General features: G+C 35.2%; 2 long non-coding RNA genes across 2 annotated transcripts; one reads left to right on the top strand and one right to left on the bottom strand.

Annotated features, from left to right (window-relative positions):
- Nucleotides 1–25050: 25050 nt before the first annotated feature.
- Nucleotides 25051–36717, top strand: LOC136846549 (uncharacterized). Its single transcript, XR_010855440.1, has 5 exons — nt 25051–25312; nt 30614–30717; nt 30918–31012; nt 31143–31227; nt 32737–36717. It is a non-coding gene; the product is annotated as an uncharacterized lncRNA (long non-coding RNA).
- Nucleotides 36718–43508: 6791 nt separating this feature from the next.
- Nucleotides 43509–53095, bottom strand: LOC136846548 (uncharacterized). Its single transcript, XR_010855439.1, has 4 exons — nt 52903–53095; nt 49677–50570; nt 49239–49364; nt 43509–47434 (listed from the first exon to the last, which is right to left on the bottom strand). It is a non-coding gene; the product is annotated as an uncharacterized lncRNA (long non-coding RNA).
- Between the last annotated feature and the right edge of the window lie 8719 nt (nt 53096–61814).

The raw sequence follows: 61814 nt of genomic DNA, 5'->3' as shown, positions 1-61814 counted from the left end.
TACACACACACACACAAACAATGCCTATTTTAGCTTGTTCATTTATCTCTTTTATCACCAGTTTCATATTTCCAAACCACACTATCACCATTCTCTCATAATTTACCTTTTATTATTAGTATATTGCATCTTTCCTTAACATAGTCCCTATTTGAGCTTGTTCTCCTTATCTCTAACATTAACGTCGTGTTATCTCCAAGGACGTTAACTAACAGAACTGCCTGCTATCATCAATGTTGTGTTATTTCCAAGGGCGTTTGCTAACAAAGCCAGCAGCTATCATCAATGGCATGCATTTCTAAAGGCGTAAACTAACATAGTTACATGCTAACATCAGTGTCGCGTTATTCCCAAGGCGTTAACTAACGGAGCTGCCTGCTATCGTCAATGTCGCATTATTTTCAAGGGCGTTAGCTAACAAAGTCGGGAGCTATCATCAATATCTTGTTAGTTCCAAGAGTGTTAACTAACCAAGGGTACCTGCTATCGTCAAAGACGTGTTATTTCCAAGGGCGTTACCCTAACAAAGACAACTGCTATCATCAATGTCGTCTTCTCTCCAAGGGCATTAACCCAACAGAAGCAGCTGCTGTTATCAATGTCATGTTGTTTCCAAGGGCGTTATCCTAACAAAGGCAGCTGCTATCATCTGTCTTGTTATTTCCAAGGGCGTTGCCCTGACAAAGGTATCTGCTATCATCAATGTCGAGTTATTCCCAAGGGCGTTACCTTAATAAAGGCAGCTGCTATCATCAATGTTGTGTTATTTCCAAGGGCGTTACCCTTACAAAGGCATCTGCTATCATCAATGTCGTGTTATTTCCAAGGACGTTACCCTTACAAAGGCAGCTGCTATCATCAATGTCTTGTTATTTCCAAGGGCGTTACCCTTACAAAGGCAGCTGCTATCATCAATATCGTGTTATTTCCAAGGGCGTTACCTTAACAAAGGCAGCTGCTTTCATCAATGTTGTGTTATTTCCAAGGGCGTTACCCTTACAAAGGCAGCTGCTATCATCAATGTGGTGTTATTTCCAAGGGCGTTACCCTTATAAAGGCAGCTGCTATCATCAATATCGTGTTATTTCCAAGGGCGTTACCCTTACAAAGGCAGCTGCTATCATCAATATCGTGTTATTTCCAAGGGCGTTACCCTTACAAAGGCAGCTGCTATCATCAATGTCGTGTTATTTCCAAGGGCATTACCCTTACAAAGGCAACTGCTATCATCAATATCGTGTTATTTCCAAGGGCGTTACCCTTACAAAGGCAACTGCTATCATCAATATCGTGTTATTTCCAAGGGCGTTACCCTTACAAAGGCAACTGCTATCATCAATATCGTGTTATTTCCAAGGGTGTTACCCTTACAAAGGCAACTGCTATCATCAATATCGTGTTATTTCCAAGGGCGTTACCCTTACAAAGGCAACTGCTATCATCAATATCGTGTTATTTCCAAGGGCGTTACCCTTACAAAGGCAGCTACTGTCATCAGTGTTGTGTTATTTCCAAGGGCGTTACCCTTACAAAGGCAGCTACTGTCATAAATTGTTATTTCAAGGGGCGTTACCTGACGCAGGCAGCTGCTATCATCAATGTTGTGTTATTTCCAGGGCGTTACCATACAAGGAATGCTATCATCAATGTCGTATTTATTTCTAGGGCATTATCCTTACAAAGGCGGCTACTAACATCAACAATATTTGTTTCCAAAGGCCATTCATTAACAGAGTGGCTGCTGTCATCAGTGCCGTGTTATTTCCAGGGGCGTTGGCTAACAAAATCATCAGCTAACATCAGTGCCATATTACTTCCAGACTTGAACTAAACAAAGCTACCTGCTGTCCAAGCCCTCTGGTGCAAGGGCAGGGAAGCTGGGTGTCCAATTACCGTCGAGGCAATAGACAATTAACGCGCTTTTTATAAGAAGCGACGCCTTTGTGTCCCCCGGAATGACACGGTAATGATGAGACTTTGGAGTCTTTCAAAAGGGTAAAAAGAAATGCAATCAGCGAAATAAAGCATCCGCAAGCGACGAAAGCGGCGAATTTTGTCACATTCTAAAGGTTTTTACTCTTTTCTTGCAGGAGTGGGGAGGTTTGGATCATTATAGAGTGCTTTGGTGTGTGTTTTTTTTTATCCTATTAGGTCGGGTTTTGTTGCGATGGAGTCTGTCCGAAATGGGGAATTGATTTGATGCTTTGAAACTTGAAGGGGATTCCAGTACAGTCTGTGTTTGGGAATTTCCTGATAATTGCAGTGAGGCTGATATCAGTAATATTAACAGTGATAGTGATTGTCATTATTAATGTACTCATACTGTCATAAATGACAGTATCTAAGAGAGGGTTGGTAAGTCATGATCCCCAGTTGCAGAGCGGGCTGGACGACGGCGAGTACAAACCTGGGAATGCATTACCCGTATACTGTCATTGCTACACAGAACACATGTATCTGAACATATTCGTATTATGGTATAAAGATTATATTATTATTATTATTATTATTATTATTATTAGTAGTAGTAGTAATAGTAGTAGTAGTAGTAGTAAAAGGGAATAAACAAGTACACTGACTCTTCTGTGTTATTCTTGCAGCTTCACTTCTTTTCCATTTCAACTGTTTTTTTTTTTTTTTTTACATTTCTCGTCACAAGAGTTTATTATTTCAATTTCATTGTTTTATTTTCAATTTACCCACAAGACGGTTGCCACTTTTTCACTAGGATGATAATTACACAGTTTTAAAAATGATAATTACTTATACATTTAATTCAAGTATCAAATTCACCGCTTTTTGCTAAGATCTTAAAATTCATTTCTTTGTTTCTAACAACAGCAGGCATGAGAGAGAGAGAGAGAGAGAGAGAGAGAGAGAGAGAGAGAGGCATGAAATACTGTAAAGATGCGCAAGGTTGGAAAACGTAAGCCTTATTATATTCCCCCAACTAAGTAATTCACGGCCGGCATGTAAGGAGCATTAATCTGAATACAGCCAGATTAAAATAGGACAAACAAATAAATCCGGTTTTCCTACCGTAATAATAAAAGCATTAAGCCCCCCCCACCTCGGACAGAGATATTTCAAAGTATATTACGATTCAGGATAAAAGCCCAAACGGTTCTATGCTTATTCATTTGCGGCGAGCAAAAATTATTGCAGCCGGCGTTCTCTCTCTCTCTCTCTCTCTCTCTCTCTCTCTCTCTCTCTCTTTATGAGCCGGGTCCCTTGGGGTACGCCACGGACAAGTAATGGCTCCATTGCTCGGGGCTTATCGCTTCCAGCTTTATTTCTTTCCCGTTGTCTTGAGCCTAAATGCTTGTGAAATGGGTTCCGGCTTTAGTTTTCGTTTTTTCAGATATTTTGTTTTAGATGTTTGTTTTCATTTTCCGTAGGTGCGTAATTATATCATATATATATATATATATATATATATATATATATATATATATATATATATATATATATACATATACACACACACACACACACACACACACACACACACACACATTCGTTTTCCCATAAAATGCTTCCTGGAAACAAGTTTCAGTATTAAATTTTCGTTTTGATTTATTTTTATATGTAGGTGTTTTTCTTTCAAAAGCCAAGAGTATTGTTTGTTTTTGCTATAAATTGTGTTTAGCTTAAATGCTTCTGAAAGAGGTTGCAACTTGAAAACTTGTTTCTCGGTATGTTGTGGACTTTTAATTAACAAAGTTTATCTTCCATCACTTTGAACCTGAATGCTTATGAGCAAAAATACAGGTATGATGTTATCTTTTTCGATTTTTCTCGAAGATTTTGTAATAAAAAAAAAAAAAATTTTCCAGTATCCTAATGGTAATACTTCTGACAGGAAGTGCAGTTCCAGAACCTTTCTCTAAAGGTTTCAAGATTTATCATTTTTGTTTTTTCACCAAAAACGAAATCAAAGTTTATTTTATAATGCCCTGTCTAAACAGGAGTATTATTTTCTCTCTTTCCTCATTTCCTCATTTCTAAAAATAATCTTTTAACGGTAAAAATTGTTTTTTTCATATTTTTGACATTTGCTTTAGGGTAAAAAGTTAAGTATATCCTAGTTTAACCAGACCACTGAGCTGATTAACAGCTCTCCTAGGGCTGGCCCAAAGGATTAGCTGGTTACCTAGCAACGGGACCTACAGCTTATTGTGGGATCCGAACCACAAAGACCCATCGAACGCGATATTATAGCCTCATATATTTTATATTTTCTTAGAGAGGTTGTAAAATAACATTTTCATCCCAGGTTTTCTCATTGGTTTGAGGAAGGTGCTCTAAAGAGGATATAAACTTGGCCTATTCCTGTTATAAAATATATCATTCAGCTTTATGTATAACCAATCAATGAATGAGCTATAGTGGTTAGATAATTATAGTATTGGAACGTCCATGATCATTTTTCAGATTTATTTAGCTATGACTTCTTAATTTCATTCGCTTCTAAGGGGGACATAATCTAAGAAATCATTTTTATAATCACTAAGCAATTTTTCTGAGGCAAAGGAACTTTTAACTCAAACTCCTGATGGCTGTCTTGGAACTGAATGATGGAAAGTCATTTAGAATTATAAATTGGCTTTCTGAAGTCTCTCATCTGACTGTTAGCAGGCAGAAAGACAGACAGAACAGACAGACAGAATAATTTAACTCGATCACTTCTCTAAGAGCTGTCACCTATAAAATAAAAGGTTGAAAACAACATAATTAAAGTGCAGTAAACAAAATAAAAAAAAAAAAAAGACAGAATCAGTTTATCCAGGTCTCTCGCATTCTAGGAATCCGGAAAGTCCCAATTAGTCTCGTGCAGTGGAAACTGAATCTATTACTTCTCTGGAACGGTTATTTTTATCACCTGTACAATCAGGTAAAGGGCCAATTAGCTCTCTTCATGAAGGTCTGAAACCTTCGGTCGTATTTGCCAAAATCCTTCATTTTTAGACAGGTTGAAGTTCGACCTCTGAGAGAGAGAGAGAGAGAGAGAGAGGGCAAGTGATTTCTTCTTTCAATTTCTTTTCAAATCAGGGGTCCTGACTACAAGCAATGTGATAACGTTTTATATTTTCCATGTATATAACCCTATAAAAATTGTATTCAATCAGTGTCTTTCTAGTAGGCACAAGCATGCATATAATTACGTGAATACATACACACGCACGCACATACATGTAAATATATATATATATATATATATATATATATATATATATATATATATATATGTATGTATGTATATATGTATATATATATATATATATATATGTATATATGTATGTATATGTATATTATTTATCTGTATATATATGTATGTATATATGTTTACTGATACACACACACATATATATATAATGTGTGTGTGTGCATGTGTGTGTGTGTATATATATCTGGGCTCATTGTATCTGGATATGTATGTAGAAGTGCGTTTATAAAATTATTTCAAGAGTTTTGGTAAACACAAATGTGGTCATAATGCAAATATAAATCAAACGTTTGAGTTTTCGTTAGTGCCACTTGCACTTTCAGAGAAGCAACTTTCATGCTTGAATTATTTCATATATCATAGAAAATTCAATTAATGTTTTCACTTTGGTTGATATCAAAAAGAGCGAAGGTCATGACATTTTCATGAACCTCAGCTTATAAATCCTCTTAATTCTTCTGTCATTTGAACTTTGATAATACATTCCCAGATCAGGAACCTTTCACTGCTAATAAAAAGTCGAATGAATATTTGAGATGACATAAATCCTTTGCGTCAAAATCCCGCGAAAATGATTCCGTGTGCTAAAAGGAATTTCGTCATTATCCGGATTGGAATCTGATTCGGATATTCAGGGGGAAAGTGTTATCGCTCACTGGCGATCGTAAGTAATGTTTCTCATTTTGTACTTAAGGGATTTTTTTTATAGTTTTTTACAAGCTCTTAGGAAAAATTGTGTCTTTTTACGTTATCAACTTTAAAAGGAATCCATATAAATCATTGCGTAAACATTTCTTATTTTTCTTTTTACTAGATGTATACACAAAATAATTATTGCCCTAGAAAATATATTAATACGTATGACTACTGTCAGTAACTTAGTACTTTGCTTTTATAGAACAAGTGAAGTATCAATTCTGTTCGCGAAATTGATGATAAAATTTACAAGCAGATGAAAAATACAGAATTGAACTTGACGTCAGTTTCCATCTACTATCACTGAGGTTAATTGATGCAAACACTGACCTGAAATTTAAAGCTAACTCTCACGTTAAGAAAATAAAGAAATAACCGTTTGCGTTTAATAATTTCATTTCCTAAACTATCAAAGAATAGAAGATATAATCTAATATAATATATATGAAGGAAATCTTTCTGGTGTGTACTTTTTTGCGAAAATGGCCAACTATTATTGGTAATATCGTCAATGCATGAAAATTGTAAACTGATATAATAAAATAATTTGTTGCAAGTTGTAACTAATAATAAGAAAGCTCTGCAAAAGACACATTTATAATTCGATTATATATATATATATATATATATATATATATATATATATATATATATATATATATATATATATTTACATGATTTATGTAAAATTATCCTTGTAAAATGCAAATTAAGCCAGTAATCATATACATTGACATAAAGCATTTTTAGCGCGTAATTATTTATTTACTTATTTAGAAATAAAATATTGTTTTTATATATAGTTATGCCTCACTAAACATCAAGGTCTCCCATATTCATGAATGGGTAATTAGCGTAAAATTGTGACCTTTCCTAGTAACCCTAGGTTTGGCAGGGCCATCAAATCAATTATTATAAAGGTGTCTATAAGCCTGTCAAAGCTTTTTTGAGCTCTCTTACTCTAGAATATGTTTATTTAGACAGTAACTGTACAAAAATATCGATAACTAAAAATTTATTTTTAAGTGTCCCTTATTCTGGATTATGGACAAATGTTCCTCACAAAATGAAAAGGTTTCAAAACTGAAGCAAAAAATAAAAGTTATAAGCTCAACAAGTGTCAAAAAAGGCCACGAACAAAAAAAAAATTTAAATATATCTTTTACTGTCGTATAATGTAATACGGTAGAGTAGTATGCTCTGCGATGCTATACGGACATAAATCATGGAATGAGAATCAGTCTATACCTAAAAGATTTTGTCGATCTGAAACTTTCAGAAAATTATTACAGGTCAGATGGTAGGGACAGAATGAGACATGATACCATTAGGGAAATTACGGAAGTTCCATATGTAGATGAGATAGTGATGAATGCGGGATTGAAACGGCTAGGGAGAATGGTGCGTGGTAGTGTCGACAGTGTTCCTCTGAAAGTGTAGATTTGTGAAAGCTGAAGCGCAGTGAAGGCAGTGGTTGAAAATCACTGAAGATGATGATGGTGATGATAATGATGAATAGAAATTACCAAACTTCACTTTGAAATGTATGGCGCACCAAAATAGACATAAAGCCTTCTATTGGTAACGTGTTACAGATTAAGTCCTGACCGGTTTCAATTCTGTTTCCAGTTATTTTTGGCCTGTGTGATGCGTGATAAACAGATCATATATATATATATATATATATATATATATATATATATATATATATATATATATATATATATATATATATATATATATATATATATATATATATATATATATATATATATATATATATATATATATATATATATGTCATGTAAAGTTTATTCTGTGACATTAAATATCACAGGATAAATTTACATAACTTCAACAACATAAATGAATTTGATAAATGTATACACGTATTCCATATTTATACAGAACAAAGTACAAACGCATGTAAGAATCTCAATGACATAGTAACATAAAATGAATATTTGTAACAGCACCAGCAATAGATATATAAGAATACACGTAAGAATTCCAGTTGTACCAAACACCATAAAACGAGATATAGATGACTCTGAATGATAAAATCGACATTGAATAAATGCATGTAGAAGAACCATTCCCCTCAACGAACACCTGAAATAATTTTTCACATCCCAGGGGATTTTTATCTACAGAACAATTAATCTAATGTATATATATATATATATATATATATATATATATATATATATATATATAAACATATATAGTATATATATACATATTTATACATACACATATATACATACATACATATTTATACATACATACATACATACATACAGGCATAAATTTTAAACTGAACCATATATATTATTTTTACATAAAGAACAAGTAATGTAATTTATATATATATATATATATATATATATATATATATATATATATATATATATATATATATATATATGTATATATATATATATATATATATATGTATGTTATACATATTTATACATATACACACACATACATACATACATACATAAATTTTAAACTGAACCATATACTTATTTTTGAACATAAAGAACAATTATTATATAATTTATATATGTATATATATATATATATACATACATACATACATACATACATACACACATACATACATAAATTTTAAAAACTGAACCATATACTTATTTTTACGCGTAAAGAGTTTTCGTTTTATCCATGGGCGAACTAATGAGAGAAGAGAGTCCCAAAATGCGTGTGACAACGGTGATTGAAATTTTCCTCCGTCTCTCATCACGAAAAATATGCTAATCGCTGCCGGTGAGTAATTGTAAATATGCAGTGTATTTTAATATCATTTATTGCTTCACGGAAAAGTCATCAAGAGTCATATGCTGCGCATTTCCAAAACTTATGAATATGCAAATGGCGCCACTGATTGATGCTTTATCCAAAATTATGCTTTTGCCAATCACAGAAAAAAAGTGGAAAGGTTGCAAAAAGATTTCAAGTTTCTTTAGTTTTCTTTATTCGGATTTGCTTTGTTGAAATTACGAAGATAAAGTTAATGTTAGAATTCATTCAGATATTTTGTTAATGAGAAATACTTTGACACGAGAATCAAGACCTGCACTTATTATAAAAAATACCTCAGAGGAAAATAAAACTGAAATTGAAATTAACTGATAACATAGCAAAATTAAGAAAATAGAAAATTAAAAGATTATTTAGGTAAAACCGTGATTTTCTGCTTTCTTTTACTAAGGTCAGTCTAATATTTTTTCGTATGATATAGACTAAGATATCAAGTGAACTATCGTACCACAGAAATGCTGGAATTTTATCTAAATTCTCTATCTTCCTTCATATGTATGTATGTATATATATTTGTATATACATATACATATATACATATATATATATGTATCTATATATATATATATATATATATATATATATATATATATATATATATATATATATATATATATATATACACATATACACATCTACAAAATAGAGAGAGAGAGAGAGAGAGAAACATGGTAATTTAAAACCTTAAATACGCTTCACTGCAATAATGAATTTGCAGTCATTATTCATGTATCATCATTAGTGTTGCTGTTTTACCCACCTAAGCTGTATCACATTGCCCAATTACAGCTTATTACGACCGCCCGCTCTGGGAAACGCATTGACCTCGTGGCCATGAACAGTTATTTTTTTGAATAGCGCGTTAGCGTAGAAAACAATTTGAAATTATTAATTTATTATGCTTTTTATTTTTAAAAATGATATCATTATAGTTACACATTTAATAAGTACGAGACGCAGGTTGAAGAGGAGAGATAAGTGCAGGGTTGAAACACTTACTTAGTGAAATACCAATCATTATTAGTACTTGCAACAAACCCTAGCGGTATAGTTCAAGCTGCAGTGGGTCATAATAAGGCCCGAAAGTTGTGAGAGTTTGAGTAAGATATGAAGTTACATAAGGACTGATAAGTAATCAGGAATATCTGCTTTATCAGCCACGTAATGTTAAATTCTCTCTTTTTTTTTTACTCATTATTTGGTTATAGCTGTGTTATGTATTTACCGGCCAAATAATGTTAAATTCCCTGCTTTTTCGCGAGATTTTGCTGCTTTAGCGTTAGTTATATGTCAGCCAAATAATGTTAAATTAAATCATTTATCCAACAAATAACGTTAACATCACTTTTATTTACACATGATTTTGCTACAGCTGCGTTATTTATTATCAGCAAAATAACGTTAATTCCTTTCGTTTCCATTGATTAAGGCTTCTTAGAACACAGATAAATGGCACTAAATAACGCCCTTTAGAAGGTCAGTTATCATACCCGACACTAAATAACGTGAAATTCTTTTTTTTTCTTCTTCTTCAACTAACGCTTCTTACAAGCCAGAGAAATTACACCAAATAACATCCATCGGAGGGTCAATAATTATACCCGACACTTGGGAACCATAAAGGTCACCTTTTAATATGGCCGGAAAGGTCGTAAGCGACCTACGGCGCGGGGCATTACCGTACATATGCCGCCGTTCTGCGTCATAAAATTTGATGTCCAGTGGGGGCATCACATTTTCGTTGCCCTCGAAAGGTAACGGGCGTCATACCAACTATGCCATCAGGGGAATTATTTACGTTATAGGGACTATGGCGTTCCTGCCTATCGCCACTATTTCATTTTGCTCTGCTAACCAGTATAGGGTTAGGTTTTTTTTATATATTTTTTTTTACCACCTCCCCTGCCGCATGTTTTTCCAGTGCAGTGAACGCATGGAATGGCCGCAGTTATGCTACATCATGGCTCGTATATAGGATGCATATTTTTGTGTATGTATGCGTGTGCGTATGTGTATTTTTTTTTACAGGGTATACTGGTGGTTTCAACCAGGGGTGATGCGTGTGTTTGTGTACATGTATACATACAGATAGGAATGTATTGTTGTTTTAAATTATTTCTTTACATTGTTTCAAGGTCTATTTCTTTCTAGGCAAAATATGTTTATGGTAGCTAGGTTGCATTTGAGAAGGTATTGTAGATTACCACGCACTTAAATTCTTTTGTCCTTTTAGAAAGTGTATTTATTTTATATCATTTTCAAACAATCAACAATTTTGTAAAGATCGTTGGTACTCCCATATCTTCGGCAAGAATTCTAACCTTTCCCACGTGGCTTCTTTCCTTTATTTACAAGACTTATCCTGTAAACCTTCTTGTAATCACATACATCTTACTGTAAGCCTAAGGACTGAGAACCTCTGTAGGGCTAATACTCCGATATTTTTTTAATAAGTCAAGCTTTCTTTATTTCTTTAAATCTTCAGCTGAAACCTATTAAGCACAGAGTCAATAAACTTTAAAACCAAAAGGCCTCCAGAGGGAAATCAGCCTGCAAAGTTATAGGTTATGAAAAATTAAATATGAGTGAATAGAAAATATAACCGGTACACCTGAATTCAGACGATGTCAGGAGAGAGCCGGAACGAAATTGCTCCTCCCCGTAGCGGGGTAGTGGGGTCAGTGCACCTCGTGCGGTGCACTAGGAATTACTTAAGGTTCTTTGCAGCGTGCTTGCAGCCCCTAGCTGCAACCCCTTTCGTTTCTTTTACTGTACCTCCTCTCATATTTCCTTTCTTTCAACTTACTTTCCAGCCTCTCCTAACAATTGATTCATAGTGCAACTGCGAGGTTTTCTTCCTGTTACACCTTTCAAACCTTTTAACAGTCAGTTTCCGTTTCAGCTCTGAATGACCTCATAAGATCCAGTGCTTGGCCCTTGGCCTAAATTCTATATTCAGTTCAATTCAATTCGCTGCTCTCTTAAACATTTGGAGATCAGGAGACTCCACAACTTCACTAGGCGAACTATTCCACATTTCAGTTGTAGCCAAAATGAAACTCCTAGAGATCTTAGTAGTATTAAACCTGACTCTAGAAAACGACACATTGCAGGAACAGCCTGCCTATTATTGCTAGCAAAACCAGCTAGATAATATGAAAAAGAGCGCGTAGGACTGAACTGAATTGAATTGAATGTAGAATTTGGGCCAAAGGCCAAGCACTGAACCCTAAGAAGTCATTCAGCGCTGAAGCAAGTATCAATAAAAGGTTTGAAGGCATGGCAGGAGAAAAACCTCGCAATTGCACTATGATTAATTGGGAAGAATGAATAGCAAGATGGAAGAGAGAGAATATGAATGGAGGTACAGTAAAAATGAAAAGGTTGCAGCTAGAAGAAAAAACTACTGCAAAAGAACTAATATGCCTACAGTGCACCGCATGGTCGCTGATTTAACATTATCCCTATGGGGAAGGGCGCATAAGATGTCTGTTGTTGTAATACATTTTATGCAGTAAACATAATGACCCCACTTTACGTTTTATTGTTTCATTAATTAGATTTGTTAATAACCATGATTATTATAATAAGGTTCCTGATATCCCGATACGAATTAATAGGTCATGCTTTCCTCAATTGTTTCATTAATTAGAAATTGTTTTATTTTGCGAGAGTAATTGTTTATATCGTTTATCAAGGCCAGCAATCATAAGTGATTCTACGGCAAAGTCCTGATAAACAATGATGTGACCTACTTTGTTTATTGTCGTGATTTATTGATTTCTCACTCTACGTATCAGAAGCTGAAATGAATGCATATTAGTGAGGCACGGTTCAGCGTAAATGGATATATTAATTACCGTTAATTTGGCTTTTTTGTTGATTTTAGTGAGTCGGTAATGCAGGGTCATAACAATGTTAAGTGTTTATATTTTTTAAGAATTATGTTGCAAGTTATATGTTTTTCTTTTTTTAGATTTCATTACTCGATTTTGTGTTCGAAATTATACATACATACATACAACACACATACATACATACATACATATATATATAAATATAATATATATATATATATATATATATATATATATATATATATATATATATATATATATATATATATATCTATGCAGAGAAATAAATATATATAGAGACCAATTTATACATACATAAAGATACATATATACATATATATATATATATATATATATATATATATATATATATATATATATATATATATATATATATAGAGAGAGAGAGAGAGAGAGAGAGAGAGAGAGAGAGAGGCCCGTTTATACTCTTTTGCATGGAGCGGCAGACAGGCAAGCAGACCTAGGCAAATAGAGGGGTGGGAAGAACTAATATAACCAAGCCTGTCTTACCCTAACTAAGTACATGTATATATGTGGGGATAGACAGACAGACAGACAACAGACAAAAGGGGGAATCATTAAACAGCTAACCATGCATAAAAGACTTATAATAACTAGCTAGTCCTTCTGCTTCTAGCGCCGTTTTACCAAACGCAGCATTTAATGTATTATTATTATTATTATTATTATTATTATTATTATTATTATTATTATTAAAGGCAGCCTGTATGCGTGTGAGCGCTAATTAATTTTTGAGGGGTGCTGTGGGGTTACCCGTTGGCAGCCTGTCAGTTCATATATATATATATATATATATATATTGTGTGGTGCGCAATGTGGGTGTATGTGTTGTATGCCATATATTCATATATATATCATATATATATATATATATATATATATATATATATATATATATATATATATATATATATATATATATATATATATATATATATATATAATTTCTGACTCGTCGAGGATCAGTCTCTCAGGTGGAAAGCAGAAAGCGTTACCACTGGAGCCCCTACAAGTCTAAAAGATTTGGAACCTGAGAGCAGCTGCACCAAGAATTACCTGGGCAAGCTAACTGCTTGCATACCAGTTTCCCCAACTTCCCCGACTCAGCAATGACCCAATAGACAACATTTCATTCAAAATTACCCTTCTGTATAAATCATCAACATCACATAACAGAAATAAATTTCTGACTCACGTATATATATATATATATATATATATATATATATATATATATATATATATATATATATATATATATATTCATTTATTTATTATGCACACACACAAAACATACACACATATATGTACACACACAAACACATACATACATACACACACACATATATATATATATATATATATATATATATATATATATATATATATATATATATATATATATATATATATATATATATATATATAATATATGTATGTGTGTGTGTTAAAACTGATGTTATTAAAATCCTTAGTCCCTTTCTGCATTGCCAAACACCTTAGTTCCATGTGAAAATGAAAAAAATAAATAAAAAAGAAAAATACCAACCACTTCCCGAAGCGAAGTATTGACCATTTGACACCGAATAAAAAAAAAATTGCATTCGAAGCTGACATAATTTCTTGGCGAACGGCTCATCCGCTCAAAGTCCAGGAGCAATTACGTGGTCTGCGAGATTCTCGTTGCTTGGGAAATTTCGTGATTGTCGTAATTCATGACTGTTTATTACGTCAGAACGACGGCGAGAGAGGTTTCAGTATTTTCCAAAATCGCTTTTTGGGGGGAGGAGGAAAGGAACGGAAATAGTTATTCGACAGAGCGAGGCTTAATGCCTACAACAAAAATACATAAAAATGTATTTGGTCGCTATTGGTGTATTTATTCCATTACTGCTGTTGGAATTCATTACCTCCTTTCCGGGTTTTAAGTTTGCAATGAATATGCATGTGTTGAGTTTACGTAAATACGTGAATGTTTCGTACAGGTAAACGTACACACACACACACATATACACACACACACATATATATATATATATATATATATATATATATATATATATATATATATATATAATTCTAATAATACAATGCCCTCTTAACTTCTCGTATATATATATATATATATATATATATATATATATATATATATATATATATATATATATATAGAGAGAGAGAGAGAGAGAGAGAGAGAGAGAGAGAGAGAGAGAGAGAGAGAGAGATAGAGATGGGTATATATATATATATATATATATATATATATATATATATATATATATATATATATATATATATATACACTCTGACTGCGTGTGTGAGGTTTGTGTACGAACACGCAAGAGTAGCATTTCCATAAATGAAACGGTCACTGATATGTTTATAATTCCTCTGATCTTACATCAATTCATAATTCAGATGCTGATATGTATTCGGAGAAAAAGTTCACGAGATATTAATAATTATTGAATTCCAGCACCAGAGCGGGGCATTCCGAGTTTCTAGACACGGTTAAATGAACACAGCCTTTATGAATATTGCGCTTACCTCTTAGTGTTTAATAATTATTACTGATAAGGAATACTGATGAACTTCCTGTTGTTTGTAAACAGCGGGCCGGTATTTATGTTACTGTCCCTAATTAGCATATTTCGTAAATAACACAGTCCTGCAATCAATAATTCATTCTGTTATTTGGAATATACATACCCTTCATGCGAGAACCTAAATTCGTATACCTTATCAATACTACATTCATGTAACTTCATTTTATTAAAATGTATTACGTGTATACGACTTCAGTTCTGGCGTGAAACACAAATTGTATCTCGTTATGCATACGGACAAGGAATATTTTTCATTTATTTTTTATTTAACTTTTTTTTCCCAGTCACTCAAAGTACTCTTCTGTTTTTCTGCAAATTTCATTTTTTTTTTTGCCAATATGTATTCGTAGTTTTCCGAATAAAACGAAATAGGTTCAGTATGCTATAAATGGGAATATGACCTTTGTTTCATTTTATACCACCTTTTTCCAGTGATATTTATTCCTTATGTTTTTATATTTGATTACATGCGTATCCTGACGGTCCAGTAAATGAATTTTTTTATTTCGTATTTCCATTTATCATCCATTTTTTTTTTCTATTCTTGTTAGTGACAAGGGCAACGCTTTTAACCGGTGGGTTTGCATCATCGTCACAATAGCGACTTGTAATCCCACCAGATAACCCAGAGTGAGGTAATCCCAGGTGAGGTAACCCAGTGCTAGGTAACCCGAGGCAAGGTTACCCAAGGTGAGGTCACATTCTCGTTTAGCACCGCGATCTAAAGAAACGGTTCTTGATCATACCCTGCGTTGGCAAGTATTTGTTATTTACATAAAATTGTTTTTGTTCGGTTGTGCTTTACGATATATTAAATCAAAGATATTGTGTACGACTACTAACTTTTATTGTGTGGTACAGCTTTTCTCCGATTTTTTTCTTTTTAAAGAAGATAAAAGTGAGGCGTCGTACTATTCTGAAAATGTTTTTTTGTCAACAACGATTTTGACGAAATATAATAATATCAGTAAAATTTAACTCTTTAAAAAACTAAGATTTTGGGTATGTTGTGTTTAATATACGTGACTTTCCTGAGCAGTTGTGTGCTTTATTCATTAACAAGTGGTCATTTTCAAATTAAAACGTCGAGAAATACAAATAACATGTCACAAAGTAAGTGCAAATAATCATAGATGGCAGTACTTGGCTTCCATACTAAATAACAGATGGCGCCACTTGGCCTCCTTACTAAATAACAGATGGCACCACTTGATATCCAAGGGCTATGAAGAAAAGAAACATAGCTCAAATTCAAATTCAAATTCAAAATATTTATTGACATTAATACATCAAAAGGAGCATGTCAGCATGCTGACAAGCCCACTCAACAGTATTTACACAATCATAATAAAACTGATTTATTTACAAATGTTGTAAAATCATTAATAGTTATCAGGCATTGAGCAAAAATATTTAATAACGTATGTCGAACTTTGTAAACTTATCTAATATTCTTTTAACCATATTGTTATATACCATATAACAAACCATCTCAGACATATAATTTACATTGCTATCTCTGAATTCTTCCAAACCATTACATTCCATTATATAATGATTCAAAGTATGTGACTTTACATTACTACATAATTTGCAAACCATTCCTTCAGAGTCCTCATTGTACTCCCAAATATATCTATAACCAAACCGTAACCTCATCATAAAAGAATCATATCAATTGACTCTACCATAAATAAAACTAGTGTTATTCATGAGAACATCGTAATGTTTCATGCTCCTACTGCCATTATTCAGTATCATACGTGCACGTCAAACTCCCTGCTTCCTCACTCTTCTTATTTCAGATTTTATTCTAGCAATGCTTAATGTACAATGATAATTTCTATAATTTCCTTGTCACATCCATTCTTAGCCAAACTGTCAACAACTTCATTAAAATAGATATCGCAATGAGACAGTATCCACATGAAACTCACCTCACACTCAAATGAATTTAATTTGTGTATACATTTTCTACAACTTAAAACTAAATCATCAGTAGTCATTTTACTATTTAAAGCAAATAGAGCACTTTGACTGTCAACAAAACCATAAACACTTTTCTTCTTTTCTAGTGCATATTCAAGTCCAATATATATAGCATAAAGTTCTGCTGTCATGCATGAGCTCCTATCAGCAATTCTTTTAGATAATCTTTTTTCAACACTTATACCATATTCAAAAAATTCTCTTATCACTACATCAGAACCTGCTCTATTTCCATTTACAGACCCATCACAGTAAAAGTGTATAACATTTTCCTTCGGATATCTAGATAGAAACATAGCTGGCAGTACTTGGCTTCCATCCTAAATAACAGATAGCACCACTTGGTTTCCAAGGGCTATGAAGAAAAGAAACATAGATGGCAGTACTTGGCTTCCATACCAAATAACAGATGGCGCAACTTGGTTTCCAAGGACGATGATTAAAAGAATTCAAATTCAAATTCAAATTCAAAAAATTTATTGACATAAAGAAAGAAAAAGGCGTCAAAAGGAGCTGTTAGTCTTGCTAGACAGCCCACTCAAAAAAAATAAATGACGTTACAACCAGTTTTAACAATTTGAAAGGCTTTCTACATAAATTTCAGGAAATTACAAAAGTGATTAACACAAACCTTATGAGACTTTCACAAAATCAGAATTACATAATACTTAATCATATCTATAATTTTCATACAACAGACATTCTAGCAAGGTCCACAATTTCAATAGAAATAGACTAAAACCTAATGCATCTGTTATAATTGAACTGAATGCTACAATGCACTTCAAATCGACTTAAATGTTGGAAATAACAAAAATTTTATTTACATAAAATACATTTTATACCCCTTTTTACATAAAGGGAGAATAATTATTTTAATATACAGAAAATAACCACCTCCATTTCACAACAAATTCCAAGTAAGACATTTTCTTAGAACACAGTTGTATATAATATTACGACAAACAAAAACAATGTAATAAAGTAATTTATCAATTTTAATTCCCTTATGTCAATGTTTTTAAATTTTTGCCAATATTCTTGTACAAATTATTAATGAAAAAACACACCATTTGCTCAAAACAATTATTATAAGATTTCAAAATTCTGCCAAAGAACTACATTCCATAATGTAATGGTGCAGTGTGTGCAATTTGCAGCGTCTGGCAATATTTATGGGGTTCCCTCTCCATTCTTGTATTCCCAATAGTATTTATAGCCTAGTTTAAGTCTCATAAGAATTCCATCACATTTAGCTGAAGACTTCCCATAAGTAAAACGTGTATTGTTACTAATATAATCATAATGAGACATACTGTTACTGCCATTACTCATGATTGCCCCTAGCCTTGTCAATATTCCATCCTTCCCATACTCTTGCCATGTGTGACTTTATTTTCCTCATACTAACTGAAGTGGCATATTCTATAGATTCTTTATTGCACCTTGTTTAGCTAATTCATCAGCAACATCATTAAAATATATACCACAATGTGATGGTATCCAGACAAATTTACACTGTAGCCTGACGCTTTTATATCGAAACGTACTCTTTGCATTTGGTAACTATTCCATCATCAGAAGGTACTTTGGCATTTAAAAGCCAAAAAGAGCACTCTGACTATCAACAAAGCCTATTATAGATTTTCCCATATTTATTCCAAATTTCAGACACTCATAAATAGCAAACAGCTCAGCAGTGGTAGATGAGCTGTGATCGCCAATACGTTTAGATATTCTCTCCTCTGTGCTAATACCAAATTCAAAATATTCTCTAATTACAACACCAAGACCAGCTCGACTTCAGTGACAGAACCATCACAATACCTTGAATCACCATATCCTAGGGTACTGAGATATCTTCTCCAAAAACAGCTGTCTAAGTTCATGGGGATTGTTTGTCTCTTTTCTCATATCAAGTTGTTCTATACTTATATCTACTTTCTCAGTAATCCAAGGTTTTATTGGGCGTGTATTAGGCAAAAGGTACACAGAAACCAAAAACATTATAGTCACTCAATATTTTACAAAGCCTTCGGCGTGAATATTCATTTCAGTCTGAAGAATCCTGGAACGCCTGTCACATATCTATTTACAATAGTTTTGAGATGCCTATCATTTTGTCTAATCATTCTTATAAATGAGGAGCTGCTACCTCTCTTATTCTTTGGTGACACTTTGCAAATTCAACTCCATTCGCATTATTTCAATCCTTGCAGTTCTAAGGCAACCTAATATTACCCTCATTGCTTCATTTTGCAACAATTCCAAGGGCCAAGATCTTTATCTGTATAACAAACATAAAACTGGAGCCGAGTAGTCTATGATACTTCTAATAGTGGAAAGATATACAGACCTTAATATTGGAATACCTACACCGTTACCATAATTTGACAATACACGTAAAGGCTTAAGCCGGGATATACAAATATTCTTCACATAGGTAATTTGATCCTTATCTTACCAAAACCGATATACATACCCAAGTATTTATAACTTTACTCTTTCTAGTTTAACTCCATTCAGCCAGAATGTTTCATCACTTACCATTCGTGATTGATATTTTGTTTTTTGCTTTCATTCACCACAGAACCAAAAAGATATACAAAGATCTGATATTTCAGCCAACACAATACTCAAAGTCTCCTCTGATGTACATTGTATGAGAATATCATCTGCATACATGATTACTTGTAATGAATTTTCATGAAATTCGTAACTTGCAATTTCATCCATTAATATATTAAATAGCATGGGCTGAGCACACCCCCTTGCAGGTACCAAGTTCAAAATACTTTTCAGTTGATTCGTAACCTGGAACATAACAGTTTCCCCTGTTACTCAAATATTGTGAAATCCAAGTCAGTAACTTGCCTTTTAGCAAGACACTCAATATCACATCATATTGACTTTATCAAAGGCTCTCTTTAAATCTAAAACATTCTGCAGTTGACACAGAGCAGTACTAAGACACTTTTAATATGCAATCAGGTACTCTTGTTCCTAAAAACCATAAAGATTCGGAGAAAGGAGCCCGTCAACTTTATACAATAGCCTATTTAGAACCATACGTTCCATGGTTTTGATAAACAAGAAGTCAATGAGATAGATCTATGATCATCATTTCCCTTAAGTACAGGTATCATAAGGGCAATTTTCCATTTAACAGGCAAGCGACCATTACTGTATGATAGATTAAATAACGCTAAAGAGGACTGTCCTCCATTGTTATAAGACAGTTTATAACATCATATGTTATGCCATCTTTACCTGGAGCTGTTGATTTCCCCTTCTTAACACAATTCAACATTTCATCCCTAGAGAAAGGAATACAAGTGTCATCCATTAAGTTCTTCTGCATACAAACTAGCCTGTGTCTTTGTTTCTGTAGCTTCCTAAAACTTTCCCGTATATGTCGAGGAGAGAATCCAAGCTCGACATACGACCATTTGGCAGCTAATGCCTCTGCTTTTCTTTGGCATTAGGATGTGCATTAGTCTTCTTTAACTCCCCTTACTTTATTGACACCTTCCCAAATTTGACTTAGATTTTGAAAAGGAGATGTCCTTAAAACCTTCCCAATACTCACTTCTAACCTTTTGCCTCTTTTCTGTAGCATGCTCAGCCACTGTAACTATCGTTTCTCTAGATTGCATATTATTATGGTCTTTAGACCATTCCCTGTGGCATTTTCGTAGCAACTTGTTCCAACCTTTCACTATTTTATCATTATGATACCTGGGTTTATGAATGCTGGCAGAATTAGTCTTTTTCTGTGGTTTTGTAAAGTATGGATTCTATTACTGCTAGCAAGTCATCAAGAAAAACATTTTCATCCTCAATACCTAACAGTTTATACTCTTTGTACCAGTCATTACTTTCTCAATAAATCATCTTTCTGACCATCATGTAATACATATCGATTTCTATTGTTAATAAGTGGAATCTTTTCTAAATAAAAACTAATTCTAAGAGCAAAATGATCACTTAATAAAGTGGTTACAACAGAAGTCTGTTTGTACTCCAGGCATATTGAAAAGGATAGCATAATCAAGCCTGCCTCCTCTAACATGTGTTGCTTCACTATTACCAAGTACAGACGCATTTTCAACCGAATCTAAAAATCTATTTAAAATAATTCCATTGTGATTTCGGGAGCAACTACCAAGATTAATATGTCTAGCATTTAAATCACCGAGTAATACACAATCCTCAGAATAAATGACATCACGTAAGTCCTCAATAGCCAAAGAATCGGCATGTACATAAACATTAACAATATAAATTTCTGCATCTTGAAGTTTTACTTTAATAGCCAAACACTCCGTACCATTGACTTTATTAACACAGTAGTATGATGCTGGAATAGTATTTTTATGTAAATTGTTAAACCTCTGCAATTTGTGGATTCATCAGCTTGTAATTCAAAATGATAGTAACCGTTAATTTGTAGTGAGGAAACGTTTCTACCTGCTTCCTGCAAAGCTATTACATCAACATTTGTAGACTGAGTATATGCATGCAAATCAGTAATTCGTTTTCTTAAACTATTTATATTCAAGATATAATATGGAGTTTATGTGCCATTTTGAGTAATATTCTTTCTTAACTTACTTGCAGAATGAAGAATATTAATTTTCAGCACATTAGTTGGACTTTCCATATATTCGATTATCGAATCAAGAATGTGGGTCAAATCTCCGACCACATTTTCACATAATCTGGCTTATTTACTGACAAGCCAGCCTTGCATGCAACTGGGCTTTCACCAGCACCATTATCATATACCTCTGCAACCTCAACATTTTTGAGTCACCCTTTCATTAAGAAAAACCTTATTTGGCAAATATATACCATTCTTAGTACTCTTAATACCTGACTTGGCCTGTTTAAGTTCTTCAATCTCTTTAGCGAAATTCTGAGATAAAGCTATTATAATGAACTTGCATCTCCTCACGAGATTTATTCTTGACTAAACTTTGGTTTTGCTGTGCCATACACTTTTCCCAGAAATTCTCAATAACCACTGGAACCTGAGTATGACTAAAATCAGAACTATCAGTTCTTGGATTTTCATTATTTGTGTAAGCGAACGATCACTTTTGGGCCTTCGGGGACACACTCTAGAGCTGGCATTATGTGCACTCCACAATTACAGCATTTTGGTTCAAATTACTTCCCTTTTCTTGATTTTGTCACCACACACCTTCGACTCGTGGGATTTACTATAAAATCGACAGCGATGCTCATTTAAGCACTTCCAGGCCATATGACACCACTTGCAGCACTTATAACACATGACAGGTTGTCAGTGTACACAGCAACAACGTTTATATCCTAGGCATGATAAATACTCTCTCTGGAGGACCCTTAATAAGTGCAATTAATTGTGGTTTAGGGACATACTCACTATTAACTTTAACTTTTCTACGCTTTGCCATATGAATAGTCATCAACTAAAACATCTTCTGATCCAAGTAGGGTAGTCAAAAATAATTACCTTTGTACATACACCATAAGGCTCCTTTGGTTTTTCCATTACAATATTTTTCAAAGCCACTTTTGTTAAAAACCAACCGCTACCTCATCCTTCACTGTAATATATGGGATGTTTCTCCCTTCCTAAATAGAACCTCAAATTCTGGATGACACTTGGACAGCCGAACTACCCATCGAACCTGATCATTAAGCCCAAAACATTCTTGGGAAAAATACAGCCGAGGTCTTTTGCATTCATAACATTACCTTCTTTTGTTGTAGAGCCTTCGTAAAAAATAATTTCTTCAGCACTGCTCATCATTGTCCTTTTCTTCTGTTTCTTACTTTGGACTGTGATAAAGGGTTGCTCATCATCGCTGCTACTAGACACATCTAAATCCATTATGACGATCTGCCGAGCCCCATCCAAGTCTATATTGCTGCTGTTAAAATTCTCAGCCATAAACCATCCATGAACGACCAGATCCTTCTAATTGCCCAGTAAATAAACTCCAAAAAACAACTACAACGGTGGGAACACGTCCTTCCTTGATGCCTGCAGTCTTTGGAATGCTAAATAACAGATGGCGCCACTTGACTTCCAAGGACGATGAAGAAAAGAATCATAGATGGTAGTACTTGGCTCCCATACCAAATAACAGATGGCGCAACTTGGTTTCCAAGGACGATGAAGAAAAGAATTATAGATGACAGAACTTGGCTTTCATACCAAATAACAGATGGCGCAACTTGGTTTCCAAGGACGATGAAGAAAAGAATCATAGATGACAGAACTTGGCTTTCATACCAAATAACAGATGGCACAACTTGGCTTCCAAGGACGATGAAGAAAAGAATCATAGATGACAGAACTTGACTTCTATACCGCTTCCATACCAAATAATAGATGGCGCAACTTGGTTTCCAAGGACGATGAAGAAAAGAATCATAGATGACAGAACTTCGCTTTTATACCAAATAACAGATGGCGCAACTTGGTTTCCAAGGATGATGAAGAAAAGAATCATGGATGACAGAACTTGGCTTCCATACCAAATAACAGATGGCGCAACTTGGTTTCCAAGGACGACGAAGAAAAGAATCATAGATGACAGTACTTGGCTTCCATACCAAATAACAGATGGCGCAACTTGGTTTCCAAGGACGACGAAGAAAAGAATCATAGATGACAGTACTTGGCTTCCATACCAAATAACAGATGGCGCAACTTGGTTTCCAAGGACGACGAAGAAAAGAATCATAGATGACAGTACTTGGCTTCCATACCAAATAACAGATGGCGCAACTTGGTTTCCAAGGACGATGAAGAAAAGAATTATAGATGACAGAACTTGGCTTTCATACCAAATAACAGATGGCGCAACTTGGTTTCCAAGGACGATGAAGAAAAGAATCATAGATGACAGAACTTCGCTTTTATACCAAATAACAGATGGCGCAACTTGGTTTCCAAGGATGATGAAGAAAAGAATCATGGATGACAGAACTTGGCTTCCATACCAAATAACAGATGGCGCAACTTGGTTTCCAAGGACGACGAAGAAAAGAATCATAGATGACAGTACTTGGCTTCCATACCAAATAACAGATGGCGCAACTTGGTTTCCAAGGCGACGACGAAGAAAGAATCATAGATGACAGTACTTGGCTTCCCATACCAAATAACAGATGGCGAACTTGGTTTCCAAGGACGACGAAGAAAAGAATCATAGATGACAGTACTTGGCTTCCATACCAAATAACAGATGGCTTAAATTGGTTTCCAGGGCGATGAAGAAAAGAATCATAGATGACAGAACTTGCTTCCATACCAAATAACAGATGGCAACTTGGTTTCAAGGACGATGAAGAAAAGAATCATAGATGACAGAACTTGGCTTCCATACCAAATAACAGATGGCGCAACTTGGTTTCCAAGGACAATGAAGAAAAGAATCATAGATGACAGAACTTGGCTTCCATACCAAATAACAGATGGCGCAACTTGGTTTCCAAGGACGACGAAGAAAAGAATCATAGATGACAGTACTTGGCTTCCATACCAAATAACAGATGGCGCAACTTGGTTTCCAAGGACGACGAAGAAAAGAATCATAGATGACAGTACTTGGTTTCCATACCAAATAACAGATGGCGCAACTTGGTTTCCAAGGACGATGAAGAAAAGAATCATAGATGGCTGTACTTGGCTTCCCTACTAAATAACAGATGGCGCCACTCGGTTTTCAAGGGCGATGAAGAATAGACTATCTTACTCCCTTGTTCTCGTATCCTTGTACTAGTTTACAACGCAGTCTTTTCTGGATATAACGGCTCTTTGACCCCAAAAGTTTGATCTAGAAAGACGAATGTGTGAGAGGTTATGTGAATTGTGAGTTCTATGTTTTGTGAACCATGGATATGGTGGGGTTGAAGTGCTTTTACGTGTTGGGCAAGCTTTTGGGAAGGTGCATATTCAAGCTAAACTGAATTAAATTCAGGAAAGTGTTAAAGTGAAGAGCTCGAAGTATACGAAGAGTATGAGGTGAACTCCAGTTTTGGAATTCTTGATGGTAAGACGAAGATGTGGTTTCGTAAAATTTGGGGTTTCGTTAAAGAGGGCTCATGACTTACAGATTTTGGTATTCAACTTGCAATAGCATAATTCCTTTTTCTAAACCTAAACTTAAGTTCTAAGACTTTTAGATCTGAATTTTAGGTGCTGTTTTAAATGTTTGGGTGTTGTCTACAACCGAGTTTAGTGCTGTGCTTTAGATCTAAGTCTAGGTGCCATGTTTTAGACAGTTCAGGTACCGTGTGCCGTGCTTTAGACCCCCAAGTTTAGGTGCCGTATGCCAGTGTTTTAGACCCCAAGTTCAGGTGCTGTGTACCAGTGATTTAGACCCCAAGTTCAGGTGCCGTGTGCCGTGATTTAGAACCCCGAGATCAGGTGCCGTGTGCCGTGATTTAGACCCCCGAGTTCAGGTGCCGTGTGCCGTGATTTAGACCCCCGAGTTCAGGTGCCGTGTGCCGTGTTTTAGATTCCGAGTTTTGGTGTTGTGTGCCGTGTTTTAGATTCCGAGTTCAGGTGCCGTGTGCCGTGTTTTAGACCCCGAGTTCAGGTGCCGTGTGCCGCGTTTTAGACTCCGAGTTCAGGTGCCGTGTGCCGTGTTTTAGACCCCGAGTTCAGGTGCCGTGTTTTAGACCCCGAGTTCAGGTGCCGTGTTTTAGACCCCGATTTCAGGTGCGGTGTTTTAGACCCCGATTTCGGTGCGGTGTTTTTAGACCCCGATTTCCAGGTGCAGTGTTTTAGACCCCGATTTCAGGTGCGGTGTTTTAGACCCCGATTTCAGGTGCGGTGTTTTAGACCCCGATTTCAGGTGCGGTGTTTTAGACCCCGATTTCAGGTGGGGTGTTTTAGACCCCGGGTTCAGGTGCGGTGTTTTAGACCCCGGGTTCAGGTGCGGTGTTTTAGACCCCGGGTTCAGGTGCGGTGTTTTAGACCCCGGGTTCAGGTGCGGTGTTTTAGACCCCGGGTTCAGGTGCGGTGTTTTGGGCCCCGGGTTCAGGTGCGGTGTTTTAGACCCCGGGTTCAGGTGCGGTGTTTTAGACCCCGGGTTCAGGTGCGGTGTTTTAGACCCCGGGTTCAGGTGCGGTGCTTTAGACCCCGGGTTCAGGTGCCGTGCTTTAGACCCCGGGTTCTGGTGCCGTGTTTTAGACCCCGGGTTCTGGTGCCGTGTTTTAGACCCCGGGTTCTGGTGCCGTGTTTTAGACCCCGGGTTCTGGTGCGGTGTTTTAGACCCCGGGTTCTGGTGCGGTGTTTTAGACCCCGGGTTCTGGTGCCGTGTTTTAGACCCCGGGTTCTGGTGCCGTGTTTTAGATCCCGGGTTCTGGTGCCGTGTTTTAGATCCCGGGTTCAGGTGCCGTGTTTTAGACCCCGGGTTCAGGTGCGAAAACTTTAATTTTAAATATTTGGTAAAAATATTTAAAATGAATGTTCGACAGGTGATCTGTTTGCAAAAGTTTTACGAAGTGTAATGGTTCTTGCACGTGTGGTTTGTCGAGATATGAAATTTGCTTCTAATTCCATAAAACAAAATTACTGTTTAGCTGTGTGATGGTCTAATGGTCTTTATTAGCAAATGTTAATTTTCTGCGTTGGTCAGCGTTAACTTGCAAGGCCCAAAGGCACAGCCTAAAGATAACGATCCCATCCCTGAAGGAAATAAGCAGAGGAAAGTGTAGTTTAATATATATACTTTAATAGGTTTGATAGGAATTTGTTGCTAAAGCGAAAGTAGGGAGTGGTTTCCCCAAGTTGCTAGAATTAGCATGTACGATTTTTTAAAATTGACTCCTTTCTGCTGGAGGAATGAACGCAAATGAGGTCTTGCCAACGGCATTTTCTAAGTAATTTTTAGTGATGCTCATTATTGAAGTAGCGCATGGAGAATTTTGTTGGAATTAGCCTTGCCTTCCGTAGTCTAGTATCAGTACCTAAGTTTTTAATGTTGATCGGAAGCTGGAATGTGGTGGTTTATTTGGTAACATTTTTCGACTGGTGTTAGTGAATTCCTGTGTAGTCTAAGGAAGTTTTTTGGTAAAACTTACTGATTTTAGTTAACTTTTCAGTATGTTTTTCGGTGTTTAAGCTTGTTTTACCGGTTTTAGTTGATGGCTGTTCAACCGAGATTTTTCGGTGTTGAAGCTTATTTTACTGGTTTTAACTAATAGCTGTTCAGTCTGTTTTTCGGTGTTTAAGCTTATTTTGCTGGTTTTAGTTAAGGAATTTTTTTAAGCTAGTTTTTCTGTTTTAAGCTTATTTTACAGATTTTAGTTGATAGCTGTGCAGCTTAGAAAGTTTTATCGGTGTTCAGTTTTATTTTACTGGCTTTAGATGATAGCTGTTCAGCTTTGAAAGTTTTTTCGCTGTTCGAGCTTGTTTTACTGGTTTTAAGTATGATAGCTGTTAAGCTTAGGAAGTTTTTTCGGTGTTTAAGCTTACTTTGCTGGTTTTAGTTGATAGCTGTTCAGCTTAGAAAGTTTTATCGGTGTTCAGTTTTATTTTACTGGTTTTAGATGATAGCTGTTCAGCTTTGAAAGTTTTTTTGCTGTTCGAGCTTATTTTGCTGGTTTTGGTCATAGCTGTTAAGGCTTAGGAATTTTTTTCGGTGTTAAAGCTTATTTTACTGGTTTTAGTTGATAGCTGTTCAGCCTTTGAAAGTGTTTTCGCTGTTCAAGAATATTTTACTGGTTTTAGGTAAGATAGCTGTTAAGCTTAGGAAGTTTTTATGGTGTTTAAGATTATTTTACTGGTTTTAAGTAGGTGTTCAGCATAGGAAGTTTCTTGGTGTTTAAGCTTATTTTACTGGTTTTAAGTAATAGGTGTTCAGCTTAGGAAGTTTTTTCGGTGTTTAAGCTTATTTTGCTGGTTGTAGTTGGTAGCTGTTCAGCTTAGTTTTTTCGGTGTTTAAGCTTATTTTACTGGTGATTGCTGTTCAGGTTTAGAAAGTTTTTTCGTTAAAGCTTAACTTACCGGTTTGTTTTGATAGCGGTTGTCTTAGAAAGTTTTTCTTTTGGTGTTTAAGCCTATTTTACTGGTTTCAGTTGTGATAGTTCAGTCTTAGTTTTATTGGTGTTTTATTGGTGTTAAAGCTTATATTACTAGTTTTAGTTGATAGCTGTTCAGCTTGAGTTTTTTCGGTGTTAAAGCTAATTTTACTGGTTTTAGTTGATAGCTGTTCAGTCTTGGAAAGCTTTTTTTGGGGTTTATTTTACTGGTTTTAATTGATAGCTGTTCAGCTTGAGTTTTTTCGGTGTTAAAGCTAATTTTACTGGTTTTAGTTGATAGCTGTTCAGCTTAAGTTTTTTCGTTGTTAAAACTTAGTTGATAGCTGTTCAGACTTAAAAAGGATTTTTTGATAAAGCTTATCTTATTGGTTTTAGTTGACAGCTGTTCAGCTTAGTTTTTTCGGTTTTTAAACTTGTTTCACTGGTTTTAGTTCAGTCTTAGTTTTATCGATGTTAAAGCCTTTTACTGACCGATAAAAGCCTTACTGTTTTTAAGTGATAGGTGTTCAACTTGAAATTTGTCGGTTTTTAAGCTTATTTTACTACTATTGACAGTTTAGCTTAGTTTTACGGTGTTACGGGTTTACTGGTTTTGTGATACCTGTTCAGCTTAGAAAGATTTTCGGTGTTTAAGCTTATTTTACTGGTTTTAGATGTGATGGCTGTTCAGTCTTAGTTTTTTCGATGTTTTAAGCTTATTTTACTGGTTTTAGCTGATAGCTGTTCAGGTTTCAGGTATTGCAGGGAATGGTTGTTTAATTTTGAACTTGTTCTGGCCCACTGATTAGGCCCAAGGAACTGTCATTGCACTCGAAGTATTTTTTAGTAGTTTTTTTAAACTCGGCATAAGCGTTTTAAACACTGCTGAAATTATTTGTTGCTTGTAGACAATATCCCATTCCATTACCACATCTGCCAAGACCGGTTGATCTTCCCTTGTCAGTAGTAATTTACGTAACCGTTAATAATGAAATTTCCAGATAAGGGCCTTTTGGACATAATCATTACTCCAGTCCAATGAACATTTTGATGTTTTTAGTATAAATATATTGTTTTAATGAAAAACTTGAGCTTTACTTGAGCAAGAAGCAATGAACTTGTGAATTCGTAAACAGATTACCAAAATCTTTTGCTTTTAAGACTACTACGTACTCGGAATACATAAGGTCCATCGACTGAAAGCCACGTGAAGGATGTTTATAGAACATTCAACCAGTTTAGTGAAAACTAATATTGGAGGGTGTCTTAGGAATATTCTCTTGCATTGCAGTACATAAGCACTGGCGAAAGGTGCGGTTATTAGTTCAGATAGTAATACAGTATTCATAAATATCCAAGCCTTTAGGCTGCATTAAGCTTGAACACAAGGGGGTATGGTGATCTTTGAGTCCATACTGATTAGTAGCAGCATTTTTTGTAGGTTGCACTTGGTCTGTGGTGGTTGTAATACCAGTATTATGTTGTGGTAAGGAAGGTGGAAAGTCAGTTATTTGACAGAACGAGTGTAATGCTATTCAAAGGAGGTTATCTGATTCTTAAGACAATAAGTCCTTGTACAGTTACAATGTCTTTGTTCAATTATGAATCGTGAAATATTTGATAACTTTGCAAATATTCCATACTGGGTCTGTGAAAGCCTCACATTTTTGCATAAGGCAGTGTGCTTAAGTGCATATAACTGCAATTTCAATGTAGTACATTGTTGTAAGGTTAATTTTTTCGCGTATGTAGCCTAATATGAAAAATTAAGACGGTGCACTTGAGTTAGGTACTGAAGTGTCGACTTTTAAGTTATAAAATTTGAAATCAGTGTGCTGTACTTTAAAATTGATTAGGGAAATGTAGGTTCAGAAAAAATAAAAAAAAAATCCTCAGTGCTGTGCATGTTTAACTTAAAATTTTGCTTAGTTTTAAAAAGAGGAATTAAGAATTAACTGCCAGATATCTATGGAGTTAAAGGTATTGGGCTGTAACGCAGCGTAATAGTAATCAATACGACGCACTTTTCCATTACATTAGTTTCCTATACCTGTTAGAACTAGCCATTCTAAGTTGTGTAATTTTGTTTAATTTTCATATTTTGAGATTAAACAGAAGACTTACAATAGCAGTTAGATGAATTTCCATATGTCCATTGTACTGTAAAATGAGAAGTGAGCTGGAAATTGAATTTAGAACTTAACACGATATTTATACATTACTGCCAAGCTTTGCGACTAGACTAGCTTTCGCTTTTATAACAAGGGCCGTAGGCTTGATAAAAAAAAAATACTGGACTTCTAATATTCTATATTCTTTTGCAGGTAAGCACTGTACGTCTGCCACTTATTCGTGAAGAATGGAACATGAAAGTACTTCAGGGATAAAATATCAACGGCATGGACGTTTTTGGGAAAATTGTGAATTGGTAATATTTTGTCCCGTCCTTTAATTGGCACATGTTTTTATGGCACAAAAGTGAAATATAAGCCAGTCATGATGAACAGAACAGAGTTGGATAGCTTAAAAATACAAAGATGAGAAACCATACTCGAAGTGTCATATGCTGTAAGGTGTACTAAGCACGAATTTCTCTTGATTGGGAGTATAATTGTATTGCATTTGCAGGTATCCAGACAACTATTATGGAGTGATCAGTGGACACTTTTCTGTGGACTGTGTATTATAAGAATGATCACACACTCCTTACAGAATTCTTAAAGGTAAGTTTCACGGGAACCTCACAATGAAACCTTTTGATAATACAGAAATGTTGACAAATGCTATTTTTAATTGTAACAGGTGATTAAAGGGGAACTTTTCTAAGTTTTAACTAGTTCTGAATCTTTGCAGGTGTAAGACTGATATCCAGTTTGAATGCTTAATGGCTTGTTACATGAGCACAGTGCGTCACGTTTCAAGAGTTTCCTCATGAAAGGTAAGTTCCAAGTATGGTTTTGAAACATAGAAAAAATTCATAATTTCAAATTACACTGAAGACATACGGTATAAGCGCTTAGGAATAGGGTCATGATTTTGATTAGGTTTATTCTCCATAGGGGGATAGTGTCGTCAGTGCACCTCATGCGGTGCATCGTAGGCATTACTTGAGGTTCTTTGAAGCGTCTAGTCGGCCCTTAGCTGCAACCCCTTTCATTCCTTTTACTGTACCTACGTTCATATTCTCGTCCATTTTACTTTTCACCCTTTCCTAATAATTTAAGTGCTATTGCGAGGTTTTCCTCCTGTTACACCTTTCAAACCTTTTTACTGATGACCTCATAGGTCCCAGCGCTTGGCCTTCGGCTTAATTTCTATATTCTATAATACTGATTACCTTTAAATTACATTTTTATGGTATAAAGAATAAGCACTAGTTGCATTTTTGTTTGAGGGAGTAATAGCATTTTCATTCAACATTGTGCTTTTTCCAGTGAATGATGATTTGATCACTTGTCTTGAACAGACTGAATTTAACATGATCAGTAGTTTCTTGTAAGATGTATAGTGATAATTTGTGAAAGTGGTTTGATTTGTAGGTTTTGTTTTAATGGTATTCAGGATTAGTGATAATTTTAATGGTATTCAGTTTTTTTAAACCCAAATACTGCTAGCATTTGGATGTAGAAAATTATGAATGAATTGCCTCGAGTCATAGGCTCAGCTTCAATTTTTTTAAATGAAATCATCTGTAATTTAACAGCCGTGGCCGTAATAAGGCGTGGAGTTCAGAGTTGTATGTTGTAATTTATTAAATATTAACTTTTTTCAATAGACTAAAATAGTTGAGTAAACGGTTGAGAGGGTTAGAAATGGAGATGAGTAAATAGTAAGTATGGTAAAAATGCTTTAATCACTCTGAAATCTAGGTAAAGGGAAATGCTAGCTAGTGCTATTAAATTGCTGAGTGACTTGCACTAGTTGGTAGGCCCCTTTGTTAGGCAAATGAGGCATCAGAGTACTGTATGAATACTTCATTTCAGCAGTTAAAATATGTACTTTAAAAATGTTATTTTTTCATGGACAACCCCCACCCCCCCCCCGCCCTCTCACCAGGCGAATTGGTTTATCAGTCAAGTTTTAAAATAAATGTGCAGTGGTGGTAATACAGTAGAAAGTATATTCTTGTTTTACCTGTTAAGATCTGAACTATTCATTAAGTATTCATAACAGTAATACCATGAACGTAAGATTAGTGTTTTAACTTTATGGAATTGGGTTTACGCAAGTGAAATCAGATTTGCCGTAAATTAGCACCCCATTCTAGATAGTACTCTTCGGAGCCCTACAAAGTAAAAATTGACTGGTCTCGAACTTTTAGTAACAAACTTCGACTTAGCTGTCTCAAACTAATTTATCGTAGCTTCAAGTTGACATGCTTTTTCATAGTTTCAGTGGAGAATCTGGGTTGTGGATTTGTTAAAGGTTAATTTTATTTTACTTGCAGGAATTGAATGATCACGAATGACAGTTGAAGTCACCGAAATAAGTTGGATCAACGGACTACCAACTAGAAACCTTAATGAAGTAACTGCAAAAGTAGATTGGAATTATTTACTGCAATCAATCTGAACAACGAAGCAGCTTCGAAACCTCTGCAATTGCTGCCATATCTAAGACCAGAGTTTACATGAGTGTTCCATTTCCCATTTAAAGAAACTCTCATTTAAAGGACCTGTTTAAAGCATCAACGCCTGAAAGCCTTGACATGGTGCTATATCAGAAGGGGCTTAAGTTTCCCTCTGCCAAAAGTGAACCGCCATGCCTATCCAATGTGCACATGTAACGATGGAAAGTTAGTACTAGAGATGCTGTTCTTCCCAGCCACTTCCGTATGCCCTCTTTGACACAGGATATACTGTGGTTTAATGAACTCCGGAGCGGTAAAAGCATCTCGTGGATGCGCTCCTTTCACAGATTTCATTAAAATGTTTGCTGTTTCCAGTTAAGAGGCAAAAAGTTAATTGCTTGCAGAATTAAAATTTTTTCTCTAATTGTCAAATTTGGAATGGGGTCCATATCAACTGAAGAATGTAGATACTTTACCTATAAAAAGCTGGAAGCATTGTTTACAGTGGTATAGGTTGTTTCCTGCTATTTAAGCATGAAATTCCGATATAGTACTGAAAACCAGTTGTCTATAAAATAAGGTTACTCGGGAAGTTGAAAAAAACTAGATTCAGGTATCACGCAAATCAAGTATGCAGTACGTAGATCGTAAATAAATTGTATAAAAATGATCTCAACCGGGTTAGAAAATGTTTCCTTAGACATTTACTAGTGATTTATAAAACAGTAACATGTCACATTCTCTCGCAAGATAATCAAATCCCGTAGTTTTTTTGTGACGGTAGACAGAGGTAATAATTTCAAGTTGACAGTAAGCGAGTGCAGTGTCAGTTTCCAATAACTTTTTAATTTTTCATGCTCATATCACAAAGGTAAATTACTCGAGGACGTATCTGAACTATTTTTATATTAGTGTCAAAATACAATATGACCGGTAACCTATGACCTTATCACTCACAGATTTATTCATTAGGCCTTTTAACACCTGTGCATTACTTAGTAGATTAAAACTACTATAGTAAATTTTCGCAATGTGTACACGCATTTTTAATGTCTCCATATTTAAATATTCAGTAGCTAAAACAGGTGGGGATTCTTTCAAGAGTACGACCTGTATCAAAGAGGTATTTTGTCGTGTATTAGTTTGTCGTGTATTAGTTTTCCTGCTAATCCATCAAAAGATTAATAACAGTAAAGGTGCCAAGTAACGTAAGCAATCCTAAGATAGCTTGACCTGAGTTCAGATAAGTTTGTGCGTCGATACTGGATCAAATATCAAAGGGGTGAAAGCGAGAGGGTTACAGAGTTTGATGCCAAAAATTACCAGGATCTTGAAAAATAAGCACTTTATATTGACTGCCTGCTATTTTATTTTGGCAATGGTATATCCAATTCATCAAGGGCCACTGAGTATTCGTTGAGTTAGGCTGGAAGCTGAGTTGGGAAGAATTGGCATTTAGTGACTAAGTTAAAGTTTTACAGTATTTTTTATAGTAATCTAAACTTTCATAGTAATCAGGGCTTAATTACAGTTTACATAAATATTCAAAGCATGTCGTGCTTTAATGCTGGCCCGCCTGAGTTGATTTTATAATTCTAGATTAGGCAGAAGAAATGATAGCCAGGGGTCATGTCGGTTTTGTTTCGATTGAAAGGAATACCAAAGCGTGCAAATTTAGATTTTCCAGTCAAAAAGGGTCATTTCGAAGACTTGTAAAGATGGAACGACTAGTTAGATTTTAGTAAGAGGCTATGTATAAATATAATTGTAATAGTTTTTTTAGTGTTATGGTTTAACTTTAGATTAACTCAGGAAAACTGAAATTGTCATTTGTGCATTGTGAATGTCGTATGCATTTCTGCTACGTCTCCTGGTGGTTTTACTTTTAATATTTTTAGTTGTGTTGTATTTACCTGGATGGAAATTGAGATGTACCCTAATTTTGGTATGTAAATTGTATACTTTAAACAAGGTTGAAACTTGCAACGCACTGTTAACATTCAATGAATTTAAGTTAAGTATCTTAAATGTGGAAGTCGACTGCATTCATGTAATTTATTGGATTTGTTTCCGTTGATGTTACCACCTGGAAATTCTTTATGGAGCTTAATGCTGTGCTTTTTGTTGGGTTTTCTTATTTCCCTCTGCTCAACTTTTTCAAATAGAGCTGTGTGGATTCTAAGTGCTTCAAGCATGTCTTGCAAAGTTGTTGATTTTTTCCAGTAAGGAACTCTCATTGCTTTTACTATGGAATTCTGAATTGCATTTGTGGGTTAAACCAGTATCTTGTAATATGTAACATTTTCATTTTTACCACAAAACACGTCTATTACCCTTTCAGTTTGACGGTCTAGACCCGCAAGGTCCAGCTGATACTTTTGCCAAGTAATGTTATAATTTGCTCCCAATTTCACTCCTTTATCCACTGCTTTGTCATGTTTTCCTCATTTTGTCTGGTCTTTGCCTTGCCTTCAGTTTTTCACCAGGTTTTGCATATTCCTTCAGTTACTTTCTGGTCCCACAAAGCTTCCATCAAACGTTTCCTGCAAGGTTTTGCCATCTCTCTAGTTTTTAATCGGTGTCATTTGCATGCGTTCCACGCCTTGAATCAGTTTGTCATGCTTTTTACACGTTCTTGGTCGGGTTGTCTGTTTAATGCTTTCCACATGATCTTGCTACCATGCTGCCCTAAGTGGAAAACTGCGGAGTCTGCAAAATTTTCGAAAATGAGATAGGCCACCTATTGGGCTCGTGAAAAACTAATACACAAGTTACTGCAGTTTCAGAATGATTCTTCAATGCTTTCCACGAGTATTTAGGGGGTCCCATTTGCAGTATATGCAAAATTAGTAAGGCAAGGGGGTATCTATCATTTTTCTAAGTTTTGTATTTTTAAGATACTGCAGTTTTGCAGTTTAGGGCAGCATGCCTTCCACAAGGTTATGTATTCCATTAGATACCTTTGTCTTGCTTTAAAAAAAAAGTCAGTCTTACAGTATCTCGTTAGATTCAGTCAGTCTACACGTTTTAGCATTTAATGCGCTGTTCTGTCATGTTTTCAAAACCAATACGTCACGTTTTCCTTTTACGTGGTTTTGTTTCATACATTCTATAAAGACTGTCTTGCCATAACTTGCATTCGTTCTCATGTTGCCATGCCTTCTGCACACTTGTCAGCTTGCTGCGTACGTTCTGTATCAGCATGCTGCATACGTTCTCTTATTAGCTTGTTGCATACGTTCTCTTATTAGCTTGTTGCATACGTTCTCTCATTAGCTTGTTGCATACGTTCTCTCATTAGCTTGTTGCATACGTTCTCTCATTAGCTTGTTGCATACGTTCTCTCATTAGCTTGTTGCATACGTTCTCATATTACTTTGTTGCATACGTTCTCATATTACTTTGTTGCATACGTTCTCATATTACTTTGTTGCATACGTTCTCATATTACTTTGTTGCATACGTTCTCATATTACTTTGTTGCATACGTTCTCATATTACTTTGTTGCATACGTTCTCTCTCATTACTTTGCTGCATACGTTCTGTCAGTAGCTTGTTGCATACGTTCTTCATAACTGAGAAAAGTTCTGTTGACATTACTCCAACACTTCTGTCTTAGGTACTTTTGTGCCTTCAAAAGGTTTGGTTTTAATCACGCATCGTCGAGATTTGACACGGTTCTGCCGTGCCCTCCTAAAGGTTTAAACGTGGTGGTCTTGTGTACTTCAGTAAGTTCATTACTATTCACTGTTGAGTGGGGATCTCTAACTTATTTTGCTCTTGTTTTTGAATACCGTGAATACAAATTTTCGGCACTGTAGTAACAAATTTAAGAATAAAAAGTGTATGCTTTAAAACCTTGTTTAAAGTTAATCCAGATTTTAGTTATGTCTGCTGCTGTTAAGGTTTGCAAAAAGTTTAACTTGGAGTAATTTTATAATTCTGGAATGACAAGGACTACATTGCTTCAAGTGATTTTTTTCTAAGTTATTTTTAAGTCGAAATTCCCATGTATTCAAGAATTTTCCCTTGTATATGCTCTAGAATAATACTTGATGAAATAATGATTTCAAACTAGATGTAATTATAGGCCTCGTTAGTGCCTTTTTAAGACTTCATTAGAAAACTTAAATTATACTGTTAAATTATTCTTAGAAAGTATAACTAGCATGGTAACTTCAAGTTTATTGAACTTGAGCCAACTAATTAGTTTGCAGAATTCAACACCCCCCCCCAGAGCTGAAATTTTAGATAAACTGAAATAAAAAATCAAAAAAATATTGCTTCCAGCCTGTTAGAAATTGTTCAGTGTCAGTTCCTTGTCATTCCAGAAATGTAGCCAATCCATTTTTTTTAAGGCAACTTGAAAGTGCTGAAAGACTGGTTTAGGCTGCGTCCACACGATCGAGCTTTGTTCGACGAACTTCGTCCGGTATGACGTCAGAAGCGGGCAAAGGTCTGACTTTGCCCGCTGTTTCTCCGCTTCTGACGTCACATCGGACAAAGTTCGTCGAACAAAGCTCGATCGTGTGGACGCAGCCTTAGGTAAGGTATATTGCACGTAAAATTACTTCTCTATCCCGATTGATAAAGTCGTTGATTCTTTTTTTCCGCTCAAAATTATCTTTTTTTTTTACCAAGAGGTACTTTGTAATTTAGAGAAACATGTACAACGAACAGGAATTTAAATAAAAAGCGGCAATATATCAAGTATTTTAATATCGTACGAGACCTGAAAAACACATTCTTGGCAAAGAGGGTGTTCTCATATGACTATTCTCCCCACACGTCCAAACCACCGTCTCCTCTCCTGGTACCTACAGATGCCTTTCCTGGTACCTACAGATGCCCCATTCTCTGAAAAAGCACCATAAAAGCTTCTAGAGAAGACCTCGTTCGCACTTAAGACTCTGAACTGCTATTCGCTTCCCGTGTACAGAAATTACAAACCCATTCTTTGTTGGAGTGAGAAAACTTCAAAATGGCTGTGAAATAATCTATCCAGAAATAATCTATCCAGTTTCTAACAAGCGAGTGGTTTTCGCTATTAACAAACTTCAAATATCTCTTCACCTAGTTTAGAAAATGGTTTATATGGACTAAACTTTGTCAAAGTAAAAGAGGAAATCCAGAGATTCTTTTATTGTAAAACTGCAATGCTTTAAACGATACATTTTAGAGGTATAATCATTGTAGAGATTATTCATCCATAAATGCAATACAAACTACAATTACAATGACAAAAATAGTTCTCTCAATACGAACCCCATTTTCTAAAAGCACTAAACAGTTCTTAGATGCCAGGAAACTGGTTATCTTCACTTTAGGTCCACCAGTTTGAAAAATAAAATGGGAAACCAGCCTCATTTCCTTCTTTAAACATGGCGGACCGAAAGAAAGCAATACCTCAGAACTTTTCCGAGCATCTGCATTGTTTAAATATTTCAGATTTTGGGAGTCAAATTTGTCTGATTGCGTATGTAAATAGTTCTGAAATTTTAAACAGGAGGAAGAGGAAAGCCCACCAAGGCCCTCCCCTAGCCCACCTAGTAACAGATTTACTGAAAAATTTGATTCTGAACGAGAAAAAGTTACTAGGCCCTTTATTTTTATTCTTTACAAACAATATAATTATGACTGCAATTTTAAAACCACAATTGTCTGTGTACAGAATTTGGTAAAATTTCAATAATTACATTTAGCACAAATTTTGCAAAGATCACCTGGGATCCAATTCGTCAATTTCAACACATTTTGTTACTCAAGACACTCGAAGCTCCCTCAAAAGCAGACAGATCTCACAAATGGTCAAGTTATCCCTCTAATCTTTACCATTTTCTGTCCCTGATCGAGACGGGTAAAAGTGGGTTCGAGAGAGATAACCGGACATAAATCTGACTATCCCAGACGAAATAAGCAGAGTGGACCAAGGTACGCCGTCTCCAAAACACATGAACCACCTAAGTCACTTTAGACTGAGCTGCAGGATTAATCCCCCAGCACCAGATCTCTTCAAAGCTAACATGACAGCCAAACACCAGAGCAAGTTGGAACAGTACGTTAATACCTTTCAAATTGACCGATGGAAACATCAGAACCGTTTTCTTGACTGGTTTCCTTACCAGTTATGCAGATCACAAGAGAGCCTAACCTCTCTTCCCCGTCCACCTCGAATTCATGATATTCTCACCGAAGCAGAACACTTCTTCATAGGAAGTGCAATCTACTTCCTCCAAAAAATCACCAACTTTGACCATACTTTACCTATAAATAGCATAACACAGCACCATATGGTCTGTATGACCTGGTGTTTGCATAATTCAATTCTTTTCAAAAGGTGTACATCAGCATTTATGTAATATGCCTCTGAGAGGTCCTTGGGTAACATTACAATAGCATTTTCCTAATCAGTGACTTCGTCTTTCTTTAGAAATCCACTTGTTACTTTAATGGGTCAATATAATGACAGCAGAGTTACCTCGAAACTTCTCTCATCTTTGGATACGATTTCCACTGAAATCCTTTTGAATTTCGTTATGTATTCTAAAGTCTCTGAAAGTGAGATCTATAACTTCCGACGAATTACCATGCAGCCTTTGGAAAACATGCCTATCTGAATTTTCAAACACTTCGTTTATATCCGAGAATGCAAAAGCTACTTGCACTTTTGTACGTATATCAAATACGTTAATCTGAAAGTACAGGTAAATAAGACTTCTAAATTGATAGCAACTACTACTGGAGAAGTTTCATTGTTCTATTTATGTCGTTTATGACATATCGAGGATTTGGCTGGAACTGCCTCAAGACTAGTAAATACGTAAAGCAATCCTAATATCCCCCAGTCTAATCCGATAAACTATCCAAAACCAGACTCGAAATGAGACCTGTTTTGCTACATTGTATATGAAGGATCTAAATCTAAACCAAAGCTTCCCTCTTACTCATTAGAATGACAGGTAATGAAGAACCCTAGTTCCAATGATCATTACCATTGGTTTCGACACTTGACTTATAAAATCAATCTTCTGAAAAATACCCCATTTACATCGTATGGGTACAAAACGCCGATGCCTCAAAACTACGGCATTACCAGTCAAGAATCACTAATTTTAGGCTCTCCATTTCAGCTATAATTAACCTATGTTACAAGAACATTCCATTTGAAGCAACAAAGGCGTAGTAAGGATAGTCATTAATACTACTAGCAGTTATTTCCCTTTGACTAAGAAAAGCTCCATATTGTCCTCAAAGCATTTATATATGGAATATGTTACTTTACAGATATGTTGCTTTACAATTTACAAATATGTTGCTTTACAATTTTTTAAAGTAATATTCCTTATTCATAAACTTGATAAAAATAATGCTGATATCACTGAAGAATCCGCGACCCAGTGAATTTTCTACCACTAGTTGTTCAAGCAAGACACCCAGAACAAATATTTCTGAGTATACGAGTATTAGAGTCTAAACTGGCAGCCTTTAGAGAATTCCCAAGAGTTCAACTGCTTACATGACTCAACATCAAACAATTCCGTATTTGCAATTTACTGATTCTAGTCTCTCAAGTGCGCATCAGTACACGTAACAATCGCTCAAGGAAAGCTTGAACCTTCAAGAACTCCATCACCAAGAATATTATATGACTAGTTAGGTTTTGACGAGACTGTTACTGTTACATTCACCTAAATGTCCAGAAGTTTATCAAGTAACGACAGGAAATGAGAGAACCACCAACGCTGCTATTGAACTTTCATTTTCTAACACCTTGAAAGACAGATGGCTATCCTTTAGACTCATTTTACAAATGCATTTATGATCAAATCTCAAAAGGAAATTATCATTGCTTTACCACTGGAAAATTCAAAACTATTTTCACCAGTAAAACCTGACCAGTTGTTAACAGGTACCTTGACTCTCAAAACGCTAAAAAAAAATCAAATGCTGAATTGGAAAGAAGCCAAAGCAACAAATTTCTTGAATGAACCTTAACCAAAGCAAAAATATCTACTATATATACAAGTGTTCCCAAGTGTCCCCCAGATAACTTTCAATTGTACCTTTATTATGCTACGAACAGTCCACAATTATTTCTAAGAACATCCGAACTGAACAAAATGCCATTTTGGAATGCGAAATAACTAGTTTTCTTCCTTGATATTCATACCACCACCACCACTGACATTTCCCAAGGCGCTGCACAAGAAATAATAGACCTATTTCAACCAAGAAATAGTCGCCTACTTCAACCAAACTTAAAACTCACCCATCTGCCAACAGATTTTTGGCCCTAAACAAGGCCAGGCACTTGAGAAATTTGCAATAACTTTGGCAGCCTTGTACATAAGCAATGATCCAAAAGGAGAGAAGTCAACACAAGCAATTAGAAAATAAAAATGCTATATTTAGGATTCAAAAACAATGATTCAAACGAACGATTTAATATCGAACTTTCATAGACTATGGTGTTGCTCTAAGCAATAACATTATTGCTGTTAATGTCTTTCATCATCTTCCAATTCTCATGAACACCACCAAAGCAAGCCAGTGCTGGCAAAAAAAAAAAAACAAGGGTGAACAACCAAATCTTTCAAAAAAATATCCACTGCTGTAAATGCCCGACTAAAATCGGTGCTGAAAACTCAAGCCAAACTAAACCAATGCTGGAAACTCAAAACGAGTCTAAACCAGCGCTGAAATCATCAAGCCAAGCAAAGTTGAAAACTCCAAACAAACTCACTCCTCAAAGCACTACTCAAACAAAACCAAAGTCGAAAATGAAAGGCCAAGCCAACTCTGAAAAATTAACCAGTCAACGCTGAAAACACCAAACCAAACCAACGCTGAAACCACCGGACCAATCTAAGCTTGGAAAAAACAAACCAAATTTGAAACCAAAACCAAACCAAACCGCTGAAACTCCAAAAAACTAATGCTGAAAAAAAAAACGCTGAAAACTCCAAACCAAACCAACGCTGAGAAACCCCAAAAAATTTAACTCTGAAAAAACAAACCAAACCACCGACGAAAACACCAAACCAAACCACCGCTGAAAACACCAAACCAAACCAGTGCTGAAAACACCAAACCAATCTCAAAAATCCTCTGGAAAACCAAGCCAAATCAATGTACTGTATATAATACCAGAGCAAACCAACCAACGCAGAAAACACAAAAAGCATACCAATGCAGACTACGAAGAAAAACGTTGAAACCAACATACTAAACCAATGCTGAAACCAACAAAGCAAACCAGTGTTTTAAAACAACGAAATGACGTTTAAAACGAACGAAACCGGTACTTTGAATGCAAAACAAAACCAAGTCAATAAAAAAAAACGAACAATGACACTACGAAGAAGCCAACCCTGAAGTACACCACCACCAAAGTTGCAAATACAATTGTCAAACTAAGATACTCCAACAAAAAACACAAAAAACCCAGATAAATAAAACTTCTAAAAAAAAAAAAGCCTTTTCAGTACTTCCCTTTAAAGGGAAAAATTGAATTACGACACTATTCGTTATCTTAAAACTCGAAACTAAACCTTCCAAACCTTGTATAAACTAGTTTACAAAGAGCAATGACAATGCTGCCTTCCAAACAAAGACGTCAATGCCAACAGAACCTTACAAACATTCCAAACAAATATGCTGTATAACATCATCACTGCTGCCTTCGTAACCTTCAGGACATTAACGCTGCCTTCCTAACCTTCAGGACATTAACGCTGCCTTCCTAACCTTCAGGACATTAACGCTGCCTTAACTAAATCAATAATGTCGGTGCAGTCTTCTTAACTAGAAGAACGACAAAACACTTCCTTCGAAGGCGAAACAAGAGACAGAAGTCCAGCCTTCTGAACCCAAACACTGAAGACAGCGCTGCCTTCTGAACTAAAAACAACGCTGTCAGTTTTGCCCTTCGAGCCCTAACATCCTGTCTTCTCTGCACTAAAGCAAACATTGGAGGCAATGCTGCCTTCTGTGCTAAATAATGTCACTGCAGCCTTCGGGAATATAACAGTGACGTCAATGCTGCCTCTCAAACTAAAGCAAAGACCATACTGCCATCAGTGCTTAAAATAATGGCGTCAATGCTTCTGTCAATGCAGCCCTCTAAACTAAAGTAATACCGCCAATGCAGCCTTGCGAGCTTTAATGTCAGTGCTCCTTTTCGGACCTCAAAATTTACAAATTTCTAAAACAAACAAATTACTTTACGAAGACAATGATGCCTTCCCAGCTAAAAAAAAATCAAAACAAATTACAAGTATTGTTACCATATACGATAACTGGTCAACGCCCCCAAAAAACCAGCACCGCGGCAAGACATTTATACACATTCCAGTCATAACCAATGGAAACATTTCATACAAATTGGAACAGCAACAGCAACTTGATATTCAAAATAAAATCTACAACCAGGAAACAAGATAAGCTATTGGGGAGTTAATCACACATTTTCTCTAAAGTTGACTACAGCGATCTTTATCCCTTTATTTCATGGACATTAATGATACACTTTTCCTTGAATAAACTGGACATTTATGAACCCACCTGAACCATTTTAAGGGAGCACTTGTGTCACTTCATAGTAACAAAAGCATTGAAATGACAGGACCCATGGGTGATACTTTACAAAAATTAAATACCTATTTATTAAAATTCTAATTTACAGATTACCCGGGGCAAAATTTACCAAAGAATCAATACAGGGATCTGAAGTGCTTCTACAGTAACAACTTGTTTACATTTCCTAACGCACACTACTTACACAGCACTTGACAAATTTGACTTTGAAAACTATGTCATTGAAATTGTAGTACGTGTATTACATTCACAATATACAATACTCAACAAACATGATCATACCACATGTACCATTTAAACACTAATTTTCTACAATATAGGACCTCAAAATTTAACAAAATTTACGTTACCCTAATGTCACAAATTACTTTACAGAATTAAGTTTAACAACTTCGTAGTATTGAAGTAACTTACAAAAAAAAAAAAGGCCAAAACATTGTGACGACAATATTGTCAGGGTAAAAATGCCATTCAATGAAAACTACTGGATATTTGACTGAACAACTCGCAACATTAACACCAAAGGTAACTTAGCAACCTTTCAACTTCAAAGTGCATTCATTTGAGCACTTGAAAGTGTCACTCTCAACACCAGAGAGAGAATGAATAAACCATGAACACGAAAAATGAACAACAGGCCAGATGAACTTGGATTTTACAGTTAAATGCGAGGTCTCTTTGCTGTACAGCATTCTGGTACTTCAAGAGGAAAGAATTTCATCTGCTGGTGCCAGGAGAGGAGGGGGGTGGGGGCGGTGGGGATCCAACTCTGCCATATGAACGTTGCGTGAAATTGATTTCATTAAGTCTTTCCATTTCCAAATAACGAGACGCGAATAAAGGTGAAAAAATAAGACTTTTGAAAGAGAGAGAGAGAGAGAGAGAGAGAGAGAGAGAGAGAGGAGAGACCAAAGTGGATGGATGCGTAAAACACAAGCAAAAATAACCAAACAGGGCAGCAAAATCACAACAGTACATACGACAAAAAAAAAAAAAAAAAAAACCACGTGAGCATAATCACAATTATTAGATCCGAGACGTTAGTTATCAGGTGTGTAAACACGACCCACAGAGAAATAAAGGAGAGAAAAACTAAGTGTAAAGTGATATTCCAACGAAAACTATAGGAAATGACTAAATCAGGGCGAGATCACTGTTTTGCAAGAATACCAAGGGAGCACAAATAATGGATTTCTGTGCAATCCAGAAAACGAAAAAGCTCCATAAACTAAAACTCACTAACAAATTCTCAAAAGCAAGCTTAATATCCCAAACAAAGTGGAAAACGACTTGAGAGGTCAAAATTATCAGCAAAAAAATAATTTCCAAAATACCAGTGACTTCAATCACACAACCTGCAAACCACAACTAAAGTGACAGACCACAAACCACAACTAAAGTGACAGACCAGCAAACCACAACTAAAGCGACAGACCAGCAAACCACAACCAAGGTGACAGACCAGCAAACCACAACTAAGGTGACAGACCACAAACCACAACTAAAGTGACAGACCAGCAAACCACAACTAAAGTGACAGACCAGCAAACCACAACCAAGGTGACAGACCAGCAAACCACAACTAAAGTGACAGACCACAAACCACAACTAAAGTGACAGACCACAAACCACAACTAAAGTGACAGACCACAAACCACAACTAAAGTGAAAACACACGCCAGCAAATCACAAAAAATAAAACAGACCAAAAAACTAAAAAGTGACAGACCAAAATAAAAATTAAAACAAAAAGTGACAGACCATAAACGTAAGACTAAAACACAAATGCCAAACAAGCACTTAAAACTAAACCAAGGACCAGAAAAAACCACATCTGAAAAGCATATCACAGAAACCAGTGCAAACAAAAAGCAAAACACAAGTAAAGCAAATACGAAAAATGAGAATGCATAATAAAGTAATCCATTCATTGCAAAGTGATCAAACAAAGACTCAGGTAGTAAAAAAAAAAGGCTTACAAATCATGGCGGAAAAGCAACAAATTGAAAACAAAAAGCCTACCAAAGGAATTAATATAATAGAAGAAAGCAATGCTATATGAAAATGTTGAAAAATAGAAAGGAAAATAGTAATAAAGCAGGTAGTAAGCAACATTTAAAAAAAGGTAAACAGCAAGACCACTTGACATTAAAAGCGAAAACAAAACAGCAGGAAAAAGGCTGGGGAGGATGAGGATTGGTATTGGGGTTGGTGGGGTCGGGGTTATGGTGGTTTTGGGGGCAGAGGGGAGGGAGAACACACCAAGCCAGAGCAGTATGTGTACTAGTAGTGAGAATGGATGAGTACAAGAGAAAAAAGCATGATAAAAACAGCAAAAGACAGGAAAGAAAATAGGTTGTGCCTGTTTAAATAGTATGGAAAGTGAATATGAGAGAAGTGTTCGTGATATGTTTGTATACGAGAGAAGGCAATGTTAGTCGTATGAAATGGGTAAGAGAGAGAGAGAGAGAGAGAGAGAGAGAGAGAGAGAGAGAGAGAGAGAGAGAGAGAGAGAGAGAGAGAGAGAGAGAGAGGGGAAGGGGGATGGGGTAGGGGGAGATTAAAGCACTTCCATTTAGTAAAAAAAATCCTAACCTTTTCAAAATCGTCAAAGAAATAATTAACCAGGGGCAGCCGGAGACCTACACATTATTACTCTTATGAGCCAAAGAGTAAAATTGATCAAAATACTCTTGAAACGAAAACAATCCAAAGCTTAAATATAAAACCAACCACATATGGTATTACACCGGACCAAAAGTTAACTTTTCTTGATCATGTAATGCTTCCAAATACCTACAATTCAAAAACAAAAGCTTCATTAAATACATAAAATTCATCTAAACTTACTCTTCACATGAACCACAAAAAGACGAGATTAATATCTAAATTGCCTTATTCTTTTCTATTAGATTTTACTCGACTCATAGCCAATCATTTAAACCTTTTCAAACATTTTTAAACACTTACAGGATTAAGATGACTTCTCAACCATGATTTAATTTTGAAGCCTAAATTAGGGAAATGAAAACACGCATTTTAAAAAAATGGAGGAGCGTTACCTTAAAACTGTGAAATATTAAGATTCGATTAATGCACTATTAGTTTATGGAAGCTAAAACTTGAACGAAAATCAACGGTAAGTACAGTAATATTTCGTTACTTAAGTCGAAGACACTATTCAGGACGAGCTGCTTCCCAATTAACTAAAGATCGTTATATGGCAAAAAGTTGAAAAACTTCAGAAACAATGAATAAATGGAAGCTGTGTCCATAAAGACTCCACAATCGCGATTTTGTTATATGATCAATGCCAAACTGGTTTGAGAAATCAAAACGAAATTAAAATTTTAATATTAAGAGTATCACGTACTTGAATAATGGTCTTACTTTTGATTTCAAAACGAAGGAAAGCACTTACTGAAAAAGAATAAGATTTGTCGATACAAATGAACTTCAATATAATTCCTAAAGAAATTAACTAGTAATATGCTGTGTAGTTCATGATACCAGAGGGAATTTTTCTTTACTGTTAAGCTTTAAACCCAATTCTATTGGCAAGATTCAGGCTTAATCTAAATTAATTAGAATTACATCACTTATGTTGGCTGTGAAATGAAGACTACTCTAATGGCATCCAAACGTACTGCCATCTACGAATTCAACCATAAAATATAAAGCTGCCCATCTTTAAAGGTACCCTATGACAGAAGTCCTAAGACTGGCCATTTTCAAACCTTACTTCGCTTGTCATGATGATAATCTCCCAAATTAACTTGTCATAATCACCTTCGACCCCAAACCTTCATTTCTCAAAACACCTTTTCACCTTTTCAGACATTTCACAGGTGAATATTTTTCCTATCCGTTGGTCTTCCAGCTGGGTTAGGCTTGTGTTCACTGATTCTTGCAAGGATAACCTTTGATAACTGTCGAATATTGACTGGGCATCTGTTGCGTTGTAGACAGACTGGAGACCTGAAAATAATTTTGTATTTTTAAAATTTACTTTTATCAATTTTCTTCACTGTAAGTGGTATTTTTCATTTGAATTTTAAAGAATTACTTCGTATCATAATTGCCTTAATTGTAATTAAATGGTATTTGTCATTTTAACTGAAAATATTTCGTATAAATTTCTTATTTATAATTAAATGGTATTTGTGATTTGAACTGAAAAGAAAATTCCTTATCATAATTTTCTTTGTTGTAATTAAATGGTATTTGTCATTTGAATGGAAAATAATATTTCGTATCAATTTTGTGATTTGAATTTGTGATTTGAACTGCAAACAATATTTCGTATCAATTTTCTTTGTAATTAAATGGTATTTGTCATTTGAACTGAAAAGAATACGTATGACTAGTCCAGATTTCCAATATTTTAAAGTAAAAAATGCGTTTCACTTATTCTGGCATTTTTATCATTAAGGTTCTGTTGTTTTCACATGCAAATAGTCATTCTTTCAATAAAATTTTAAGTAATACCTTAAAGCAACCTATTTGACCTGCTACAATTGTATCTAAAGCAATCTACTTTCCTCTTACTGATAACTAGTTGCATCTAAGATAAACTTTTTCAAGCTGTCTTCGAAGTATTTACTAAACAGGCTTGATAGTAATTACCTAAAAAAATCCGTTAAGTATCAATCAGATTACAACGCTGTCAAGACCCGATGGATGAAAGTCTGATACATAATTTCACTTGATATCGGTACACCATTGGCGACCCTTCACTCAACTATGTAAGCTAAGACTTTCTAAGATCGAGTCATCTTCCTTTCCAAATAATAATATACAATTTCAAGTCACAGTTGTGTACTTCAAGGTAGCTTAATGTTTAGCAGAGAGTTTTGACAGAGCTAACAAATGAGTCCTATTTTTACATTACTGGAAAAAAATTGCTTACAGTAACCAAGATCAGATAAGTACACAATCTTCCTTTTTACTAGAAAAAATTGCTTACAGTAACCAAGTTTTAAATTTTACTTTTTTAAGCTTTTAAGTTTTACTCTATTTGAAATATGAAAAACATGTAATCCAGCTCTCGCTTGTACCTGACCTTGCAGAGAGTTCACTTTCTCTATGCCTCTTTAAAAATTCTGAGCTATTGGATAACGTTAAATCTATATAAAGAACAGCATTCCTTCTCGTATCTCCGGTCTGTACAGTTTTGACTTTCAAAAAAAATTTGCTCAGAATCCCAGCTTCACCTTCTCTGTAGTTCTTGTTCATTGGTTCTTTCCTTAACATAAGGGATGTAAATTCCGTACATCATTTATGGTAATTTGATGTACATTCTATACATCCCTTGAAATTAAAGTTCTCACTTTTAGATTTGAATTTTTTTAGATACTTCTCTACTCTTGATGAATCATGTACTATCAATGTATTCTCCTTCAATCACCTTTTTAAGCATATGGTCTACGGTACTCATTACTCAAGACATTTCCCTTTTTAAGTTGAAATTTAAACTAACCTTTCCATAAAACGATTGCTACAAAAAATTATTCACCATGATCTTTAAACGTGATATGAATTGATTCTCTTTAAGATCGACTGAAACTTTCTTCCTTAAAAAATGACTTACAACTTTTCATACATAGAAATTATCCAAGAATAAAACCCAGGAGCTAAATTAAAAGGAAAATGAAAAGCTCTGAAAAACCTATCACCACAGTTTCACGGGTCTGACGAAAAGTCAATCTAACAAACTACTTATTACAGTACAAGAGGAAGATACTAAATTCAGAAACAACAAGGTTAAAGACGTCTTAATCACCTTTTTAGAACATCTGCTGCAGGGCATCGAAATATTGAAGGAAATTATCATGGGACACTTGTCATCCATTTGTAGTTACTGATGGGTCATGAAGACTCAAAGACATTCTCTCTCTTAAGCTGACACCTAGAATAGAAAAAAATCAGAATAAGTCAGGGGTATAATATAGTTAAGTCTAAAAAGTAAGTTCAATATATAAGAAAATTTACTAAAACCATAACTTTCGTGATAGAAATCAACGGGTTTTCTTTTATCTACCTTTTGGGATAGAGCTACAAGTTTTAGTTCCGATATTTAGGATTCATTTACAAAAATTAAAATGAGCTCATATCGCCATGATCATAAAATAACCTACCTATATGCTTTATAACATGTAAATGGCATCGCTCCAATTAAATACACTGAATGGCTAAAACAGTCTAACCACAATTTTCTCACCTGTGACTTTGGGAAGACTAAATCTCAAACTTCCTTAGGAAGGTTCACAGTTCACTGTTGCTTCTTCGCCCGCCAGACTTTGGGCTTTCATATTTCCGAAGATCTTCCAGCTCCAAGTATGGCTGAGACAAAACCAGATTTAACGCTAAATTACATCTCCCTATTTAAAAAGCTAAATGCTAATCCATCATGTGTTTCCCAAACTTTCTCTGTCACACAGTTATTCTGTCGCTCTAAGTATTCTCCTTAAAAATATAAAAATTAAAATCCTTCTTAAAAATATAAAAATTAAAATCTTATGACATCAAACCAGTTCAAAGTTTCCGTGCTAATCTAACAGCTTAGCTGAATATCATTTACAAAAGATTTTCCAAAATCAGAACGAGTTCAGATTAACACATTTAAGCAGTAGTGTCTTCATGCTCTGAAATTTTATCAATTTCCGACTAACATTTGAACTTTAGAACAAGATACCAGTTTTAAAAAGTTTAATTCAAGGTAGAATTTCAACATAATGAATTTCCAAAATTAAGATTAGAAAAATTATAATATTCATCCCTTTCCAACAGCATTCAACAGCACAAGTGTAGGTCGATACCCACAATTTTGAAAGTTAGATTAAAAATTTCCTGACATGAAATTTAAATAAAAAAAAAAAGTCCTGACTACACAAACACCACACCAGGAATTCAATCATAACACAATCATATTCCCTTTGTAACTTGAAAACTCGAATTATACTCAGCCTTCCTTGTAAAACTACATGTGAAGATTTTTAGTTTCCCATATCTAAATCTTCGGTTAACCACCAGTGCCTCTCACGGGTCAGATGCCGAAAGCCCAAACCAAGTTCCAGTAGGACTTTGCTACGTTCAATGGCCTTCCAGTTCAGTTCTAAAAAAAATAACATAGTCACACTTTAAAGAAATTCTACGTTTACGAGCTCACATTTAATGTAAGATTTCAATCTGTTTCATTACAATATCTTTGCTCAACAAACGAAAATTTTAATCCGCTAATATTAATGAAAGCGAAGCAATGAAAATTATGTTCAACTTTAGGCCGAGTATCATGGATTGAAAATGTCTATTCAGTATATTCAACGTAGATCTCATTTCAGTATAACATTTAAGTCTAAAAGGCTAATTAGGCTTAAAAAGCAATTGATAAGGTTCCTTAACACTAAAGCAAATCACTCCGCCATTAAGCCCCTGAATTGATAAATTCTATCATACTAGAGCAGCGGAAAATCATGATCCTATTTTTTGTAATTTAGTTCAACAGAAGACTCTTAAAGACAAACTCATTTCGAGTCACCGAACCTGAGCTGCTGCCTGGGGACGTCTTTCAACCAACAGCTCCCATAGTTAAAGAATAATGAGAAAAAGTTCACTTAGGCCATAATCTGATAAACGCTTGCTGGATTTCTAGCGACTGCTTTTGGAGTACTTCACAAAACACTAAACAGGGGTACACCCAAAACAAGGTTGTAACACAAAGTCCCTTAAGGTAAAATTTAATTCAGTCATTACCTCGGCCTATGAGGTATATATTCCTATTTATTGCGGATCTCGTGCAAGACTTTTGATGAGCTTCTTAATATAGAGTTTCAAACGCCACTGTAAAATAATCATTAAATTTCACCAAAACGCCCAACACTACCATAAGTCTACCACAAAATTTAACCCCATATCCATTCCCTATTGGACTGCTTTGTATAGGAAGTGCTCGCTCCAAAAACCCTTTTATCTAACTTTTCACTATTAATTCACCAAAGGTCAAGGGTTTTAAGTCATGAATTTACATGAAAAATTAAGCCATGTTACTTCGTAAAATGTGATTAAATATGAATATGCATTTGCTCTTTCAACCGGTGCAATTGAAAGTGTTTCCGATTTCACGAGGACCTCTAGCCACCTAATCGCCAGTTATTAATCACGTAATGGCAAATATAAACAAGCCGAATTTGCCTCGAGCAATCAGTTTATGTACACTAATATAGAGCTCCGCAAATTTAATATCTTGTAAATTTATCGGTTGATTTTCAAATATATACAAAATTTTAAAAATGACTCAAACTTTGCTAAGTTGGCATAACCGTAGCAACCCTAAACAGGCAGCATGTATAAAATCAATTCAAGTTAGAATTACTACAGCTGAAAACCCTGCAAGACTAACGAAAACGGCTTTCTTTACACGTAAACCACCGGGCTAAATAAGGCTAAAAATTCTGTTACTGTATTAGATACTTAACACGGAGAACATTTATCTCACGTCTGCAAAATTTACATGAAAAATTTATCCATGAGCTTTCAAGGAAGCCCTAAAGATTCTCCAACAGAACTTATGGGCTTTTCGAGGCGACTAATAAAACCAGTTCTTCAGTATTTATAACAAGAAATAGCGTCAACTGTGCTAATGTATATTAGCTGATAACATTCCTTCGCAACATTCCTTCGCTTGTATTAAATATTATAATCGCTTTTTGTGACACCTATTTACTGGAAGGTTGAAAGGCAGGGGCTGACGGTGGGGAGGAACACGGGGTTATTTTACTTGGGGTATTTTGCAAGGGGGTGCTATTTTTCAAGAGTTCTGGACGATTAGGCCGTATTAGGCCATCACAAATTAGGCCATATGAAGTTCAGGCCGTAAGACTGCGGAAGCTCCTTGGGGTCTGGATGTTAAGGCCTAAATGACCCACGGCCGAAACGACCAGGACCCTTTTACAAGGGGGTTATTTTACAACGGGGGCATTTTACAACGGGGGCATTTTACGTGGAACGCTGAGAAGAAGTGGCCCAAAGAATGCATACAACTAATTTAAGAATGCTGAAATCTATCATGCTCACCTATTGCAGATATGTATTAAATTTTCCGGGTATAATTATGCTCAAAGCATAACCCTTGGAAAAATCTGTTTTAGCCAGCCTTCCGGAAGCAATTTCAGATTCCCTCTAAAGGGTACCTTACTTAAACTATAATTTAACCAGACATTTGGTCACTTTCACTTTTGTGCACCTTTTTCCCAACCAAAGTAGCCATACTGAGCTCTTCATTCTTAAAAGATTCCACTAGGAACTTTATACACCTCACAAATATACGGCAAGTTGTGTGTTCCCTTTAAAACTTTTTCAAAACAAAGTATCGATTTCAGCCTCAATGAACGAACACAATATTAACCACAGCAATTTTACACAACTGGAAATTCCACAATAACAATTACCTTAATATCAAAGACACAACGTGGACGATTATGCAGAAAATCCCTACAAGGAAAGCACGAGAGTAACTGCAAGCAATACTGCTAGCTTTCCCTCAAAACTCCAAAATGCTCCAGCCAGTCTGAAATTCCGGCGTCGTTCCTTTCAGACAAAGGAAAATCAAGGATTCTCGCAATGCAAAGACACTTCTGAGAACCATTACGTCGCAAGCAAGTAACACTGACATCTGTTGGTGACAAGCAAAAGTAAAAATGAATAAACAGGTAAATTAATAAATAAAGGAATAAATAAATACAGAAAATACTAGGTATCATGAAAACTTTATCTAGGCATTACAAATGGTTAGACGAATGCTGAATTTTTATTGATTTTGTTTTCAATTTCAAACATTATAAAGATCAAATATCAAGTTTTCTTTGATCATTTATTTCTTAGGTAATCAATTATAAATAAACGTGTCCTTTCACCAATATATATATATATATATATATATATATATATATATATATATATATATATATATATATATATATATATATATATATATATATATATATATATATATAAATATATATATATATATATATATATATATATATATATATATATATATATATAATATATAATGAAAAAGGGAGAGTACTCTAGCCAAAACGTTATCATGACTAGAACCATGAAGATTGAAAATCACCCTGTTTCAGTATTAAACAATCCTTGAGGAATGCAGAAAACACTGAAAATAATTTCATTTCGTCAGATCACCTTGCCATTTAGTTCAAGGTAAAGTTATTATGCATTCTGTGTAGACTTTGCCCGTATACAGCGCATGTGAACACACTTACTCATGCACAAGAGAAATTATGCATATACATACATAAATATGCACACACACACACACACACACACACACACACACATATATATATATATATATATATATATATATATATGTATGTATGTATATATGTATGTATATATATATATATATATATATATATATATATATATATATATATATATATATATATATATATATATATATATATATAATATTTAAAGATACTTTTTTACATCTTCTGTCAGTTGAAATATATGTACGGATGCATGCATACTTGGTTTTGACATTTTACGTATATATTTTATGCTAACTTACTAAGCATAAGTTGAGTATTTGCTAAATAAAAATGACAACGCTTTAAACAATAAGAATAATCAGTTATTATTTAAAAAATGGTTACCAATTTACTCAGTAACTTTTTTTTTATTTTACTTTGATTCATGAGAACATCAACTAATGGATTGTGCTTTTCCATTAAATTTGAAGAGCAAAACTGTAAAATCACTAAAATATTTTCATGATTCCTTGAACAATATAGGTCCCATTCGTTTATTTACAAAACCAAGAACTACATCACTTACAGGTGGATACGTATTAACAAATTCAACATAAAAATATATTTACAAATATGTTTACAGATATGTTTACAAATGTATTTACAGATATATTAAAAAAATATTTAAAATAATAAGACTGAAAAGATAACGTCTATTAACTTCTACTTATCTGTATCAGATCATTATAATGATAAATAATTTTATAGAGGAAAGTTTAGGACTCGTTATTACATAGACGGAAACTTTTACACAAAGTATACATTATGTATACAACCTACAAACACGTTAAGTTTTATATTCATATAAAACCTCCAGATTGTAAGTCCTGCGAACAATTCTTCGTAAGATTGACAGCATTTTATTCGAATTATCAGCTGAGAGACCTGGGTTCGATCCTGATGTGAGTCAGAAATTTATTTCTGTTCCACACGTGACTGTGTGTTGATAATTCTATCATATTCACTCTGAAAGGATAATTCGAATGAAATGCTGTCAATTGGGTCACTGCTGAGTCGGGAAGTTGGGGAAAACACGCTGGTATGCAAGCAGTTAGCTTGTCCAGGTAAAGCCTTTAGTACAGTGGTACTCAGGTTCCAACTTCCTTTATGACTTGTGTGGCCTGGTTGGCAGCGGTCTCGCCTTTCAATTGAAAGACCTGGGCTCGATCCTGATGTGAGTCATAAATTTATTTCTGTTCCATAAGTGATTGTGTGTTGATGTTTCTAATATATATATATATATATATATATATATATATATATATATATATATATATATATATATATATATATATATATATATATATATCTCAGGATAGATAACAGATAAATATATATACTTGTTTTTATATTATATATGCATATATTTAATACAGTATTAAGCAAGTGAATTCATTATGCCATACCGACTCCTGCATTTTCTCAAGATGAAGCCATTGAAAATAAACGTGAAAAAAGGATGAGTAAGCATATACTTCATTCTAAAGGACGAGACCCTTCACAACCAAACCCATTCATTAAAAGAGTATTTTAGTCAAAAGGGGTTATTCCATGGTGTTTCAGAGTGGTTACATAAGTAGATTAGGTTTCCAATGCAGCTGAGAGAGAGAGAGAGAGAGAGAGAGAGAGAGAGAGAGAGAGAGAGAGAGAGAGAGAGAGATGTCCTCAGAACAGAGATAGGATTTCAAAGCATATAGTCTACGACAGAGAGAGAGAGAGAGAGAGAGAGAGAGAGAGAGAGAGATGTCCTCAAAACAGAGATGGGATTTCAAAACATATAGTCTACGAGAGAGAGAGAGAGAGAGAGAGAGAGAGAGAGAGAGAGAGAGAGAGAGAGAGAGAGAGAGAGAGAGAGATTCACATCAGACGTTCTCCGAATACAGAATTTCAAAAGGTATAGTCTGAGAGAGAGAGAGAGAGAGAGAGAGAGAGAGAGAGAGAGAGAGAGAGAGAGAGAGAAATTCATATTAGATGTCATCCGAATAAAGAGAGGTTTTCGAACCTGCAGTCCGGAAATTTAATTCAATTATAACGTAGCCTACACTTAAATAATTATGCAATTCAGAATTCCGACTTTTGATGGGATCAAGTAATGAGAGCTAGAATTCTCTGAAATGATGTTAATGAATAAGACTATGTCTTCAATATATGTGATAATTTTTTTCACGAGGTTTTATATATTTCCAATTTGCTTTTGATTGCCACCATCTCAACATATTAATTTCATTTTGATTTATAATGGCTTACGTGACCTCCTTCATTCTTCAGTTATTTTGTCTTTTTATTCTATTCTTCGCTAGGAACTTCCTCATACGTCATTTCCGGGGTCATTGGGGCTTTATGTCTCTCGTTAAATGTTTTTGACATGAGGTAGATTTCGGTATTATCGCTTGGCAATGCAATATTGTTCAGTAGCGTTTACATAAGTGTTTTCTTTCTACGGGAAACTTATATATGTTACATGCAGATAGCGAAACCAGGCATTTCACGAACTGTCTAAAATTTCAGGCAGATAGCGAAACCAGGCATTTCACGAACTGTCTGAAATTTCAGGCAGATAGCGAAACCAGGCATTTCACGAACTGTCTGAAATTTCAGGCAGATAGCGGAACGTACTTAGGGACATGTGATCCCCCAAGGGCTAGTACTAAACACGGCGAAATACATTTGATTCCCCAGGGGACAGTACTATAAACGGCGAAACATGTAGGTGAGTCACTGTTTCGCCGTGTTTAGTACTAGCCTCTGGGGGGGATCAAATGTCCCTAAGTGCATTTCGCCATCTGCCTGTAACATATATACAGTAAACATCCCCAAAGAAGGAGCTGGAAAAGTCTACGTCATTTGAAAGATATTTTACCACTGCTCCAGTTTTTAAGAAAACGTCAATACTCAGATTCCATATTTCGGTGTTTTTTTTTTTTTTTTTTTTTTTTTTACAAATTTTGAAAGTTATTACATTAATAAAACCAATGTAATTTTTTGTGGCAAAATTAATTTTAGTTTTCTGTCAAAGAAAATGATTGAGATGGCTATTTGTCTATTCGTCGGCACTTTTTCTGTTCGCCCTCAGATCTTAGAAACTACTGAGACTAGAGGGTTGGAAATCGGCATGTTCATCATCCACCCTCCAGTCATCAAACATACCAAACTGCAGCCCTCTAGCCTCAGTAGTTTTTATTTTTATTCAAGGTTAAAGTTAGCCATAATCGTGCGTCTGGCTACGATATAGAACAGGGCACCACCGAGCCGTGGTTAAAGTTTCATGGGCCGCGGCTCATGCAGCATTATACCGAGACCATCGACAGATAGATTAATTTTCGGTGGCCTTGATTATATGCTGTGCAGAAAACCCGACTGCGCCGAAGAAACTTCCACGCATTTTTTACTTGTTGGTTAGTGTTCTTAATTTAACGAAACTATCTATTTCAGCCTTCCACTGCTACAGTGATCAGTACAATTCCTACGCTCCATTAACGCAAAAAATCAAACTTTATCAACTCGCGCATATAATCTGATGTTAGCCACTGATACAACCCTACATCAAATACATCGGATACAGTCATACATCAGATACAAGGGAGTACATCCGCCCATCAATACGAATCCCCAATCGCCAAAGGAAAATACATCAGCCCAATCAGCAATGCTATTTACATATTCATACACTCTCCCTACGCGAGAGCAGCGGTTGATGCTGGTTCTATTTTCATCAGGCAATAAATACTACGAGAAAACTGCCCCATATTTACATTTTCGCGATTAACATATTTTCATAACGATGGCCAAAGCGAATTTCCCGTCAGTAAATATTGTATGTTTCGATATTCGCGATTTATTTGTGTTTTTTTTTCCTCTCTCTCTCTCTCTGGGATGAAAATTCAGCTGGTGCGTCCAAATTATATTTACTTTGTATATGAATATTGTGGGTTTGGTACGTACTCACATGCATGCAGATGTGGCGTGTATGAGGTGTAGAACTAGCAATACCTGGTAGCTTTTTCTATAGAGTGAATATATATATATATATATATATATATATATATATATATATATATATATATATATATATATATATATATATATATATTAGCGTGAGGAGTCAGGAGTCAATCCATACTTAAAATCATCAATGAAGGGCAGAGGACACACAGATATACAAGCTGACTTTATTCCAACGTTTCGTAATTATCGGATTAATTACATCATCAGGGCTGTTAAAATATGAAAATAAAATTCTTTGTAAAATCATAAAAGCTAAAAATAAAGGCTAAGAGTTATTCATACAAAATTTTTCACAAATGTACACAAACGTTAAAATTAGAGAACAAAAGTTTTAAAAATCATTACATTAAAATGAAGGTAACAATATACAGTAAACTAAAATTGAAAACCATCTGTGAAGGGGGTTACAGAACAAAAGATTAAGGACCGACCTAGAGGAGTGACAGCTTTAAACTAAACATAAACATAAATAGAAAGAACACACCTAGAGGAGCGACAGCTTTAAACTAAACATAAACATAAATAGAAAGAACACAAGTCAGGATAAATATAGAGGAGAGGAGGACGTGTGAGTGTTTAACGACAGAACAAGTTGTTTGATGAAAAGTGATTCCAGGATAACAAGGTCTTGAGGGTTGGTGGTATGGCCTAAAATGTGAAATCTTTATTATCAATGTGTGTTTTACAAATTTTTGAGTGATTTCTGATGTTGGAATGTTCTGGGTTTGAAATTCTGCTACCTGTACGGAAGCTTACGCCACGATGAGAATCGATACGCACCTTAAGAGTCTACTGGTGGATCCCACATAGGTCCCTGTTTGACATTCAGGGCAAGTATATTTGTAAATGATACCAGATGACATATAAAGTGATAACCGATCTTTGGTTTTAAAGAGTGAACCAATGGTGAAAGGGTTCTTAGGGATTAAAAGTGACATCAATGGCATAAAAATGATCCTGAATAATTTGAGTGAACTTTTTGTGGAACTTGGGGTCATGAGTAAATGGAAAGCTTGCGTAAAATTTCATTTTTGGACGGTTAAAACTGCTGGTTTGTAATGAAATGTTTGTTAAGTAATTTATGTAATTTCCTATACACCAGCTTTGCAGGGAAACAGTTATTATTAAAAAGTCAATTAAAAAGAAATTTCCTTATGAAAAGGCTCCAGTTCGACGTAAGGACGAGTGCCCTGTGGAGAAGGGTAGAAACAGAGTTGAATTTAAAATGATCGAAGCAAGAGCTATAAAAGTTGGTACCAAGTCCAGTAAAAGTCTTCCTTCTAAAAACCGTGGTATTAAAACTGTCGTGTTCTCTAAAAACTAGAACGTCCTGGAATGGTAGACGGTCGTTCGCCTCTTTCTCGATAGTAAACGTTATGCTCGAGTTTATTGTATCGGCATATTCGACGAAGAGGTCAGCTTCGTATTCACTTTTAAAGAGGCCGAACGTATCGTCAACAAACCTGGAATAAAAAGGGGGTAGAACCTTAATGGGCAATTATCAAGCATGCGCTCCTCCAGGAGCACATAAAGATATTAGCAAATGTGGGGCCAAGAGGGAACCCATGGCCATGCCCTCTACTTGTTTGAATAATTTACCATTAAAAATAAATGCAGTGTCCAGCACTGCGAGTTCAAATAAAGTTTTAAAATTCGTGCGATTAAAATTATTAAAAGTAGAATCAGGAACAGGAAACAGCTTGTTAAGAATTAATTCAATAGTTTCTCCAACAGGGATATTAGTAAATAATGACTGGACGTCGAGACTGGCCATGAATAAATCTGAATCTTGTCTAAGAATGGTTTCTTTAAATTGAAAGGAGTTATTCAATGAATACTTATTCTTAGTTAGATGCTCAAGCATGGGTACAAGGAATTTGGCTAATTTATAATTTGGTGTTTTGAACGAGGCAAGGATAGGTCTAAGGGGATGTCAGGTTTGTGAATTTTCGGTAGGCCGTAAAGGATACCATAAGATGAGCCAGTGGAAAAAAGATCTTGGTAAATGGTTTCATTAATGACATTGTCCTTCTTAAGACCTTAGAAAACAGTTGATTTTGTCTTCAATTTTAAAAATATTATAGTAGTCAGGCGTCCCAATGGGTTCAAATTTTGTTCTATCGTTTAAAATTCTTACCATTTTTGATATGTACTCACATTTATTGAGGATCACTGTACCTTTACCTTTATCAGGTCGGGTGAGAATGATGTCTTCGTTTTTTTTCAAACTGATCTGGTAAGTCTGCAAAAACGACTGTACGAACTTTCTCACAGCACCTTTCGAAATCTCAAAACTAGATGGACCCCTTTTTTCCGAAAGGAAGATTTTGACATCATGAAACAATTGGCAAAAAACGAAGACATCATTCTCACCCGACCTGATAAAGGTAAAGGTACAGTGATCCTCAATAAATGTGAGTACATATCAAAAATGGAAAGTATTTTAAACGATAGAACAAAATTTGAACCCATTGGGACGCCTGACTACTATAATATTTTTAAAACTGAAGACAAAATCAACCGTTTTCTAAGGTCTCTTAAGAAGGACAATGTCATTAATGAAACCATTTACCAAGATCTTTTTCCACTGGCTCATCTTATGGTATCCTTTTACGGCCTACCGAAAATTCACAAACCTGACATCCCCTTAGACCTATCCTTGCCTCGTTCAAAACACCAAATTATAAATTAGCCAAATTCCTTGTACCCATGCTGAGCATCTAACTAAGAATAAGTATTCATTGAATAACCCTTTCAATTTAAAGAAACCATTCTTAGACAAGATTCAGATTTATTCATGGCCAGTCTCGACGTCGAGTCATTATTTACTAATATCCCTGTTGGAGAAACTATTGAATTAATTCTTAACAAGCTGTTTCCTGTTCCTGATTCTACTTTAATAATTTTAATCGCACGAATTTTAAAACTTTACTTGAACTCGCAGTGCTGGACACTGCATTTATTTTTAATGGTAAATTATTCAAACAAGTAGAGGGCATGGCCATGGGTTCCCCCTCTTGGCCCCACATTTGCTAATATCTTTATGTGCTCCTGGAGGAGCGCATGTTGATAATTGCCCATTAAGGTTCTACCCCTTTTATTCCAGGTTTGTTGACGATACGTTCGGCCTCTTTAAAAGTGAATACAAAGCTGACCTCTTCGTCGAATATGCCGATACAATAAACTCGAGCATAACGTTTACTATCGAGAAAGAGGCGAACGACCGTCTACCATTCCAGGACGTTCTAGTTTTTAGAGAACACGACAGTTTTAATACCACGGTTTTTAGAAGGAAGACTTTTACTGGACTTGGTACCAACTTTTATAGCTCTTGCTTCGATCATTTTAAATTCAACTCTGTTTCTACCCTTCTCCACAGGGCACTCGTCCTTACGTCGAACTGGAGCCTTTTTCATAAGGAAATTTCTTTTTTAATTGACTTTTTTAATAATAACTGTTTCCCTGCAAAGCTGGTGTATAGGAAATTACATAAATTACTTAACAAACATTTCATTACAAAACCAGCAGTTTTAACCGTCCAAAAATGAAATTTTACGCAAGCTTTCCATTTACTCATGACCCCAAGTTCCACAAAAAGTTCACTCAAATTATTCAGGATCATTTTTATGCCATTGATGTCACTTAATCCTAAAGAACCCTTTCACCATTGGTTCACTCTTTAAAACCAAAGATCGGTTATCACCTTATATGTCATCTGGTATCATTTACAAATGTACTTGCCCTGAATGTCAAACAGGGACCTATGTGGGATCCACCAGTAGACTCCTTAAGGTGCGTATCGATTCTCATCGTGGCGTAAGCTTCCGTACAGGTAGCAGAATTTCAAACCAGAACATTCAACATCAGAAATCACTCAAAAATTTTGTAAACACACATTGATAATAAAGACTTCCACATTTTAGCCATACCACCAACCCTCAAGACCTTGTTATCCTGGAATCACTTTTCATCAAACAACTTGTTCCGTCGTTAAACACTCACACGTCCTCCTCTCC

The sequence above is a fragment of the Macrobrachium rosenbergii genome, chromosome 15, assembly GCF_040412425.1.
Source record: "Macrobrachium rosenbergii isolate ZJJX-2024 chromosome 15, ASM4041242v1, whole genome shotgun sequence".
NCBI classification, from domain to species: domain Eukaryota; kingdom Metazoa; phylum Arthropoda; class Malacostraca; order Decapoda; family Palaemonidae; genus Macrobrachium; species Macrobrachium rosenbergii.
Note: the sequence above shows the minus strand (reverse complement) of the source record. Positions and strands in the feature narration are given on the sequence as shown.